Source organism: Argentina silus (genome assembly GCF_951799395.1).
Source record: "Argentina silus genome assembly, chromosome: 9".
NCBI classification, from domain to species: domain Eukaryota; kingdom Metazoa; phylum Chordata; class Actinopteri; order Argentiniformes; family Argentinidae; genus Argentina; species Argentina silus.
This window is the reverse complement of record NC_139663.1, coordinates 725,553-797,641: the sequence shown is the minus strand read 5'-3', so window position 1 is coordinate 797,641 and position 72,089 is coordinate 725,553.

The window sequence follows — 72,089 nt, the reverse complement described above, 5'->3', positions numbered from 1 at the left end:
GTCAAAAGAACTCCCTAACGCACACTTTTTCAAAGTAGGTGAATTCATCAGATCTGTTTGAAACATTGCATTTTATCCATGCACGACGACTACTTAGATACTCGCAGCACAGTTGCCTCATATAAATTGCCCATGAGCGCGGAGCTTGTCTTTGTCACTGTAGCAACTTTGCTCCATCAGCGGGAGAAGGCGGTTCGACGCCCCTGTAAGCACATGTTTCTCTAATTCCTTTGTTTCAGGCAAGCCACTGTGACGTCAGACGCCTTTACGCATACAGCTTTGCGATGCTTAGACAGTAATAACATAATTCATGTTTACATTTCTTTAATTTTCGACGCATTGTCGTTATTCGTGACGCATCAATGACCAATTGATTATATGGCAATGCAATGAAAAAAGCGTGTGGAAAACAGTGTTAATGACAGATTTGAGAAGCACATTTCTTCAATGTTGGCCGCATGGCATTCCTGTGCAGGTGACAATGGTAATTTTTCAAAACGACAAGGATATGTAAACACATGATTATTTGTTTGCTGTGCTCTATGGCCTCTGCTACAGACCTCATCGAAATCACACTTAGATATCTTAGGGTGTACATATCAAGTTTTCCCAAATGGTCTAGCGGATAGGCATCTACCTTGTAACGCAGGGCGGCCCGGGTTCGATTCCCGTCATGGCAAATGTTTTTTGTAGAAAAATAAAATGAGTCCCAACGTGTGCAACAGAACAGTTCGAAATCTCGTTACATTTGCATCGTCATGAACATGACTTATATCAGGCTAGCTCATTTTTTCTTTGTTCATTTTAAGTGTAGAAACAATATTTCGTTTGTGACCATTTTTTTCTGCCGTTTTGACAACAGGCTCATGACTAAAGAACACACGGCTGTCTGCTGATTGACGCTTGACTGTAGATTTTCGCTTTGTGTCAAAAGAACTTCCTAACGCACACTTTTTCAAAGTAGGTGAATTCATCAGATCTGTTTGAAACATTGCATTTTATCCATGCACGACGACTGCTTAGATACTCGCAGCACAGTTGCCCCATATACATTGCCCATGAGCGCGGAGCTTGTCTTTGTTACTGTAGCAACTTTGCTCCATCAGCGGGAGAAGGCGCTTCGACGCCCCTGTAAGCACATGTTTCTCTGATTCCTTTGTTTCAGGCAAGCCACTGTGACGTCAGACGCCTTTACGCATACAGCTTTGCGATGCTTAGACAGTAATAACATAATTCATGTTTACATTTCTTTAATTTTCGACGCATTGTCGTTATTCGTGACGCATCAATGACCAATTGATTATATGGCAATGCAATGAAAAAAGCGTGTGGAAAACAGTGTTAATGACAGATTTGAGAAGCACATTTCTTCAATGTTGGCCGCATGGCATTCCTGTGCAGGTGACAATGGTAATTTTTCAAAACGACAAGGATATTTAAACACATGATTATTTGTTTGCTGTGCTCTATGGCCTCTGCTACAGACCTCATCGAAATGACACTTAGATATCTTAGGGTGTACATATCAAGTTTTCCCAAATGGTCTAGCGGATAGGCATCTACCTTGTAACGCAGGGCGGCCCGGGTTCGATTCCCGTCATGGCAAATGTTTTTTGTAGAAAAATAAAATGAGTCCCAACGTGTGCAACAGAACAGTTCGAAATCTCGTTACATTTGCATCGTCATGAACATGACTTATATCAGGCTAGCTCATTTTTTCTTTGTTCATTTTAAGTGTAGAAACAATATTTCGTTTGTGACCATTTTTTTCTGCCGTTTTGACAACAGGCTCATGACTAAAGAACACACGGCTGTCTGCTGATTGACGCTTGACTGTAGATTTTCGCTTTGTGTCAAAAGAACTTCCTAACGCACACTTTTTCAAAGTAGGTGAATTCATCAGATCTGTTTGAAACATTGCATTTTATCCATGCACGACGACTACTTAGATACTCGCAGCACAGTTGCCTCATATAAATTGCCCATGAGCGCGGAGCTTGTCTTTGTCACTGTAGCAACTTTGCTCCATCAGCGGGAGAAGGCGGTTCGACGCCCCTGTAAGCACATGTTTCTCTAATTCCTTTGTTTCAGGCAAGCCACTGTGACGTCAGACGCCTTTACGCATACAGCTTTGCGATGCTTAGACAGTAATAACATAATTCATGTTTACATTTCTTTAATTTTCGACGCATTGTCGTTATTCGTGACGCATCAATGACCAATTGATTTTATGGCAATGCAATGAAAAAAGCGTGTGGAAAACAGTGTTAATGACAGATTTGAGAAGCACATTTCATCAATGTTGGCCGCATGGCATTCCTGTGCAGGTGACAATGGTAATTTTTCAAAACGACAAGGATATTTAAACACATGATTATTTGTTTGCTGTGCTCTATGGCCTCTGCTACAGACCTCATCGAAATGACACTTAGATATCTTAGGGTGTACATATCAAGTTTTCCCAAATGGTCTAGCGGATAGGCATCTACCTTGTAACGCAGGGCGGCCCGGGTTCGATTCCCGTCATGGCAAATGTTTTTTGTAGAAAAATAAAATGAGTCCCAACGTGTGCAACAGAACAGTTCGAAATCTCGTTACATTTGCATCGTCATGAACATGACTTATATCAGGCTAGCTCATTTTTTCTTTGTTCATTTTAAGTGTAGAAACAATATTTCGTTTGTGACCATTTTTTTCTGCCGTTTTGACAACAGGCTCATGACTAAAGAACACACGGCTGTCTGCTGATTGACGCTTGACTGTAGATTTTCGCTTTGTGTCAAAAGAACTTCCTAACGCACACTTTTTCAAAGTAGGTGAATTCATCAGATCTGTTTGAAACATTGCATTTTATCCATGCACGACGACTACTTAGATACTCGCAGCACAGTTGCCTCATATAAATTGCCCATGAGCGCGGAGCTTGTCTTTGTCACTGTAGCAACTTTGCTCCATCAGCGGGAGAAGGCGGTTCGACGCCCCTGTAAGCACATGTTTCTCTAATTCCTTTGTTTCAGGCAAGCCACTGTGACGTCAGACGCCTTTACGCATACAGCTTTGCGATGCTTAGACAGTAATAACATAATTCATGTTTACATTTCTTTAATTTTCGACGCATTGTCGTTATTCGTGACGCATCAATGACCAATTGATTTTATGGCAATGCAATGAAAAAAGCGTGTGGAAAACAGTGTTAATGACAGATTTGAGAAGCACATTTCATCAATGTTGGCCGCATGGCATTCCTGTGCAGGTGACAATGGTAATTTTTCAAAACGACAAGGATATTTAAACACATGATTATTTGTTTGCTGTGCTCTATGGCCTCTGCTACAGACCTCATCGAAATGACACTTAGATATCTTAGGGTGTACATATCAAGTTTTCCCAAATGGTCTAGCGGATAGGCATCTACCTTGTAACGCAGGGCGGCCCGGGTTCGATTCCCGTCATGGCAAATGTTTTTTGTAGAAAAATAAAATGAGTCCCAACGTGTGCAACAGAACAGTTCGAAATCTCGTTACATTTGCATCGTCATGAACATGACTTATATCAGGCTAGCTCATTTTTTCTTTGTTCATTTTAAGTGTAGAAACAATATTTCGTTTGTGACCATTTTTTTCTGCCGTTTTGACAACAGGCTCATGACTAAAGAACACACGGCTGTCTGCTGATTGACGCTTGACTGTAGATTTTCGCTTTGTGTCAAAAGAACTTCCTAACGCACACTTTTTCAAAGTAGGTGAATTCATCAGATCTGTTTGAAACATTGCATTTTATCCATGCACGACGACTGCTTAGATACTCGCAGCACAGTTGCCCCATATACATTGCCCATGAGCGCGGAGCTTGTCTTTGTTACTGTAGCAACTTTGCTCCATCAGCGGGAGAAGGCGCTTCGACGCCCCTGTAAGCACATGTTTCTCTGATTCCTTTGTTTCAGGCAAGCCACTGTGACGTCAGACGCCTTTACGCATACAGCTTTGCGATGCTTAGACAGTAATAACATAATTCATGTTTACATTTCTTTAATTTTCGACGCATTGTCGTTATTCGTGACGCATCAATGACCAATTGATTATATGGCAATGCAATGAAAAAAGCGTGTGGAAAACAGTGTTAATGACAGATTTGAGAAGCACATTTCTTCAATGTTGGCCGCATGGCATTCCTGTGCAGGTGACAATGGTAATTTTTCAAAACGACAAGGATATTTAAACACATGATTATTTGTTTGCTGTGCTCTATGGCCTCTGCTACAGACCTCATCGAAATGACACTTAGATATCTTAGGGTGTACATATCAAGTTTTCCCAAATGGTCTAGCGGATAGGCATCTACCTTGTAACGCAGGGCGGCCCGGGTTCGATTCCCGTCATGGCAAATGTTTTTTGTAGAAAAATAAAATGAGTCCCAACGTGTGCAACAGAACAGTTCGAAATCTCGTTACATTTGCATCGTCATGAACATGACTTATATCAGGCTAGCTCATTTTTTCTTTGTTCATTTTAAGTGTAGAAACAATATTTCGTTTGTGACCATTTTTTTCTGCCGTTTTGACAACAGGCTCATGACTAAAGAACACACGGCTGTCTGCTGATTGACGCTTGACTGTAGATTTTCGCTTTGTGTCAAAAGAACTTCCTAACGCACACTTTTTCAAAGTAGGTGAATTCATCAGATCTGTTTGAAACATTGCATTTTATCCATGCACGACGACTGCTTAGATACTCGCAGCACAGTTGCCCCATATACATTACCCATGAGCGCGGAGCTTGTCTTTGTCACTGTAGCAACTTTGCTCCATCAGCGGGAGAAGGCGCTTCGACGCCCCTGTAAGCACATGTTTCTCTGATTCCTTTGTTTCAGGCAAGCCACTGTGACGTCAGACGCCTTTACGCATACAGCTTTGCGATGCTTAGACAGTAATAACATAATTCATGTTTACATTTCTTTAATTTTCGACGCATTGTCGTTATTCGTGACGCATCAATGACCAATTGATTATATGGCAATGCAATGAAAAAAGCGTGTGGAAAACAGTGTTAATGACAGATTTGAGAAGCACATTTCTTCAATGTTGGCCGCATGGCATTCCTGTGCAGGTGACAATGGTAATTTTTCAAAACGACAAGGATATTTAAACACATGATTATTTGTTTGCTTTGCTCTATGGCGTCTGCTACAGACCTCATCGAAATGACACTTAGATATCTTAGGGTGTACATATCAAGTTTTCCCAAATGGTCTAGCGGATAGGCATCTACCTTGTAACGCAGGGCGGCCCGGGTTCGATTCCCGTCATGGCAAATGTTTTTTGTAGAAAAATAAAATGAGTCCCAACGTGTGCAACAGAACAGTTCGAAATCTCGTTACATTTGCATCGTCATGAACATGACTTACATCAGGCTAGCTCATTTTTTCTTTGTTCATTTTAAGTGTAGAAACAATATTTCGTTTGTGACCATTTTTTTCTGCCGTTTTGACAACAGGCTCATTACTAAAGAACACACGGCTGTCTGCTGATTGACGCTTGACTGTAGATTTTCGCTTTGTGTCAAAAGAACTTCCTAACGCACACTTTTTCAAAGTAGGTGAATTCATCAGATCTGTTTGAAACATTGCATTTTATCCATGCACGACGACTACTTAGATACTCGCAGCACAGTTGCCTCATATAAATTGCCTATGAGCGCGGAGCTTGTCTTTGTCACTGTAGCAACTTTGCTCCATCAGCGGGAGAAGGCGGTTCGACGCCCCTGTAAGCACATGTTTCTCTAATTCCTTTGTTTCAGGCAAGCCACTGTGACGTCAGACGCCTTTACGCATACAGCTTTGCGATGCTTAGACAGTAATAACATAATTCATGTTTACATTTCTTTAATTTTCGACGCATTGTCGTTATTCGTGACGCATCAATGACCAATTGATTTTATGGCAATGCAATGAAAAAAGCTTGTGGAAAACAGTGTTAATGACAGATTTGAGAAGCACATTTCATCAATGTTGGCCGCATGGCATTCCTGTGCAGGTGACAATGGTAATTTTTCAAAACGACAAGGATATTTAAACACATGATTATTTGTTTGCTGTGCTCTATGGCCTCTGCTACAGACCTCATCGAAATGACACTTAGATATCTTAGGGTGTACATATCAAGTTTTCCCAAATGGTCTAGCGGATAGGCATCTACCTTGTAACGCAGGGCGGCCTGGGTTCGATTCCCGTCATGGCAAATGTTTTTTGTAGAAAAATAAAATGAGTCCCAACGTGTGCAACAGAACAGTTCGAAATCTCGTTACATTTGCATCGTCATGAACATGACTTATATCAGGCTAGCTAATTTTTTCTTTGTTCATTTTAAGTGTAGAAACAATATTTCGTTTGTGACCATTTTTTTCTGCCGTTTTGACAACAGGCTCATGACTAAAGAACACACGGCTGTCTGCTGATTGACGCTTGACTGTAGATTTTCGCTTTGTGTCAAAAGAACTTCCTAACGCACACTTTTTCAAAGTAGGTGAATTCATCATATCTGTTTGAAACATTGCATTTTATCCATGCACGACGACTGCTTAGATACTCGCAGCACAGTTGCCCCATATACATTGCCCATGAGCGCGGAGCTTGTCTTTGTCACTGTAGCAACTTTGCTCCATCAGCGGGAGAAGGCGCTTCGACGCCCCTGTAAGCACATGTTTCTCTGATTCCTTTGTTTCAGGCAAGCCACTGTGACGTCAGACGCCTTTACGCATACAGCTTTGCGATGCTTAGACAGTAATAACATAATTCATGTTTACATTTCTTTAATTTTCGACGCATTGTCGTTATTTGTGACGCATCAATGACCAATTGATTATATGGCAATGCAATGAAAAAAGCGTGTGGAAAACAGTGTTAATGACAGATTTGAGAAGCACATTTCTTCAATGTTGGCCGCATGGCATTCCTGTGCAGGTGACAATGGTAATTTTTCAAAACGACAAGGATATTTAAACACATGATTATTTGTTTGCTGTGCTCTATGGCCTCTGCTACAGACCTCATCGAAATGACACTTAGATATCTTAGGGTGTACATATCAAGTCTTCCCAAATGGTCTAGCGGATAGGCATCTACCTTGTAACGCAGGGCGGCCCGGGTTCGATTCCCGTTATGGCAAATGTTTTTTGTCGAAAAATAAAATGAGTCCCAACGTGTGCAACAGAACAGTTCGAAATCTCGTTACATTTGCATCGTCATGAACATGACTTATATCAGGCTAGCTCATTTTTTCTTTGTTCATTTTAAGTGTAGAAACAATATTTCGTTTGTGAACATTTTTTTCTGCCGTTTTGACAACAGGCTCATGACTAAAGAACACACGGCTGTCTGCTGATTGACGCTTGACTGTAGATTTTCGCTTTGTGTCAAAAGAACTTCCTAACGCACACTTTTTCAAAGTAGGTGAATTCATCAGATCTGTTTGAAACATTGCATTTTATCCATGCACGACGACTGCTTAGATACTCGCAGCACAGTTGCCCCATATAAATTGCCCATGAGGGCGGAGCTTGTCTTTGTCACTGCAGCAACTTTGCTCCATCAGGGAGACAAGCCGGTTCGACGCCCCTGTAAGCACATGTTTCTCTAATTCCTTTGTTTCAGGCAAGCCACTGTGACGTCAGACGCCTTTGCGCATACAGCTTTGCGATGCTTAGACAGTAATAACATAATTCATGTTTACATTTCTTTAATTTCGACGCATTGTCGTTATTCGTGACGCATCAATGACCAATTGATTATATGGCAATGCAATGAAAAAAGCGTGTGGAAAACACTGTTAATGACAGATTTGAGAAGCACATTTCTTCAATGTTGGCCGCATGGCATTCCTGTGCAGGTGACAATGGTAATTTTTCAAAACGACAAGGATATTTAAACACATGATTATTTGTTTGCTGTGCTCTATGGCCTCTGCTACAGACCTCATCGAAATGACACTTAGATATCTTAGGGTGTACATATCAAGTCTTCCCAAATGGTCTAGCGGATAGGAATCTGCCTTGTCACGCAGGGCGGCCCGGGTTCGATTCCCGTCATGGCAAATGATTTTTGTAGAAAAATAAAATGAGTCCCAACGTGTGCAACAGAACAGTTCGAAATCTCGTTACATTTGCATCGTCATGAACATGACTTATATCAGGCTAGCTCATTTTTTCTTTGTTCATTTTAAGTGTAGAAACAATATTTCGTTTGTGACCATTTTTTTCTGCCGTTTTGACAACAGGCTCATGACTAAAGTACACACGGCTGTCTGCTGATTGACGCTTGACTGTAGATTTTCGCTTTGTGTCAAAAGGACTCCCTTAACGCACACTTTTTCAAAGTAGGTGAATTCATCAGATCTGTTTGAAACATTGCATTTTATCCATGCACGACGACTGCTTAGATACTCGCAGCACAGTTGCCCCATATAAATTGCCCATGAGCGCGGAGCTTGTCTTTGTCACTGTAGCAACTTTGCTCCATCAGGGAGACAAGCCGGTTCGACGCCCCTGTAAGCACATGTTTCTCTAATTCCTTTGTTTCAGGCAAGCCACTGTGACGTCAGACGCCTTTGCGCATACAGCTTTGCGATGCTTAGACAGTAATAACATAATTCATGTTTACATTTCTTTAATTTTCGACGCATTGTCGTTATTCGTGACGCATCAATGACCAATTGATTATATGGCAATGCAATGAAAAAAGCGTGTGGAAAACAGTGTTAATGACAGATTTGAGAAGCACATTTCTTCAATGTTGGCCGCATGGCATTCCTGTGCAGGTGACAATGGTAATTTTTCAAAACGACAAGGATATTTAAACACATGATTATTTGTTTGCTGTGCTCTATGGCCTCTGCTACAGACCTCATCGAAATGACACTTAGATATCTTAGGGTGTACATATCAAGTCTTCCCAAATGGTCTAGCGGATAGGAATCTGCCTTGTCACGCAGGGCGGCCCGGGTTCGATTCCCGTCATGGCAAATGATTTTTGTAGAAAAATAAAATGAGTCCCAACGTGTGCAACAGAACAGTTCGAAATCTCGTTACATTTGCATCGTCATGAACATGACTTATATCAGGCTAGCTCATTTTTTCTTTGTTCATTTTAAGTGTAGAAACAATATTTCGTTTGTGACCATTTTTTTCTGCCGTTTTGACAACAGGCTCATGACTAAAGAACACACGGCTGTCTGCTGATTGACGCTTGACTGTAGATTTTCGCTTTGTGTCAAAAGAACTCCCTAACGCACACTTTTTCAAAGTAGGTGAATTCATCAGATCTGTTTGAAACATTGCATTTTATCCATGCACGACGACTACTTAGATACTCGCAGCACAGTTGCCTCATATAAATTGCCCATGAGCGCGGAGCTTGTCTTTGTCACTGCAGCAACTTTGCTCCATCAGCGGGAGAAGGCGGTTCGACGCCCCTGTAAGCACATGTTTCTCTAATTCCTTTGTTTCAGGCAAGCCACTGTGACGTCAGACGCCTTTACGCATACAGCTTTGCGATGCTTAGACAGTAATAACATAATTCATGTTTACATTTCTTTAATTTTCGACGCATTGTCGTTATTCGTGACGCATCAATGACCAATTGATTATATGGCAATGCAATGAAAAAAGCGTGTGGAAAACAGTGTTAATGACAGATTTGAGAAGCACATTTCTTCAATGTTGGCCGCATGGCATTCCTGTGCAGGTGACAATGGTAATTTTTCAAAACGATAAGGATATTTAAACACATGATTATTTGTTTGCTGTGCTCTATGGCCTCTGCTACAGACCTCATCGAAATGACACTTAGATATCTTAGGGTGTACATATCAAGTCTTCCCAAATGGTCTAGCGGATAGGAATCTGCCTTGTCACGCAGGGCGGCCCGGGTTCGATTCCCGTCATGGCAAATGATTTTTGTAGAAAAATAAAATGAGTCCCAACGTGTGCAACAGAACAGTTCGAAATCTCGTTACATTTGCATCGTCATGAACATGACTTATATCAGGCTAGCTAATTTTTTCTTTGTTCATTTTAAGTGTAGAAACAATATTTCGTTTGTGAACATTTTTTTCTGCCGTTTTGACAACAGGCTCATTATTAAAGAACACACGGCTGTCTGCTGATTGACGCTTGACTGTAGATTTTCGCTTTGTGTCAAAAGAACTCCCTAACGCACACTTTTTCAAAGTAGGTGAATTCATCAGATCTGTTTGAAACATTGCATTTTATCCATGCACGACGACTACTGAGATACTCGCAGCACAGTTGCCCCATATACATTGCCCATGAGCGCGGAGCTTGTCTTTGTCACTGTAGCAACTTTGCTCCATCAGCGGGAGAAGGCGCTTCGACGCCCCTGTAAGCACATGTTTCTCTGATTCCTTTGTTTCAGGCAAGCCACTGTGACGTCAGACGCCTTTACGCATTCAGCTTTGCGATGCTTAGACAGGAATAACATAATTCATGTTTACATTTCTTTAATTTTCGACGCATTGTCGTTATTCGTGACGCATCAATGACCAATTGATTATATGGCAATGCAATGAAAAAAGCGTGTGGAAAACAGTGTTAATGACAGATTTGAGAAGCACATTTCTTCAATGTTGGCCGCATGGCATTCCTGTGCAGGTGACAATGGTAATTTTTCAAAACGACAAGGATATTTCAACACATGATTATTTGTTTGCTGTGCTCTATGGCCTCTGCTACAGACCTCATCGAAATGACACTTAGATATCTTAGGGTGTACATATCAAGTCTTCCCAAATGGTCTAGCGGATAGGAATCTGCCTTGTCACGCAGGGCGGCCCGGGTTCGATTCCCGTCATGGCAAATGATTTTTGTAGAAAAATAAAATGAGTCCCAACGTGTGCAACAGAACAGTTCGAAATCTCGTTACATTTGCATCGTCATGAACATGACTTATATCAGGCTAGCTAATTTTTTCTTTGTTCATTTTAAGTGTAGAAACAATATTTCGTTTGTGAACATTTTTTTCTGCCGTTTTGACAACAGGCTCATTATTAAAGAACACACGGCTGTCTGCTGATTGACGCTTGACTGTAGATTTTCGCTTTGTGTCAAAAGAACTCCCTAACGCACACTTTTTCAAAGTAGGTGAATTCATCAGATCTGTTTGAAACATTGCATTTTATCCATGCACGACGACTACTGAGATACTCGCAGCACAGTTGCCCCATATACATTGCCCATGAGCGCGGAGCTTGTCTTTGTCACTGTAGCAACTTTGCTCCATCAGCGGGAGAAGGCGCTTCGACGCCCCTGTAAGCACATGTTTCTCTGATTCCTTTGTTTCAGGCAAGCCACTGTGACGTCAGACGCCTTTACGCATTCAGCTTTGCGATGCTTAGACAGTAATAACATAATTCATGTTTACATTTCTTTAATTTTCGACGCATTGTCGTTATTCGTGACGCATCAATGACCAATTGATTATATGGCAATGCAATGAAAAAAGCGTGTGGAAAACAGTGTTAATGACAGATTTGAGAAGCACATTTCTTCAATGTTGGCCGCATGGCATTCCTGTGCAGGTGACAATGGTAATTTTTCAAAACGACAAGGATATTTCAACACATGATTATTTGTTTGCTGTGCTCTATGGCCTCTGCTACAGACCTCATCGAAATGACACTTAGATATCTTAGGGTGTACATATCAAGTTTTCCCAAATGGTCTAGCGGATAGGCATCTACCTTGTAACGCAGGGCGGCCCGGGTTCGATTCCCGTCATGGCAAATGTTTTTTGTAGAAAAATAAAATGAGTCCCAACGTGTGCAACAGAACAGTTCGAAATCTCGTTACATTTGCATCGTCATGAACATGACTTATATCAGGCTAGCTCATTTTTTCTTTGTTCATTTTAAGTGTAGAAACAATATTTCGTTTGTGACCATTTTTTTCTGCCGTTTTGACAACAGGCTCATGACTAAAGAAAACACGGCTGTCTGCTGATTGACGCTTGACTGTAGATTTTCGCTTTGTGTCAAAAGAACTTCCTAACGCACACTTTTTCAAAGTAGGTGAATTCATCAGATCTGTTTGAAACATTGCATTTTATCCATGCACGACGACTGCTTAGATACTCGCAGCACAGTTGCCCCATATAAATTGCCCATGAGCGCGGAGCTTGTCTTTGTCACTGTAGCAACTTTGCTCCATCAGCGGGAGAATGCGGTTCGACGCCCCTGTAAGCACATGTTTCTCTAATTCCTTTGTTTCAGGCAAGCCACTGTGACGTCAGACGCCTTTACGCATACAGCTTTGCGATGCTTAGACAGTAATAACATAATTCATGTTTACATTTCTTTAATTTTCGACGCATTGTCGTTATTCGTGACGCATCAATGACCAATTGATTATATGGCAATGCAATGAAAAAAGCGTGTGGAAAACAGTGTTAATGACAGATTTGAGAAGCACATTTCTTCAATGTTGGCCGCAGGGCATTCCTGTGCAGGTGACAATGGTAATTTTTCAAAACGACAAGGATATTTAAACACATGATTATTTGTTTGCTGTGCTCTATGGCCTCTGCTACAGACCTCATCGAAATGACACTTAGATATCTTAGGGTGTATATATCAAGTCTTCCCAAATGGTCTAGCGGATAGGAATCTGCCTTGTCACGCAGGGCGGCCCGGGTTCGATTCCCGTCATGGCAAAGGATTTTTGTAGAAAAATAAAATGAGTCCCAACGTGTGCAACAGAACAGTTCGATATCTCGTTACATTTGCATCGTCATGAACATGACTTATATCAGGCTAGCTAATTTTTTCTTTGTTCATTTTAAGTGTAGAAACAATATTTCGTTTGTGAACATTTTTTTCTGCCGTTTTGACAACAGGCTCATTACTAAAGAACACACGACTGTCTGCTGATTGACGCTTGACTGTAGATTTTCGCTTTGTGTCAAAAGAACTCCCTAACGCACACTTTTTCAAAGTAGGTGAATTCATCAGATCTGTTTGAAACATTGCATTTTATCCATGCACGACGACTACTTAGATACTCGCAGCACAGTTGCCTCATATAAATTGCCCATGAGCGCGGAGCTTGTCTTTGTCACTGTAGCAACTTTGCTCCATCAGCGGGAGAAGGCGGTTCGACGCCCCTGTAAGCACATGTTTCTCTAATTCCTTTGTTTCAGGCAAGCCACTGTGACGTCAGACGCCTTTACGCATACAGCTTTGCGATGCTTAGACAGTAATAACATAATTCATGTTTACATTTCTTTAATTTTCGACGCATTGTCGTTATTCGTGACGCATCAATGACCAATTGATTATATGGCAATGCAATGAAAAAAGCGTGTGGAAAACAGTGTTAATGACAGATTTGAGAAGCACATTTCTTCAATGTTGGCCGCAGGGCATTCCTGTGCAGGTGACAATGGTAATTTTTCAAAACGACAAGGATATTTAAACACATGATTATTTGTTTGCTGTGCTCTATGGCCTCTGCTACAGACCTCATCGAAATGACACTTAGATATCTTAGGGTGTACATATCAAGTCTTCCCAAATGGTCTAGCGGATAGGAATCTGCCTTGTCACGCAGGGCGGCCCGGGTTCGATTCCCGTCATGGCAAAGGATTTTTGTAGAAAAATAAAATGAGTCCCAACGTGTGCAACAGAACAGTTCGATATCTCGTTACATTTGCATCGTCATGAACATGACTTATATCAGGCTAGCTAATTTTTTCTTTATTCATTTTAAGTGTAGAAACAATATTTCGTTTGTGAACATTTTTTTCTGCCGTTTTGACAACAGGCTCATTACTAAAGAACACACGACTGTCTGCTGATTGACGCTTGACTGTAGATTTTCGCTTTGTGTCAAAAGAACTCCCTAACGCACACTTTTTCAAAGAAGGTGAATTCATCAGATCTGTTTGAAACATTGCATTTTATCCATGCACGACGACTGCTTAGATACTCGCAGCACAGATGCCCCATATAAATTGCCCATGAGCGCGGAGCTTGTCTTTGTCACTGTAGCAACTTTGCTCCATCAGCGGGAGAATGCGGTTCGACGCCCCTGTAAGCACATGTTTCTCTAATTCCTTTGTTTCAGGCAAGCCACTGTGACGTCAGACGCCTTTACGCATACAGCTTTGCGATGCTTAGACAGTAATAACATAATTCATGTTTACATTTCTTTAATTTTCGACGCATTGTCGTTATTCGTGACGCATCAATGACCAATTGATTATATGGCAATGCAATGAAAAAAGCGTGTGGAAAACAGTGTTAATGACAGATTTGAGAAGCACATTTCTTCAATGTTGGCCGCAGGGCATTCCTGTGCAGGTGACAATGGTAATTTTTCAAAACGACAAGGATATTTAAACACATGATTATTTGTTTGCTGTGCTCTATGGCCTCTGCTACAGACCTCATCGAAATGACACTTAGATATCTTAGGGTGTACATATCAAGTCTTCCCAAATGGTCTAGCGGATAGGAATCTGCCTTGTCACGCAGGGCGGCCCGGGTTCGATTCCCGGCATGGCAAAGGATTTTTGTAGAAAAATAAAATGAGTCCCAACGTGTGCAACAGAACAGTTCGATATCTCGTTACATTTGCATCGTCATGAACATGACTTATATCAGGCTAGCTAATTTTTTCTTTGTTCATTTTAAGTGTAGAAACAATATTTCGTTTGTGAACATTTTTTTCTGCCGTTTTGACAACAGGCTCATTACTAAAGAACACACGACTGTCTGCTGATTGACGCTTGACTGTAGATTTTCGCCCTGTGTCAAAAGAACTCCCTAACGCACACTTTTTCAAAGTAGGTGAATTCATCAGATCTGTTTGAAACATTGCATTTTATCCATGCACGACGACTACTTAGATACTCGCAGCACAGTTGCCTCATATAAATTGCCCATGAGCGCGGAGCTTGTCTTTGTCACTGTAGCAACTTTGCTCCATCAGCGGGAGAAGGCGGTTCGACGCCCCTGTAAGCACATGTTTCTCTAATTCCTTTGTTTCAGGCAAGCCACTGTGACGTCAGACGCCTTTACGCATACAGCTTTGCGATGCTTAGACAGTAATAACATAATTCATGTTTACATTTCTTTAATTTTCGACGCATTGTCGTTATTCGTGACGCATCAATGACCAATTGATTATATGGCAATGCAATGAAAAAAGCGTGTGGAAAACAGTGTTAATGACAGATTTGAGAAGCACATTTCTTCAATGTTGGCCGCAGGGCATTCCTGTGCAGGTGACAATGGTAATTTTTCAAAACGACAAGGATATTTAAACACATGATTATTTGTTTGCTGTGCTCTATGGCCTCTGCTACAGACCTCATCGAAATGACACTTAGATATCTTAGGGTGTACATATCAAGTCTTCCCAAATGGTCTAGCGGATAGGAATCTGCCTTGTCACGCAGGGCGGCCCGGGTTCGATTCCCGTCATGGCAAAGGATTTTTGTAGAAAAATAAAATGAGTCCCAACGTGTGCAACAGAACAGTTCGATATCTCGTTACATTTGCATCGTCATGAACATGACTTATATCAGGCTAGCTAATTTTTTCTTTATTCATTTTAAGTGTAGAAACAATATTTCGTTTGTGAACATTTTTTTCTGCCGTTTTGACAACAGGCTCATTACTAAAGAACACACGACTGTCTGCTGATTGACGCTTGACTGTAGATTTTCGCTTTGTGTCAAAAGAACTCCCTAACGCACACTTTTTCAAAGTAGGTGAATTCATCAGATCTGTTTGAAACATTGCATTTTATCCATGCACGACGACTACTTAGATACTCGCAGCACAGTTGCCTCATATAAATTGCCCATGAGCGCGGAGCTTGTCTTTGTCACTGTAGCAACTTTGCTCCATCAGCGGGAGAAGGCGGTTCGACGCCCCTGTAAGCACATGTTTCTCTAATTCCTTTGTTTCAGGCAAGCCACTGTGACGTCAGACGCCTTTACGCATACAGCTTTGCGATGCTTAGACAGTAATAACATAATTCATGTTTACATTTCTTTAATTTTCGACGCATTGTCGTTATTCGTGACGCATCAATGACCAATTGATTATATGGCAATGCAATGAAAAAAGCGTGTGGAAAACAGTGTTAATGACAGATTTGAGAAGCACATTTCTTCAATGTTGGCCGCAGGGCATTCCTGTGCAGGTGACAATGGTAATTTTTCAAAACGACAAGGATATTTAAACACATGATTATTTGTTTGCTGTGCTCTATGGCCTCTGCTACAGACCTCATCGAAATGACACTTAGATATCTTAGGGTGTACATATCAAGTCTTCCCAAATGGTCTAGCGGATAGGAATCTGCCTTGTCACGCAGGGCGGCCCGGGTTCGATTCCCGTCATGGCAAAGGATTTTTGTAGAAAAATAAAATGAGTCCCAACGTGTGCAACAGAACTGTTCGATTTCTAGTTACATTTGCATCGTCATGAACATGACTTATATCAGGCTAGCTAATTTTTTCTTTGTTCATTTTAAGTGTAGAAACAATATTTCGTTTGTGAACATTTTTTTCTGCCGTTTTGACAACAGGCTCATTACTAAAGAACACACGACTGTCTGCTGATTGACGCTTGACTGTAGATTTTCGCTTTGTGTCAAAAGAACTCCCTAACGCACACTTTTTCAAAGTAGGTGAATTCATCAGATCTGTTTGAAACATTGCATTTTATCCATGCACGACGACTACTTAGATACTCGCAGCACAGTTGCCTCATATAAATTGCCCATGAGCGCGGAGCTTGTCTTTGTCACTGTAGCAACTTTGCTCCATCAGCGGGAGAAGGCGCTTCGACGCCCCTGTAAGCACATGTTTCTCTAATTCCTTTGTTTCAGGCAAGCCACTGTGACGTCAGACGCCTTTACGCATACAGCTTTGCGATGCTTAGACAGTAATAACATAATTAATGTTTACATTTCTTTAATTTTCGACGCATTGTCGTTATTCGTGACGCATCAATGACCAATTGATTATATGGCAATGCAATGAAAAAAGCGTGTGGAAAACAGTGTTAATGACAGATTTGAGAAGCACATTTCTTCAATGTTGGCCCCATGGCATTCCTGTGCAGGTGACAATGGTAATTTTTCAAAACGACAAGGATATTTAAACACATGATTATTTGTTTGCTGTGCTCTATGGCCTCTGCTACAGACCTGATCGAAATGACACTTAGATATCTTAGGGTGTACATATCTAGTTTTCCCAAATGGTCTAGCGGATAGGCATCTACCTTGTAACGCAGGGCGGCCCGGGTTCGATTCCCGTCATGGCAAATGTTTTTTGTAGAAAAATAAAATGAGTCCCAACGTGTGCAACAGAACAGTTCGAAATCTCGTTACATTTGCATCGTCATGAACATGACTTATATCAGGCTAGCTCATTTTTTCTTTGTTCATTTTAAGTGTAGAAACAATATTTCGTTTGTGACCATTTTTTTCTGCCGTTTTGACAACAGGCTCATGACTAAAGAAAACACGGCTGTCTGCTGATTGACGCTTGACTGTAGATTTTCGCTTTGTGTCAAAAGAACTTCCTAACGCACACTTTTTCAAAGTAGGTGAATTCATCAGATCTGTTTGAAACATTGCATTTTATCCATGCACGACGACTGCTTAGATACTCGCAGCACAGTTGCCCCATATAAATTGCCCATGAGCGCGGAGCTTGTCTTTGTCACTGTAGCAACTTTGCTCCATCAGCGGGAGAATGCGGTTCGACGCCCCTGTAAGCACATGTTTCTCTAATTCCTTTGTTTCAGGCAAGCCACTGTGACGTCAGACGCCTTTACGCATACAGCTTTGCGATGCTTAGACAGTAATAACATAATTCATGTTTACATTTCTTTAATTTTCGACGCATTGTCGTTATTCGTGACGCATCAATGACCAATTGATTATATGGCAATGCAATGAAAAAAGCGTGTGGAAAACAGTGTTAATGACAGATTTGAGAAGCACATTTCTTCAATGTTGGCCGCATGGCATTCCTGTGCAGGTGACAATGGTAATTTTTCAAAACGACAAGGATATTTAAACACATGATTATTTGTTTGCTGTGCTCTATGGCCTCTGCTACAGACCTCATCGAAATGACACTTAGATATCTTAGGGTGTACATATCAAGTCTTCCCAAATGGTCTAGCGGATAGGAATCTGCCTTGTCACGCAGGGCGGCCCGGGTTCGATTCCCGTCATGGCAAAGGATTTTTGTAGAAAAATAAAATGAGTCCCAACGTGTGCAACAGAACAGTTCGAAATCTCGTTACATTTGCATCGTCATGAACATGACTTATATCAGGCTAGCTAATTTTTTCTTTGTTCATTTTAAGTGTAGAAACAATATTTCGTTTGTGAACATTTTTTTCTGCCGTTTTGACAACAGGCTCATTACTAAAGAACACACGACTGTCTGCTGATTGACGCTTGACTGTAGATTTTCGCTTTGTGTCAAAAGAACTCCCTAACGCACACTTTTTCAAAGTAGGTGAATTCATCAGATCTGTTTGAAACATTGCATTTTATCCATGCACGACGACTACTTAGATACTCGCAGCACAGTTGCCTCATATAAATTGCCCATGAGCGCGGAGCTTGTCTTTGTCACTGTAGCAACTTTGCTCCATCAGCGGGAGAAGGCGGTTCGACGCCCCTGTAAGCACATGTTTCTCTAATTCCTTTGTTTCAGGCAAGCCACTGTGACGTCAGACGCCTTTACGCATACAGCTTTGCGATGCTTAGACAGTAATAACATAATTCATGTTTACATTTCTTTAATTTTCGACGCATTGTCGTTATTCGTGACGCATCAATGACCAATTGATTATATGGCAATGCAATGAAAAAAGCGTGTGGAAAACAGTGTTAATGACAGATTTGAGAAGCACATTTCTTCAATGTTGGCCGCAGGGCATTCCTGTGCAGGTGACAATGGTAATTTTTCAAAACGACAAGGATATTTAAACACATGATTATTTGTTTGCTGTGCTCTATGGCCTCTGCTACAGACCTCATCGAAATGACACTTAGATATCTTAGGGTGTACATATCAAGTCTTCCCAAATGGTCTAGCGGATAGGAATCTGCCTTGTCACGCAGGGCGGCCCGGGTTCGATTCCCGTCATGGCAAAGGATTTTTGTAGAAAAATAAAATGAGTCCCAACGTGTGCAACAGAACTGTTCGATATCTCGTTACATTTGCATCGTCATGAACATGACTTATATCAGGCTAGCTAATTTTTTCTTTGTTCATTTTAAGTGTAGAAACAATATTTCGTTTGTGAACATTTTTTTCTGCCGTTTTGACAACAGGCTCATTACTAAAGAACACACGACTGTCTGCTGATTGACGCTTGACTGTAGATTTTCGCTTTGTGTCAAAAGAACTCCCTAACGCACACTTTTTCAAAGTAGGTGAATTCATCAGATCTGTTTGAAACATTGCATTTTATCCATGCACGACGACTACTTAGATACTCGCAGCACAGTTGCCTCATATAAATTGCCCATGAGCGCGGAGCTTGTCTTTGTCACTGTAGCAACTTTGCTCCATCAGCGGGAGAAGGCGGTTCGACGCCCCTGTAAGCACATGTTTCTCTAATTCCTTTGTTTCAGGCAAGCCACTGTGACGTCAGACGCCTTTACGCATACAGCTTTGCGATGCTTAGACAGTAATAACATAATTAATGTTTACATTTCTTTAATTTTCGACGCATTGTCGTTATTCGTGACGCATCAATGACCAATTGATTATATGGCAATGCAATGAAAAAAGCGTGTGGAAAACAGTGTTAATGACAGATTTGAGAAGCACATTTCTTCAATGTTGGCCCCATGGCATTCCTGTGCAGGTGACAATGGTAATTTTTCAAAACGACAAGGATATTTAAACACATGATTATTTGTTTGCTGTGCTCTATGGCCTCTGCTACAGACCTCATCGAAATGACACTTAGATATCTTAGGGTGTACATATCAAGTCTTCCCAAATGGTCTAGCGGATAGGCATCTACCTTGTAACGCAGGGCGGCCCGGGTTCGATTCCCGTCATGGCAAATGTTTTTTGTAGAAAAATAAAATGAGTCCCAACGTGTGCAACAGAACAGTTCGAAATCTCGTTACATTTGCATCGTCATGAACATGACTTATATCAGGCTAGCTAATTTTTTCTTTGTTCATTTTAAGTGTAGAAACAATATTTCGTTTGTGAACATTTTCTTCTGCCGTTTTGACAACAGGCTCATTACTAAAGAACACACGGCTGTCTGCTGATTGACGCTTGACTGTAGATTTTCGCTTTGTGTCAAAAGAACTCCCTAACGCACACTTTTTCAAAGTAGGTGAATTCATCAGATCTGTTTGAAACATTGCATTTTATCCATGCACGACGACTACTTAGATACTCGCAGCACAGTTGCCTCATATAAATTGCCCATGAGCGCGGAGCTTGTCTTTGTCACTGTAGCAACTTTGCTCCATCAGCTGGAGAAGGCGCTTCGACGCCCCTGTAAATACATGTTTCTCGAATTCCTTTGTTTCAGGCAAGCCACTGTGACGTCAGACGCCTTTACGCATACAGCTTTGCGATGCTTAGACAGTAATAACATAATTCATGTTTACATTTCTTTAATTTTCGACGCATTGTCGTTATTCGTGACGCATCAATGACCAATTGATTATATGGCAATGCAATGAAAAAAGCGTGTGGAAAACAGTGTTAATGACAGATTTGAGAAGCACATTTCTTCAATGTTGGCCCCATGGCATTCCTGTGCAGGTGACAATGGTAATTTTTCAAAACGACAAGGATATTTAAACACATGATTATTTGTTTGCTGTGCTCTATGGCCTCTGCTACAGACCTCATCGAAATGACACTTAGATATCTTAGGGTGTACATATCAAGTTTTCCCAAATGGTCTAGCGGATAGGCATCTACCTTGTAACGCAGGGCGGCCCGGGTTCGATTCCCGTCATGGCAGATGTTTTTTGTAGAAAAATAAAATGAGTCCCAACGTGTGCAACAGAACAGTTCGAAATCTCGTTACATTTGCATCGTCATGAACATGACTTATATCAGGCTAGCTAATTTTTTCTTTGTTCATTTTAAGTGTAGAAACAATATTTCGTTTGTGACCATTTTTTTCTGCCGTTTTGACAACAGGCTCATGACTAAAGAACACACGGCTGTCTGCTGATTGACGCTTGACTGTAGATTTTCGCTTTGTGTCAAAAGAACTTCCTAACGCACACTTTTTCAAAGTAGGTGAATTCATCAGATCTGTTTGAAACATTGCATTTTATCCATGCACGACGACTGCTTAGGTACTCGCAGCACAGTTGCCCCATATAAATTGCCCATGAGCGCGGAGCTTGTCTTTGTCACTGTAGCAACTTTGCTCCATCAGCGGGAGAAGGCGGTTCGACGCCCCTGTAAGCACATGTTTCTCTAATTCCTTTGTTTCAGGCAAGCCACTGTGACGTCAGACGCCTTTACGCATACAGCTTTGCGATGCTTAGACAGTAATAACATAATTCATGTTTACATTTCTTTAATTTTCGACGCATTGTCGTTATTCGTGACGCATCAATGACCAATTGATTATATGGCAATGCAATGAAAAAAGCGTGTGGAAAACAGTGTTAATGACAGATTTGAGAAGCACATTTCTTCAATGTTGGCCCCATGGCATTCCTGTGCAGGTGACAATGGTAATTTTTCAAAACGACAAGGATATTTAAACACATGATTATTTGTTTGCTGTGCTCTATGGCCTCTGCTACAGACCTCATCGAAATGACACTTAGATATCTTAGGGTGTACATATCAAGTTTTCCCAAATGGTCTAGCGGATAGGCATCTACCTTGTAACGCAGGGCGGCCCGGGTTCGATTCCCGTCATGGCAGATGTTTTTTGTAGAAAAATAAAATGAGTCCCAACGTGTGCAACAGAACAGTTCGAAATCTCGTTACATTTGCATCGTCATGAACATGACTTATATCAGGCTAGCTAATTTTTTCTTTGTTCATTTTAAGTGTAGAAACAATATTTCGTTTGTGACCATTTTTTTCTGCCGTTTTGACAACAGGCTCATGACTAAAGAACACACGGCTGTCTGCTGATTGACGCTTGACTGTAGATTTTCGCTTTGTGTCAAAAGAACTTCCTAACGCACACTTTTTCAAAGTAGGTGAATTCATCAGATCTGTTTGAAACATTGCATTTTATCCATGCACGACGACTGCTTAGGTACTCGCAGCACAGTTGCCCCATATAAATTGCCCATGAGCGCGGAGCTTGTCTTTGTCACTGTAGCAACTTTGCTCCATCAGCGGGAGAAGGCGGTTCGACGCCCCTGTAAGCACATGTTTCTCTAATTCCTTTGTTTCAGGCAAGCCACTGTGACGTCAGACGCCTTTACGCATACAGCTTTGCGATGCTTAGACAGTAATAACATAATTCATGTTTACATTTCTTTAATTTTCGACGCATTGTCGTTATTCGTGACGCATCAATGACCAATTGATTATATGGCAATGCAATGAAAAAAGTGTGTGGAAAACAGTGTTAATGACAGATTTGAGAAGCACATTTCTTCAATGTTGGCTGCAGGGCATTCCTGTGCAGGTGACAATGGTAATTTTTCAAAACGACAAGGATATTTAAACACATGATTATTTGTTTGCTGTGCTCTATGGCCTCTGCTACAGACCTCATCGAAATGACACTTAGATATCTTAGGGTGTACATATCAAGTCTTCCCAAATGGTCTAGCGGATAGGAATCTGCCTTGTCACGCAGGGCGGCCCGGGTTCGATTCCCGTCATGGCAAAGGATTTTTGTAGAAAAATAAAATGAGTCCCAACGTGTGCAACAGAACAGTTCGAAATCTCGTTACATTTGCATCGTCATGAACATGACTTATATCAGGCTAGCTAATTTTTTCTTTGTTCATTTTAAGTGTAGAAACAATATTTCGTTTGTGAACATTTTTTTCTGCCGTTTTGACAACAGGCTCATTACTAAAGAACACACGACTGTCTGCTGATTGACGCTTGACTGTAGATTTTCGCTTTGTGTCAAAAGAACTCCCTAACGCACACTTTTTCAAAGTAGGTGAATTCATCAGATCTGTTTGAAACATTGCATTTTATCCATGCACGACGACTACTTAGATACTCGCAGCACAGTTGCCTCATATAAATTGCCCATGAGCGCGGAGCTTGTCTTTGTCACTGTAGCAACTTTGCTCCATCAGCGGGAGAATGCGGTTCGACGCCCCTGTAAGCACATGTTTCTCTAATTCCTTTGTTTCAGGCAAGCCACTGTGACGTCAGACGCCTTTACGCATACAGCTTTGCGATGCTTAGACAGTAATAACATAATTCATGTTTACATTTCTTTAATTTTCGACGCATTGTCGTTATTCGTGACGCATCAATGACCAATTGATTATATGGCAATGCAGTGAAAAAAGCGTGTGGAAAACAGTGTTAATGACAGATTTGAGAAGCACATTTCTTCAATGTTGGCCGCATGGCATTCCTGTGCAGGTGACAATGGTAATTTTTCAAAACGACAAGGATATTTAAACACATGATTATTTGTTTGCTGTGCTCTATGGCCTCTGCTACAGACCTCATCGAAATGACACTTAGATATCTTAGGGTGTACATATCAAGTCTTCCCAAATGGTCTAGCGGATAGGCATCTACCTTGTAACGCAGGGTGGCCCGGGTTCGATTCCCGTCATGGCAAATGTTTTTTGTAGAAAAATAAAATGAGTCCCAACGTGTGCAACAGAACAGTTCGAAATCTCGTTACATTTGCATCGTCATGAACATGACTTATATCAGGCTAGCTAATTTTTTCTTTGTTCATTTTAAGTGTAGAAACAATATTTCGTTTGTGAACATTTTCTTCTGCCGTTTTGACAACAGGCTCATTACTAAAGAACACACGGCTGTCTGCTGATTGACGCTTGACTGTAGATTTTCGCTTTGTGTCAAAAGAACTCCCTAACGCACACTTTTTCAAAGTAGGTGAATTCATCAGATCTGTTTGAAACATTGCATTTTATCCATGCACGACGACTACTTAGATACTCGCAGCACAGTTGCCTCATATAAATTGCCCATGAGCGCGGAGCTTGTCTTTGTCACTGTAGCAACTTTGCTCCATCAGCTGGAGAAGGCGCTTCGACGCCCCTGTAAGCACATGTTTCTCGAATTCCTTTGTTTCAGGCAAGCCACTGTGACGTCAGACGCCTTTACGCATACAGCTTTGCGATGCTTAGACAGTAATAACATAATTCATGTTTACATTTCTTTAATTTTCGACGCATTGTCGTTATTCGTGACGCATCAATGACCAATTGATTATATGGCAATGCAATGAAAAAAGCGTGTGGAAAACAGTGTTAATGACAGATTTGAGAAGCACATTTCTTCAATGTTGGCCCCATGGCATTCCTGTGCAGGTGACAATGGTAATTTTTCAAAACGACAAGGATATTTAAACACATGATTATTTGTTTGCTGTGCTCTATGGCCTCTGCTACAGACCTCATCGAAATGACACTTAGATATCTTAGGGTGTACATATCAAGTCTTCCCAAATGGTCTAGCGGATAGGAATCTGCCTTGTCACGCAGGGCGGCCCGGGTTCGATTCCCGTCATGGCAAAGGATTTTTGTAGAAAAATAAAATGAGTCCCAACGTGTGCAACAGAACAGTTCGAAATCTCGTTACATTTGCATCGTCATGAACATGACTTATATCAGGCTAGCTAATTTTTTCTTTGTTCATTTTAAGTGTGGAAACAATATTTCGTTTGTGAACATTTTTTTCTGCCGTTTTGACAACAGGCTCATTACTAAAGAACACACGACTGTCTGCTGATTGACGCTTGACTGTAGATTTTCGCTTTGTGTCAAAAGAACTCCCTAACGCACACTTTTTCAAAGTAGGTGAATTCATCAGATCTGTTTGAAACATTGCATTTTATCCATGCACGACGACTACTTAGATACTCGCAGCACAGTTGCCTCATATAAATTGCCCATGAGCGCGGAGCTTGTCTTCGTCACTGTAGCAACTTTGCTCCATCAGCGGGAGAAGGCGGTTCGACGCCCCTGTAAGCACATGTTTCTCTAATTCCTTTGTTTCAGGCAAGCCACTGTGACGTCAGACGCCTTTACGCATACAGCTTTGCGATGCTTAGACAGTAATAACATAATTCATGTTTACATTTCTTTAATTTTCGACGCATTGTCGTTATTCGTGACGCATCAATGACCAATTGATTATATGGCAATGCAATGAAAAAAGCGTGTGGAAAACAGTGTTAATGACAGATTTGAGAAGCACATTTCTTCAATGTTGGCCGCATGGCATTCCTGTGCAGGTGACAATGGTAATTTTTCAAAACGACAAGGATATTTCAACACATGATTATTTGTTTGCTGTGCTCTATGGCCTCTGCTACAGACCTCATCGAAATGACACTTAGATATCTTAGGGTGTACCTATCAAGTCTTCCCAAATGGTCTAGCGGATAGGCATCTACCTTGTAATGCAGGGCGGCCCGGGTTCGATTCCCGTCATGGCAAATGTTTTTTGTAGAAAAATAAAATGAGTCCCAACGTGTGCAACAGAACAGTTCGAAATCTCGTTACATTTGCATCGTCATGAACATCACTTATATCAGGCTAGCTCATTTTTTCTTTGTTCATTTTAAGTGTAGAAACAATATTTCGTTTGTGACCATTTTTTTCTGCCGTTTTGACAACAGGCTCATGACTAAAGAACACACGGCTGTCTGCTGATTGAAGCTTGACTGTAGATTTTCGCTTTGTGTCAAAAGAACTCACTAACGCACACTTTTTCAAAATAGGTGAATTCATCAGATCTGTTTGAAACATTGCATTTTATCCATGCACGACGACTACTTAGATACTCGCAGCACAGTTGCCTCATATAAATTGCCCATGAGCGCGGAGCTTGTCTTTGTCACTGTAGCAACTTTGCTCCATCAGCGGGAGAAGGCGGTTCGACGCCCCTGTAAGCACATGTTTCTCTAATTCCTTTGTTTCAGGCAAGCCACTGTGACGTCAGACGCCTTTACGCATACAGCTTTGCGATGCTTAGACAGTAATAACATAATTCATGTTTACATTTCTTTAATTTCGACGCATTGTCGTTATTCGTGACGCATCAATGACCAATTGATTATATGGCAATGCAATGAAAAAAGCGTGTGGAAAACAGTGTTAATGACAGATTTGAGAAGCACATTTCTTCAATGTTGGCCGCATGGCATTCCTGTGCAGGTGACAATGGTAATTTTTCAAAACGACAAGGATATTTAAACACATGATTATTTGTTTGCTGTGCTCTATGGCCTCTGCTACAGACCTCATCGAAATGACACTTAGATATCTTAGGGTGTACATATCAAGTCTTCCCAAATGGTCTAGCGGATAGGAATCTGCCTTGTCACGCAAGGCGGCCCGGGTTCGATTCCCGTCATGGCAAATGATTTTTGTAGAAAAATAAAATGAGTCCCAACTTGTGCAACAGAACAGTTCGAAATCTCGTTACATTTGCATCGTCATGAACATGACTTATATCAGGCTAGCTCATTTTTTCTTTGTTCATTTTAAGTGTAGAAACAATATTTTGTTTGTGAACATTTTTTTCTGCCCTTTTTGACAACAGGCTCATGACTAAAGAACACACGGCTGTCTGCTGATTGACGCTTGACTGTAGATTTTCGCTTTGTGTCAAAAGAACTTCCTAACGCACACTTTTTCAAAGTAGGTGAATTCATCAGATCTGTTTGAAACATTGCATTTTATCCATGCACGACGACTGCTTAGATACTCGCAGCACAGTTGCCCCATATAATTTGCCCATGAGCGCGGAGCTTGTCTTTGTCACTGTAGCAACTTTGCTCCATCAGCGGGAGAAGGCGGTTCGACGCCCCTGTAAGCACATGTTTCTCTAATTCCTTTGTTTCAGGCAAGCCACTGTGACGTCAGACGCCTTTACGCATACAGCTTTGCGATGCTTAGACAGTAATAACATAATTCATGTTTACATTTCTTTAATTTTCGACGCATTGTCGTTATTCGTGACGCATCAATGACCAATTGATTATATGGCAATGCAATGAAAAAAGTGTGTGGAAAACAGTGTTAATGACAGATTTGAGAAGCACATTTCTTCAATGTTGGCTGCAGGGCATTCCTGTGCAGGTGACAATGGTAATTTTTCAAAACGACAAGGATATTTAAACACATGATTATTTGTTTGCTGTGCTCTATGGCCTCTGCTACAGACCTCATCGAAATGACACTTAGATATCTTAGGGTGTACATATCAAGTCTTCCCAAATGGTCTAGCGGATAGGAATCTGCCTTGTCACGCAGGGCGGCCCGGGTTCGATTCCCGTCATGGCAAAGGATTTTTGTAGAAAAATAAAATGAGTCCCAACGTGTGCAACAGAACAGTTCGAAATCTCGTTACATTTGCATCGTCATGAACATGACTTATATCAGGCTAGCTAATTTTTTCTTTGTTCATTTTAAGTGTAGAAACAATATTTCGTTTGTGAACATTTTTTTCTGCCGTTTTGACAACAGGCTCATTACTAAAGAACACACGACTGTCTGCTGATTGACGCTTGACTGTAGATTTTCGCTTTGTGTCAAAAGAACTCCCTAACGCACACTTTTTCAAAGTAGGTGAATTCATCAGATCTGTTTGAAACATTGCATTTTATCCATGCACGACGACTACTTAGATACTCGCAGCACAGTTGCCTCATATAAATTGCCCATGAGCGCGGAGCTTGTCTTTGTCACTGTAGCAACTTTGCTCCATCAGCGGGAGAAGGCGGTTCGACGCCCCTGTAAGCACATGTTTCTCTAATTCCTTTGTTTCAGGCAAGCCACTGTGACGTCAGACGCCTTTACGCATACAGCTTTGCGATGCTTAGACAGTAATAACATAATTCATGTTTACATTTCTTTAATTTTCGACGCATTGTCGTTATTCGTGACGCATCAATGACCAATTGATTATATGGCAATGCAATGAAAAAAGCGTGTGGAAAACAGTGTTAATGACAGATTTGAGAAGCACATTTCTTCAATGTTGGCCGCATGGCATTCCTGTGCAGGTGTCAATGGTAATTTTTCAAAACGACAAGGATATTTAAACACATGATTATTTGTTTGCTGTGCTCTATGGCCTCTGCTACAGACCTCATCGAAATGACACTTAGATATCTTAGGGTGTACATATCAAGTCTTCCCAAATGGTCTATCGGATAGGAATCTGCCTTGTAACGCAGGGCGGCCGGGGTTCGATTCCCGTCATGGCAAAGGATTTTTGTAGAAAAATAAAATGAGTCCCAACGTGTGCAACAGAACAGTTCGAAATCTCGTTACATTTGCATCGTCATGAACATGACTTATATCAGGCTAGCTCATTTTTTCTTTGTTCATTTTAAGTGTAGAAACAATATTTCGTTTGTGACCATTTTTTTCTGCCGTTTTGACAACAGGCTCATGACTAAAGAACACACGGCTGTCTGCTGATTGACGCTTGACTGTAGATTTTCGCTTTGTGTCAAAAGAACTTCCTAACGCACACTTTTTCAAAGTAGGTGAATTCATCAGATCTGTTTGAAACATTGCATTTTATCCATGCACGACGACTGCTTAGATACTCGCAGCACAGTTGCCCCATATACATTGCCCATGAGCGCGGAGCTTGTCTTTGTCACTGTAGCAACTTTGCTCCATCAGCGGGAGAAGGCGCTTCGACGCCCCTGTAAGCACATGTTTCTCTGATTCCTTTGTTTCAGGCAAGCCACTGTGACGTCAGACGCCTTTACGCATACAGCTTTGCGATGCTTAGACAGTAATAACATAATTCATGTTTACATTTCTTTAATTTTCGACGCATTGTCGTTATTCGTGACGCATCAATGACCAATTGATTATATGGCAATGCAATGAAAAAAGCGTGTGGAAAACAGTGTTAATGACAGATTTGAGAAGCACATTTCTTCAATGTTGGCCGCATGGCATTCCTGTGCAGGTGACAATGGTAATTTTTCAAAACGACAAGGATATTTAAACACATGATTATTTGTTTGCTGTGCTCTATGGCCTCTGCTACAGACCTCATCGAAATGACACTTAGATATCTTAGGGTGTACATATCAAGTCTTCCCAAATGGTCTAGCGGATAGGCATCTACCTTGTAACGCAGGGCGGCCCGGGTTCGATTCCCGTCATGGCAAATGATTTTTGTAGAAAAATAAAATGAGTCCCAACGTGTGCAACAGAACAGTTCGAAATCTCGTTACATTTGCATCGTCATGAACATGACTTATATCAGGATAGCTCATTTTTTCTTTGTTCATTTTAAGTGTAGAAACAATATTTTGTTTGTGAACATTTTTTTCTGCCCTTTTTGACAACAGGCTCATGACTAAAGAACACACGGCTGTCTGCTGATTGACGCTTGACTGTAGATTTTCGCTTTGTGTCAAAAGAACTTCCTAACGCACACTTTTTCAAAGTAGGTGAATTCATCAGATCTGTTTGAAACATTGCATTTTATCCATGCACGACGACTGCTTAGATACTCGCAGCACAGTTGCCCCATATAATTTGCCCATGAGCGCGGAGCTTGTCTTTGTCACTGTAGCAACTTTGCTCCATCAGCGGGAGAAGGCGGTTCGACGCCCCTGTAAGCACATGTTTCTCTAATTCCTTTGTTTCAGGCAAGCCACTGTGACGTCAGACGCCTTTACGCATACAGCTTTGCGATGCTTAGACAGTAATAACATAATTCATGTTTACATTTCTTTAATTTTCGACGCATTGTCGTTATTCGTGACGCATCAATGACCAATTGATTATATGGCAATGCAATGAAAAAAGCGTGTGGAAAACAGTGTTAATGACAGATTTGAGAAGCACATTTCTTCAATGTTGGCCGCATGGCATTCCTGTGCAGGTGACAATGGTAATTTTTCAAAACGACAAGGATATTTAAACACATGATTATTTGTTTGCTGTGCTCTATGGCCTCTGCTACAGACCTCATCGAAATGACACTTAGATATCTTAGGGTGTACATATCAAATTTTCCCAAATGGTCTAGCGGATAGGCATCTACCTTGTAACGCAGGGCGGCCCGGGTTCGATTCCCGTCATGGCAAATTTTTTTGTAGAAAAATAAAATGAGTCCCAACGTGTGCAACAGAACAGTTCGAAATCTCGTTACATTTGCATCGTCATGAACATGACTTATATCAGGCTAGCTCATTTTTTCTTTGTTCATTTTAAGTGTAGAAACAATATTTCGTTTGTGACCATTTTTTTCTGCCGTTTTGACAACAGGCTCATGACTAAAGAACACACGGCTGTCTGCTGATTGACGCTTGACTGTAGATTTTCGCTTTGTGTCAAAAGAACTTCCTAACGCACACTTTTTCAAAGTAGGTGAATTCATCAGATCTGTTTGAAACATTGCATTTTATCCATGCACGACGACTACTTAGATACTCGCAGCACAGTTGCCTCATATAAATTGCCCATGAGCGCGGAGCTTGTCTTTGTCACTGTAGCAACTTTGCTCCATCAGCGGGAGAAGGCGGTTCGACGCCCCTGTAAGCACATGTTTCTCTAATTCCTTTGTTTCAGGCAAGCCACTGTGACGTCAGACGCCTTTACGCATACAGCTTTGCGATGCTTAGACAGTAATAACATAATTCATGTTTACATTTCTTTAATTTTCGACGCATTGTCGTTATTCGTGACGCATCAATGACCAATTGATTATATGGCAATGCAATGAAAAAAGCGTGTGGAAAACAGTGTTAATGACAGATTTGAGAAGCACATTTCTTCAATGTTGGCCGCATGGCATTCCTGTGCAGGTGACAATGGTAATTTTTCAAAACGACAAGGATATTTAAACACATGATTATTTGTTTGCTGTGCTCTATGGCCTCTGCTACAGACCTCATCGAAATGACACTTAGATATCTTAGGGTGTACATATCAAGTCTTCCCAAATGGTCTAGCGGATAGGAATCTGCCTTGTCACGCAGGGCGGCCCGGGTTCGATTCCCGTCATGGCAAATGATTTTTGTAGAAAAATAAAATGAGTCCCAACGTGTGCAACAGAACAGTTCGAAATCTCGTTACATTTGCATCGTCATGAACATGACTTATATCAGGCTAGCTCATTTTTTCTTTGTTCATTTTAAGTGTAGAAACAATATTTTGTTTGTGAACATTTTTTTCTGCCCTTTTTGACAACAGGCTCATGACTAAAGAACACACGGCTGTCTGCTGATTGACGCTTGACTGTAGATTTTCGCTTTGTGTCAAAAGAACTTCCTAACGCACACTTTTTCAAAGTAGGTGAATTCATCAGATCTGTTTGAAACATTGCATTTTATCCATGCACGACGACTGCTTAGATACTCGCAGCACAGTTGCCCCATATAATTTGCCCATGAGCGCGGAGCTTGTCTTTGTCACTGTAGCAACTTTGCTCCATCAGCGGGAGAAGGCGGTTCGACGCCCCTGTAAGCACATGTTTCTCTAATTCCTTTGTTTCAGGCAAGCCACTGTGACGTCAGACGCCTTTACGCATACAGCTTTGCGATGCTTAGACAGTAATAACATAATTCATGTTTACATTTCTTTAATTTTCGACGCATTGTCGTTATTCGTGACGCATCAATGACCAATTGATTATATGGCAATGCAATGAAAAAAGCGTGTGGAAAACAGTGTTAATGACAGATTTGAGAAGCACATTTCTTCAATGTTGGCCGCATGGCATTCCTGTGCAGGTGACAATGGTAATTTTTCAAAACGACAAGGATATTTAAACACATGATTATTTGTTTGCTGTGCTCTATGGCCTCTGCTACAGACCTCATCGAAATGACACTTAGATATCTTAGGGTGTACATATCAAGTTTTCCCAAATGGTCTAGCGGATAGGCATCTACCTTGTAACGCAGGGCGGCCCGGGTTCGATTCCCGTCATGGCAAATTTTTTTGTAGAAAAATAAAATGAGTCCCAACGTGTGCAACAGAACAGTTCGAAATCTCGTTACATTTGCATCGTCATGAACATGACTTATATCAGGCTAGCTCATTTTTTCTTTGTTCATTTTAAGTGTAGAAACAATATTTCGTTTGTGACCATTTTTTTCTGCCGTTTTGACAACAGGCTCATGACTAAAGAACACACGGCTGTCTGCTGATTGACGCTTGACTGTAGATTTTCGCTTTGTGTCAAAAGAACTTCCTAACGCACACTTTTTCAAAGTAGGTGAATTCATCAGATCTGTTTGAAACATTGCATTTTATCCATGCACGACGACTGCTTAGATACTCGCAGCACAGTTGCCCCATATACATTGCCCATGAGCGCGGAGCTTGTCTTTGTCACTGTAGCAACTTTGCTCCATCAGCGGGAGAAGGCGCTTCGACGCCCCTGTAAGCACATGTTTCTCTGATTCCTTTGTTTCAGGCAAGCCACTGTGACGTCAGCCGCCTTTACGCATACAGCTTTGCGATGCTTAGACAGTAATAACATAATTCATGTTTACATTTCTTTAATTTTCGACGCATTGTCGTTATTCGTGACGCATCAATGACCAATTGATTATATGGCAATGCAATGAAAAAAGCGTGTGGAAAACAGTGTTAATGACAGATTTGAGAAGCACATTTCTTCAATGTTGGCCGCATGGCATTCCTGTGCAGGTGACAATGGTAATTTTTCAAAACGACAAGGATATTTAAACACATGATTATTTGTTTGCTGTGCTCTATGGCCTCTGCTACAGACCTCATCGAAATGACACTTAGATATCTTAGGGTGTACATATCAAGTTTTCCCAAATGGTCTAGCGGATAGGCATCTACCTTGTAACGCAGGGCGGCCCGGGTTCGATTCCCGTCATGGCAAATTTTTTTGTAGAAAAATAAAATGAGTCCCAACGTGTGCAACAGAACAGTTCGAAATCTCGTTACATTTGCATCGTCATGAACATGACTTATATCAGGCTAGCTCATTTTTTCTTTGTTCATTTTAAGTGTAGAAACAATATTTCGTTTGTGACCATTTTTTTCTGCCGTTTTGACAACAGGCTCATGACTAAAGAACACACGGCTGTCTGCTGATTGACGCTTGACTGTAGATTTTCGCTTTGTGTCAAAAGAACTTCCTAACGCACACTTTTTCAAAGTAGGTGAATTCATCAGATCTGTTTGAAACATTGCATTTTATCCATGCACGACGACTGCTTAGATACTCGCAGCACAGTTGCCCCATATACATTGCCCATGAGCGCGGAGCTTGTCTTTGTCACTGTAGCAACTTTGCTCCATCAGCGGGAGAAGGCGCTTCGACGCCCCTGTAAGCACATGTTTCTCTGATTCCTTTGTTTCAGGCAAGCCACTGTGACGTCAGCCGCCTTTACGCATACAGCTTTGCGATGCTTAGACAGTAATAACATAATTCATGTTTACATTTCTTTAATTTTCGACGCATTGTCGTTATTCGTGACGCATCAATGACCAATTGATTATATGGTAATGCAATGAAAAAAGCGTGTGGAAAACAGTGTTAATGACAGATTTGAGAAGCACATTTCTTCAATGTTGGCCGCATGGCATTCCTGTGCAGGTGACAATGGTAATTTTTCAAAACGACAAGGATATTTAAACACATGATTATTTGTTTGCTGTGCTCTATGGCCTCTGCTACAGACCTCATCGAAATGACACTTAGATATCTTAGGGTGTACATATCAAGTCTTCCCAAATGGTCTAGCGGATAGGCATCTACCTTGTAACGCAGGGCGGCCCGGGTTCGATTCCCGTCATGGCAAATGTTTTTTGTAGAAAAATAAAATGAGTCCCAACGTGTGCAACAGAACAGTTCGAAATCTCGTTACATTTGCATCGTCATGAACATGACTTATATCAGGATAGCTCATTTTTTCTTTGTTCATTTTAAGTGTAGAAACAATATTTTGTTTGTGAACATTTTTTTCTGCCCTTTTTGACAACAGGCTCATGACTAAAGAACACACGGCTGTCTGCTGATTGACGCTTGACTGTAGATTTTCGCTTTGTGTCAAAAGAACTTCCTAACGCACACTTTTTCAAAGTAGGTGAATTCATCAGATCTGTTTGAAACATTGCATTTTATCCATGCACGACGACTGCTTAGATACTCGCAGCACAGTTGCCCCATATACATTGCCCATGAGCGCGGAGCTTGTCTTTGTCACTGTAGCAACTTTGCTCCATCAGCGGGAGAAGGCGCTTCGACGCCCCTGTAAGCACATGTTTCTCTGATTCCTTTGTTTCAGGCAAGCCACTGTGACGTCAGACGCCTTTACGCATACAGCTTTGCGATGCTTAGACAGTAATAACATAATTCATGTTTACATTTCTTTAATTTTCGACGCATTGTCGTTATTCGTGACGCATCAATGACCAATTGATTATATGGCAATGCAATGAAAAAAGCGTGTGGAAAACAGTGTTAATGACAGATTTGAGAAGCACATTTCTTCAATGTTGGCCGCATGGCATTCCTGTGCAGGTGACAATGGTAATTTTTCAAAACGACAAGGATATTTAAACACATGATTATTTGTTTGCTGTGCTCTATGGCCTCTGCTACAGACCTCATCGAAATGACACTTAGATATCTTAGGGTGTACATATCAAGTCTTCCCAAATGGTCTAGCGGATAGGCATCTACCTTGTAACGCAGGGCGGCCCGGGTTCGATTCCCGTCATGGCAAATGTTTTTTGTAGAAAAATAAAATGAGTCCCAACGTGTGCAACAGAACAGTTCGAAATCTCGTTACATTTGCATCGTCATGAACATGACTTATATCAGGATAGCTCATTTTTTCTTTGTTCATTTTAAGTGTAGAAACAATATTTTGTTTGTGAACATTTTTTTCTGCCCTTTTTGACAACAGGCTCATGACTAAAGAACACACGGCTGTCTGCTGATTGACGCTTGACTGTAGATTTTCGCTTTGTGTCAAAAGAACTTCCTAACGCACACTTTTTCAAAGTAGGTGAATTCATCAGATCTGTTTGAAACATTGCATTTTATCCATGCACGACGACTGCTTAGATACTCGCAGCACAGTTGCCCCATATAATTTGCCCATGAGCGCGGAGCTTGTCTTTGTCACTGTAGCAACTTTGCTCCATCAGCGGGAGAAGGCGGTTCGACGCCCCTGTAAGCACATGTTTCTCTAATTCCTTTGTTTCAGGCAAGCCACTGTGACGTCAGACGCCTTTACGCATACAGCTTTGCGATGCTTAGACAGTAATAACATAATTCATGTTTACATTTCTTTAATTTTCGACGCATTGTCGTTATTCGTGACGCATCAATGACCAATTGATTATATGGCAATGCAATGAAAAAAGCGTGTGGAAAACAGTGTTAATGACAGATTTGAGAAGCACATTTCTTCAATGTTGGCCGCATGGCATTCCTGTGCAGGTGACAATGGTAATTTTTCAAAACGACAAGGATATTTAAACACATGATTATTTGTTTGCTGTGCTCTATGGCCTCTGCTACAGACCTCATCGAAATGACACTTAGATATCTTAGGGTGTACATATCAAATTTTCCCAAATGGTCTAGCGGATAGGCATCTACCTTGTAACGCAGGGCCGCCCGGGTTCGATTCCCGTCATGGCAAATTTTTTTGTAGAAAAATAAAATGAGTCCCAACGTCTGCAACAGAACAGTTCGAAATCTCGTTACATTTGCATCGTCATGAACATGACTTATATCAGGCTAGCTCATTTTTTCTTTGTTCATTTTAAGTGTAGAAACAATATTTCGTTTGTGACCATTTTTTTCTGCCGTTTTGACAACAGGCTCATGACTAAAGAACACACGGCTGTCTGCTGATTGACGCTTGACTGTAGATTTTCGCTTTGTGTCAAAAGAACTTCCTAACGCACACTTTTTCAAAGTAGGTGAATTCATCAGATCTGTTTGAAACATTGCATTTTATCCATGCACGACGACTGCTTAGATACTTGCAGCACAGTTGCCCCATATACATTGCCCATGAGCGCGGAGCTTGTCTTTGTCACTGTAGCAACTTTGCTCCATCAGCGGGAGAAGGCGCTTCGACGCCCCTGTAAGCACATGTTTCTCTGATTCCTTTGTTTCAGGCAAGCCACTGTGACGTCAGACGCCTTTACGCATACAGCTTTGCGATGCTTAGACAGTAATAACATAATTCATGTTTACATTTCTTTAATTTTCGACGCATTGTCGTTATTTGTGACGCATCAATGACCAATTGATTATATGGCAATGCAATGAAAAAAGCGTGTGGAAAACAGTGTTAATGACAGATTTGAGAAGCACATTTCTTCAATGTTGGCCGCATGGCATTCCTGTGTAGGTGACAATGGTAATTTTTCAAAACGACAAGGATATTTAAACACATGATTATTTGTTTGCTGTGCTCTATGGCCTCTGCTACAGACCTCATCGAAATGACACTTAGATATCTTAGGGTGTACATATCAAGTCTTCCCAAATGGTCTAGCGGATAGGCATCTACCTTGTAATGCAGGGCGGCCCGGGTTCGATTCCCGTCATGGCAAATGTTTTTTGTAGAAAAATAAAATGAGTCCCAACGTGTGCAACAGAACAGTTCGAAATCTCGTTACATTTGCATCGTTATGAACATGACTTATATCAGGCTAGCTCATTTTTTCTTTGTTCATTTTAAGTGTAGAAACAATATTTCGTTTGTGAACATTTTTTTCTGCCGTTTTGACAACAGGCTCATGACTAAAGAACACACGGCTGTCTGCTGATTGACGCTTGACTGTAGATTTTCGCTTTGTGTCAAAAGAACTTCCTAACGCACACTTTTTCAAAGTAGGTGAATTCATCAGATCTGTTTGAAACATTGCATTTTATCCATGCACGACGACTGCTTAGATACTCGCAGCACAGTTGCCCCATATAAATTGCCCATGAGCGCGGAGCTTGTCTTTGTCACTGTAGCAACTTTGCTCCATCAGCGGGAGAAGGCGGTTCGACGGCCCTGTAAGCACATGTTTCTCTAATTCCTTTGTTTCAGGCAAGCCACTGTGACGTCAGACGCCTTTACGCATACAGCTTTGCGATGCTTAGACAGTAATAACATAATTCATGTTTACATTTCTTTAATTTTCGACGCATTGTCGTTATTCGTGACGCATCAATGACCAATTGATTATATGGCAATGCAATGAAAAAAGCGTGTGGAAAACAGTGTTAATGACAGATTTGAGAAGCACATTTCTTCAATGTTGGCCGCATGGCATTCCTGTGCAGGTGACAATGGTAATTTTTCAAAACGACAAGGATATTTAAACACATGATTATTTGTTTGCTTTGCTCTATGGCCTCTGCTACAGACCTCATCGAAATGACACTTAGATATCTTAGGGTGTACATATCAAGTCTTCCCAAATGGTCTAGCGGATAGGAATCTGCCTTGTCACGCAGGGCGGCCCGGGTTCGATTCCCGTAATGGCAAATGATTTTTGTAGAAAAATAAAATGAGTCCCAACGTTTGCAACAGAACAGTTCGAAATCTCGTTACATTTGCATCGTCATGAACATGACTTATATCAGGCTAGCTCATTTTTTCTTTGTTCATTTTAAGTGTAGAAACAATATTTCGTTTGTGACCATTTTTTTCTGCCGTTTTGACAACAGGCTCATGACTAAAGAACACACGGCTGTCTGCTGATTGACGCTTGACTGTAGATTTTCGCTTTGTGTCAAAAGAACTTCCTAACGCACACTTTTTCAAAGTAGGTGAATTCATCAGATCTGTTTGAAACATTGCATTTTATCCATGCACGACGACTGCTTAGATACTCGCAGCACAGTTGCCCCATATACATTGCCCATGAGCGCGGAGCTTGTCTTTGTCACTGTAGCAACTTTGCTCCATCAGCGGGAGAAGGCGCTTCGACGCCCCTGTAAGCACATGTTTCTCTGATTCCTTTGTTTCAGGCAAGCCACTGTGACGTCAGACGCCTTTACGCATACAGCTTTGCGATGCTTAGACAGTAATAACATAATTCATGTTTACATTTCTTTAATTTTCGACGCATTGTCGTTATTCGTGACGCATCAATGACCAATTGATTATATGGCAATGCAATGAAAAAAGCGTGTGGAAAACAGTGTTAATGACAGATTTGAGAAGCACATTTCTTCAATGTTGGCCGCATGGCATTCCTGTGCAGGTGACAATGGTAATTTTTCAAAACGACAAGGATATTTAAACACATGATTATTTGTTTGCTGTGCTCTATGGCCTCTGCTACAGACCTCATCGAAATGACACTTAGATATCTTAGGGTGTACATATCAAGTCTTCCCAAATGGTCTAGCGGATAGGCATCTACCTTGTAACGCAGGGCGGCCCGGGTTCGATTCCCGTCATGGCAAAGGTTTTTGTAGAAAAATAAAATGAGTCCCAACGTGTGCAACAGAACAGTTCGAAATCTCGTTACATTTGCATCGTCATGAACATGACTTATATCAGGCTAGCTCATTTTTTCTTTGTTCATTTTAAGTGTAGAAACAATATTTCGTTTGTGACCATTTTTTTCTGCCGTTTTGACAACAGGCTCATGACTAAAGAACACACGGCTGTCTGCTGATTGACGCTTGACTGTAGATTTTCGCTTTGTGTCAAAAGAACTTCCTAACGCACACTTTTTCAAAGTAGGTGAATTCATCAGATCTGTTTGAAACATTGCATTTTATCCATGCACGACGACTGCTTAGATACTCGCAGCACAGTTGCCCCATATACATTGCCCATGAGCGCGGAGCTTGTCTTTGTCACTGTAGCAACTTTGCTCCATCAGCGGGAGAAGGCGCTTCGACGCCCCTGTAAGCACATGTTTCTCTGATTCCTTTGTTTCAGGCAAGCCACTGTGACGTCAGACGCCTTTACGCATACAGCTTTGCGATGCTTAGACAGTAATAACATAATTCATGTTTACATTTCTTTAATTTTCGACGCATTGTCGTTATTCGTGACGCATCAATGACCAATTGATTATATGGCAATGCAATGAAAAAAGCGTGTGGAAAACAGTGTTAATGACAGATTTGAGAAGCACATTTCTTCAATGTTGGCCGCATGGCATTCCTGTGCAGGTGACAATGGTAATTTTTCAAAACGACAAGGATATTTAAACACATGATTATTTGTTTGCTGTGCTCTATGGCCTCTGCTACAGACCTCATCGAAATGACACTTAGATATCTTAGGGTGTACATATCAAGTCTTCCCAAATGGTCTAGCGGATAGGCATCTACCTTGTAACGCAGGGCGGCCCGGGTTCGATTCCCGTCATGGCAAAGGTTTTTGTAGAAAAATAAAATGAGTCCCAACGTGTGCAACAGAACAGTTCGAAATCTCGTTACATTTGCATCGTCATGAACATGACTTATATCAGGCTAGCTCATTTTTTCTTTGTTCATTTTAAGTGTAGAAACAATATTTTGTTTGTGAACATTTTTTTCTGCCCTTTTTGACAACAGGCTCATGACTAAAGAACACACGGCTGTCTGCTGATTGACGCTTGACTGTAGATTTTCGCTTTGTGTCAAAAGAACTTCCTAACGCACACTTTTTCAAAGTAGGTGAATTCATCAGATCTGTTTGAAACATTGCATTTTATCCATGCACGACGACTGCTTAGATACTCGCAGCACAGTTGCCCCATATAATTTGCCCATGAGCGCGGAGCTTGTCTTTGTCACTGTAGCAACTTTGCTCCATCAGCGGGAGAAGGCGGTTCGACGCCCCTGTAAGCACATGTTTCTCTAATTCCTTTGTTTCAGGCAAGCCACTGTGACGTCAGACGCCTTTACGCATACAGCTTTGCGATGCTTAGACAGTAATAACATAATTCATGTTTACATTTCTTTAATTTTCGACGCATTGTCGTTATTCGTGACGCATCAATGACCAATTGATTATATGGCAATGCAATGAAAAAAGCGTGTGGAAAACAGTGTTAATGACAGATTTGAGAAGCACATTTCTTCAATGTTGGCCGCATGGCATTCCTGTGCAGGTGACAATGGTAATTTTTCAAAACGACAAGGATATTTAAACACATGATTATTTGTTTGCTGTGCTCTATGGCCTCTGCTACAGACCTCATCGAAATGACACTTAGATATCTTACGGTGTACATATCAAATTTTCCCAAATGGTCTAGCGGATAGGCATCTACCTTGTAACGCAGGGCGGCCCGGGTTCGATTCCCGTCATGGCAAATTTTTTTGTAGAAAAATAAAATGAGTCCCAACGTGTGCAACAGAACAGTTCGAAATCTCGTTACATTTGCATCGTCATGAACATGACTTATATCAGGCTAGCTCATTTTTTCTTTGTTCATTTTAAGTGTAGAAACAATATTTCGTTTGTGACCATTTTTTTCTGCCGTTTTGACAACAGGCTCATGACTAAAGAACACACGGCTGTCTGCTGATTGACGCTTGACTGTAGATTTTCGCTTTGTGTCAAAAGAACTTCCTAACGCACACTTTTTCAAAGTAGGTGAATTCATCAGATCTGTTTGAAACATTGCATTTTATCCATGCACGACGACTGCTTAGATACTTGCAGCACAGTTGCCCCATATACATTGCCCATGAGCGCGGAGCTTGTCTTTGTCACTGTAGCAACTTTGCTCCATCAGCGGGAGAAGGCGGTTCGACGCCCCTGTAAGCACATGTTTCTCTGATTCCTTTGTTTCAGGCAAGCCACTGTGACGTCAGACGCCTTTACGCATACAGCTTTGCGATGCTTAGACAGTAATAACATAATTCATGTTTACATTTCTTTAATTTTCGACGCATTGTCGTTATTTGTGACGCATCAATGACCAATTGATTATATGGCAATGCAATGAAAAAAGCGTGTGGAAAACAGTGTTAATGACAGATTTGAGAAGCACATTTCTTCAATGTTGGCCGCAGGGCATTCCTGTGCAGGTGACAATGGTAATTTTTCAAAACGACAAGGATATTTAAACACATGATTATTTGTTTGCTGTGCTCTATGGCCTCTGCTACAGACCTCATCGAAATGACACTTAGATATCTTAGGGTGTACATATCAAATTTTCCCAAATGGTCTAGCGGATAGGCATCTACCTTGTAACGCAGGGCGGCCCGGGTTCGATTCCCGTCATGGCAAATTTTTTTGTAGAAAAATAAAATGAGTCCCAACGTGTGCAACAGAACAGTTCGAAATCTCGTTACATTTGCATCGTCATGAACATGACTTATATCAGGCTAGCTCATTTTTTCTTTGTTCATTTTAAGTGTAGAAACAATATTTCGTTTGTGACCATTTTTTTCTGCCGTTTTGACAACAGGCTCATGACTAAAGAACACACGGCTGTCTGCTGATTGACGCTTGACTGTAGATTTTCGCTTTGTGTCAAAAGAACTTCCTAACGCACACTTTTTCAAAGTAGGTGAATTCATCAGATCTGTTTGAAACATTGCATTTTATCCATGCACGACGACTGCTTAGATACTTGCAGCACAGTTGCCCCATATACATTGCCCATGAGCGCGGAGCTTGTCTTTGTCACTGTAGCAACTTTGCTCCATCAGCGGGAGAAGGCGGTTCGACGCCCCTGTAAGCACATGTTTCTCTGATTCCTTTGTTTCAGGCAAGCCACTGTGACGTCAGACGCCTTTACGCATACAGCTTTGCGATGCTTAGACAGTAATAACATAATTCATGTTTACATTTCTTTAATTTTCGACGCATTGTCGTTATTTGTGACGCATCAATGACCAATTGATTATATGGCAATGCAATGAAAAAAGCGTGTGGAAAACAGTGTTAATGACAGATTTGAGAAGCACATTTCTTCAATGTTGGCCGCATGGCATTCCTGTGCAGGTGACAATGGTAATTTTTCAAAACGACAAGGATATTTAAACACATGATTATTTGTTTGCTGTGCTCTATGGCCTCTGCTACAGACCTCATCGAAATGACACTTAGATATCTTAGGGTGTACATATCAAGTCTTCCCAAATGGTCTAGCGGATAGGCATCTACCTTGTAATGCAGGGCGGCCCGGGTTCGATTCCCGTCATGGCAAATGTTTTTTGTAGAAAAATAAAATGAGTCCCAACGTGTGCAACAGAACAGTTCGAAATCTCGTTACATTTGCATCGTCATGAACATGACTTATATCAGGCTAGCTCATTTTTTCTTTGTTCATTTTAAGTGTAGAAACAATATTTCGTTTGTGAACATTTTTTTCTGCCGTTTTGACAACAGGCTCATGACTAAAGAACACACGGCTGTCTGCTGATTGACGCTTGACTGTAGATTTTCGCTTTGTGTCAAAAGAAGTCCCTAACGCACACTTTTTCAAAGTAGGTGAATTCATCAGATCTGTTTGAAACATTGCATTTTATCCATGCACGACGACTACTTAGATACTCGCAGCACAGTTGCCTCATATAAATTGCCCATGAGCGCGGAGCTTGTCTTTGTCACTGTAGCAACTTTGCTCCATCAGCGGGAGAAGGCGCTTCGACGCCCCTGTAAGCACATGTTTCTCTGATTCCTTTGTTTCAGGCAAGCCACTGTGACGTCAGACGCCTTTACGCATACAGCTTTGCGATGCTTAGACAGTAATAACATAATTCATGTTTACATTTCTTTAATTTTCGACGCATTGTCGTTATTCGTGACGCATCAATGACCAATTGATTATATGGCAATGCAATGAAAAAAGCGTGTGGAAAACAGTGTTAATGACAGATTTGAGAAGCACATTTCTTCAATGTTGGCCGCATGGCATTCCTGTGCAGGTGACAATGGTAATTTTTCAAAACGACAAGGATATTTAAACACATGATTATTTGTTTGCTGTGCTCTATGGCCTCTGCTACAGACCTCATCGAAATGACACTTAGATATCTTAGGGTGTACATATCAAGTCTTCCCAAATGGTCTAGCGGATAGGCATCTACCTTGTAACGCAGGGCGGCCCGGGTTCGATTCCCGTCATGGCAAATGTTTTTTGTAGAAAAATAAAATTAGTCCCAACGTGTGCAACAGAACAGTTCGAAATCTCGTTACATTTGCATCGTCATGAACATGACTTATATCAGGCTAGCTCATTTTTTCTTTGTTCATTTTAAGTGTAGAAACAATATTTCGTTTGTGAACATTTTTTTCTGCCGTTTTGACAACAGACTCATGACTAAAGAACACACGGCTGTCTGCTGATTGACGCTTGACTGTAGATTTTCGCTTTGTGTCAAAAGAACTTCCTAACGCACACTTTTTCAAAGTAGGTGAATTCATCAGATCTGTTTGAAACATTGCATTTTATCCATGCACGACGACTGCTTAGATACTCGCAGCACAGTTGCCACATATAAATTGCCCATGAGCACGGAGCTTGTCTTTGTCACTGTAGCAACTTTGCTCCATCAGCGGGAGAAGGCGGTTCGACGCCCCTGTAAGCACATGTTTCTCTAATTCCTTTGTTTCAGGCAAGCCACTGTGACGTCAGACGCCTTTACGCATACAGCTTTGCGATGCTTAGACAGTAATAACATAATTCATGTTTACATTTCTTTAATTTTCGACGCATTGTCGTTATTCGTGACGCATCAATGACCAATTGATTATATGGCAATGCAATGAAAAAAGCGTGTGGAAAACAGTGTTAATGACAGATTTGAGAAGCACATTTCTTCAATGTTGGCCGCATGGCATTCCTGTGCAGGTGACAATGGTAATTTTTCAAAACGACAAGGATATTTCAACATATGATTATTTGTTTGCTGTGCTCTATGGCCTCTGCTACAGACCTCATCGAAATGACACTTAGATATCTTAGGGTGTACATATCAAGTTTTCCCAAATGGTCTAGCGGATAGGCATCTACCTTGTAACGCAGGGCGGCCCGGGTTCGGTTCCCGTCATGGCAAATGTTTTTTGTAGAAAAATAAAATGAGTCCCAACGTGTGCAACAGAACAGTTCGAAATCTCGTTACATTTGCATCGTCATGAACATGACTTATATCAGGCTAGCTCATTTTTTCTTTGTTCATTTTAAGTGTAGAAACAATATTTCGTTTGTGAACATTTTTTTCTGCCGTTTTGACAACAGGCTCATGACTAAAGAACACACGGCTGTCTGCTGATTGACGCTTGACTGTAGATTTTCGCTTTGTGTCAAAAGAACTTCCTAACGCACACTTTTTCAAAATAGGTGAATTCATCAGATCTGTTTGAAACATTGCATTTTATCCATGCACGATGACTGCTTAGATACTCGCAGCACAGTTGCCCCATATAAATTGCCCATGAGCGCGGAGCTTGTCTTTGTCACTGTAGCAACTTTGCTCCATCAGCGGGAGAAGGTGGTTCGACGCCCCTGTAAGCACATGTTTCTCAAATTCCTTTGTTTCAGGCAAGCCACTGTGACGTCAGACGCCTTTACGCATACAGCTTTGCGATGCTTAGACAGTAATAACATAATTCATGTTTACATTTCTTTAATTTTCGACGCATTGTCGTTATTCGTGACGCATCAATGACCAATTGATTATATGGCAATGCAATGAAAAAAGCGTGTGGAAAACAGTGTTAATGACAGATTTGAGAAGCACATTTCTTCAATGTTGGCCGCATGGCATTCCTGTGCAGGTGACAATGGTAATTTTTCAAAACGACAAGGATATTTAAACACATGATTATTTGTTTGCTGTGCTCTATGGCCTCTGCTACAGACCTCATCGAAATGACACTTAGATATCTTAGGGTGTACATAACAAGTCTTCCCAAATGGTCTAGCGGATAGGAATCTGCCTTGTCACGCAGGGCGGCCACGGTTCGATTCCCGTCATGGCAAATGATTTTTGTAGAAAAATAAAATGAGTCCCAACGTGTGCAACAGAACAGTTCGAAATCTCGTTACATTTGCATCGTCATGAACATGACTTATATCAGGCTAGCTAATTTTTTCTTTGTTCATTTTAAGTGTAGAAACAATATTTCGTTTGTGAACATTTTTTTCTGCCGTTTTGACAACAGGCTCATGACTAAAGAACACACGGCTGTCTGCTGATTGACGCTTGACTGTAGATTTTCGCTTTGTGTCAAAAGAAGTCCATAACGCACACTTTTTCAAAGTAGGTGAATTCATCAGATCTGTTTGAAACATTGCATTTTATCCATGCACGACGACTACTTAGATACTCGCAGCACAGTTGCCTCATATAAATTGCCCATGAGCGCGGAGCTTGTCTTTGTCACTGTAGCAACTTTGCTCCATCAGCGGGAGAAGGCGGTTCGACGCCCCTGTAAGCACATGTTTCTCTAATTCCTTTGTTTCAGGCAAGCCAGTGTGACGTCAGACGCCTTTACGCATACAGCTTTGCGATGCTTAGACAGTAATAACATAATTCATGTTTACATTTCTTTAATTTTCGACGCATTGTCGTTATTCGTGACGCATCAATGACCAATTGATTATATGGCAATGCAATGAAAAAAGCGTGTGGAAAACAGTGTTAATGACAGATTTGAGAAGCACATTTCTTCAATGTTGGCCGCATGGCATTCCTGTGCAGGTGACAATGGTAATTTTTCAAAACGACAAGGATATTTAAACACATGATTATTTGTTTGCTGTGCTCTATGGCCTCTGCTACAGACCTCATCGAAATGACACTTAGATATCTTAGGGTGTACATATCAAGTCTTCCCAAATGGTCTAGCGGATAGGCATCTACCTTGTAACGCAGGGCGGCCCGGGTTCGATTCCCGTCATGGCAAATGTTTTTTGTAGAAAAATAAAATGAGTCCCAACGTGTGCAACAGAACAGTTCGAAATCTCGTTACATTTGCATCGTCATGAACATGACTTATATCAGGCTAGCTCATTTTTTCTTTGTTCATTTTAAGTGTAGAAACAATATTTTGTTTGTGAACATTTTTTTCTGCCCTTTTTGACAACAGGCTCATGACTAAAGAACACACGGCTGTCTGCTGATTGACGCTTGACTGTAGATTTTCGCTTTGTGTCAAAAGAACTTCCTAACGCACACTTTTTCAAAGTAGGTGAATTCATCAGATCTGTTTGAAACATTGCATTTTATCCATGCACGACGACTGCTTAGATACTCGCAGCACAGTTGCCCCATATAATTTGCCCATGAGCGCGGAGCTTGTCTTTGTCACTGTAGCAACTTTGCTCCATCAGCGGGAGAAGGCGGTTCGACGCCCCTGTAAGCACATGTTTCTATAATTCCTTTGTTTCAGGCAAGCCACTGTGACGTCAGACGCCTTTACGCATACAGCTTTGCGATGCTTAGACAGTAATAACATAATTCATGTTTACATTTCTTTAATTTTCGACGCATTGTCGTTATTCGTGACGCATCAATGACCAATTGATTATATGGCAATGCAATGAAAAAAGCGTGTGGAAAACAGTGTTAATGACAGATTTGAGAAGCACATTTCTTCAATGTTGGCCGCATGGCATTCCTGTGCAGGTGACAATGGTAATTTTTCAAAACGACAAGGATATTTAAACACATGATTATTTGTTTGCTGTGCTCTATGGCCTCTGCTACAGACCTCATCGAAATGACACTTAGATATCTTAGGGTGTACATATCAAGTTTTCCCAAATGGTCTAGCGGATAGGCATCTACCTTGTAACGCAGGGCGGCCCGGGTTCGTTTCCCGTCATGGTAAATTTTTTTGTAGAAAAATAAAATGAGTCCCAACGTGTGCAACAGAACAGTTCGAAATCTCGTTACATTTGCATCGTCATGAACATGACTTATATCAGGCTAGCTCATTTTTTCTTTGTTCATTTTAAGTGTAGAAACAATATTTCGTTTGTGACCATTTTTTTCTGCCGTTTTGACAACAGGCTCATGACTAAAGAACACACGGCTGTCTGCTGATTGACGCTTGACTGTAGATTTTCGCTTTGTGTCAAAAGAACTTCCTAACGCACACTTTTTCAAAGTAGGTGAATTCATCAGATCTGTTTGAAACATTGCATTTTATCCATGCACGACGACTGCTTAGATACTCGCAGCACAGTTGCCCCATATACATTGCCCATGAGCGCGGAGCTTGTCTTTGTCACTGTAGCAACTTTGCTCCATCAGCGGGAGAAGGCGCTTCGACGCCCCTGTAAGCACATGTTTCTCTGATTCCATTGTTTCAGGCAAGCCACTGTGACGTCAGACGCCTTTACGCATACAGCTTTGCGATGCTTAGACAGTAATAACATAATTCATGTTTACATTTCTTTAATTTTCGACGCATTGTCGTTATTTGTGACGCATCAATGACCAATTGATTATATGGCAATGCAATGAAAAAAGCGTGTGGAAAACAGTGTTAATGACAGATTTGAGAAGCACATTTCTTCAATGTTGGCCGCATGGCATTCCTGTGCAGGTGACAATGGTAATTTTTCAAAACGACAAGGATATTTAAACACATGATTATTTGTTTGCTGTGCTCTATGGCCTCTGCTACAGACCTCATCGAAATGACACTTAGATATCTTAGGGTGTACATATCAAGTCTTCCCAAATGGTCTAGCGGATAGGCATCTACCTTGTAACGCAGGGCGGCCCGGGTTCGATTCCCGTCATGGCAAATGTTTTTTGTAGAAAAATAAAATGAGTCCCAACGTGTGCAACAGAACAGTTCGAAATCTCGTTACATTTGCATCGTCATGAACATGACTTATATCAGGCTAGCTCATTTTTTCTTTGTTCATTTTAAGTGTAGAAACAATATTTCGTTTGTGAAAAAAAATTTCTGCCGTTTTGACAACAGGCTCATGACTAAAGAACACACGGCTGTCTGCTGATTGACGCTTGACTGTAGATTTTCGCTTTGTGTCAAAAGAACTTCCTAACGCACACTTTTTCAAAGTAGGTGAATTCATCAGATCTGTTTGAAACATTGCATTTTATCCATGCACGACGACTGCTTAGATACTTGCAGCACAGTTGCCCCATATAAATTGCCCATGAGCGCGGAGCTTGTCTTTGTCACTGTAGCAACTTTGCTCCATCAGCGGGAGAAGGCGGTTCGACGCCCCTGTAAGCACATGTTTCTCTAATTCCTTTGTTTCAGGCAAGCCACTGTGACGTCAGACGCCTTTACGCATACAGCTTTGCGATGCTTAGACAGTAATAACATAATTCATGTTTACATTTCTTTAATTTTCGACGCATTGTCGTTATTCGTGACGCATCAATGACCAATTGATTTTTTGGCAATGCAATGAAAAAAGCGTGTGGAAAACAGTGTTAATGACAGATTTGAGAAGCACATTTCTTCAATGTTGGCCGCATGGCATTCCTGTGCAGGTGACAATGGTAATTTTTCAAAACGACAAGGATATTTAAACACATGATTATTTGTTTGCTGTGCTCTATGGCCTCTGCTACAGACCTCATCGAAATGACACTTAGATATCTTAGGGTGTACATATCAAGTCTTCCCAAATGGTCTAGCGGATAGGAATCTGCCTTGTCACGCAGGGCGGCCCGGGTTCGATTCCCGTCATGGCAAATGATTTTTGTAGAAAAATAAAATGAGTCCCAACGTGTGCAACAGAACAGTTCGAAATCTCGTTACATTTGCATCGTCATGAACATGACTTATATCAGGCTAGCTCATTTTTTCTTTGTTCATTTTAAGTGTAGAAACAATATTTCGTTTGTGACCATTTTTTTCTGCCGTTTTGACAACAGGCTCATGACTAAAGAACACACGGCTGTCTGCTGATTGACGCTTGACTGTAGATTTTCGCTTTGTGTCAAAAGAACTTCCTAACGCACACTTTTTCAAAGTAGGTGAATTCATCAGATCTGTTTGAAACATTGCATTTTATCCATGCACGACGACTGCTTAGATACTCGCAGCACAGTTGCCCCATATAAATTGCCCATGAGCGCGGAGCTTGTCTTTGTCACTGTAGCAACTTTGCTCCATCAGCGGGAGAATGCGGTTCGACGCCCCTGTAAGCACATGTTTCTCTAATTCCTTTGTTTCAGGCAAGCCACTGTGACGTCAGACGCCTTTACGCATACAGCTTTGCGATGCTTAGACAGTAATAACATAATTCATGTTTACATTTCTTTAATTTTCGACGCATTGTCGTTATTCGTGACGCATCAATGACCAATTGATTATATGGCAATGCAATTAAAAAAGCGTGTGGAAAACAGTGTTAATGACAGATTTGAGAAGCACATTTCTTCAATGTTGGCCGCAGGGCATTCCTGTGCAGGTGACAATGGTAATTTTTCAAAATGACAAGGATATTTAAACACATGATTATTTGTTTGCTGTGCTCTATGGCCTCTGCTACAGACCTCATCGAAATGACACTTAGATATCTTAGGGTGTACATATCAAGTCTTCCCAAATGGTCTAGCGGATAGGAATCTGCCTTGTCACGCAGGGCGGCCCGGGTTCGATTCCCGTCATGGCAAAGGATTTTTGTAGAAAAATAAAATGAGTCCCAACGTGTGCAACAGAACAGTTCGAAATCTCGTTACATTTGCATCGTCATGAACATGACTTATATCAGGCTAGCTAATTTTTTCTTTGTTCATTTTAAGTGTAGAAACAATATTTCGTTTGTGAACATTTTTTTCTGCCGTTTTGACAACAGGCTCATTACTAAAGAACACAAGGCTGTCTGCTGATTGACGCGTGACTGTAGATTTTCGCTTTGTGTCAAAAGAACTCCCTAACGCACACTTTTTCAAAGTAGGTGAATTCATCAGATCTGTTTGAAACATTGCATTTTATCCATGCACGACGACTACTTAGATACTTGCAGCACAGTTGCCCATTATAAATTGCCCATGAGCGCGGAGCTTGTCTTTGTCACTGTAGCAACTTTGCTCCATCAGCGGGAGAAGGCGGTTCGACGCCCCTGTAAGCACATGTTTCTCTAATTCCTTTGTTTCAGGCAAGCCACTGTGACGTCAGACGCCTTTACGCATACAGCTTTGCGATGCTTAGACAGTAATAACATAATTCATGTTTACATTTCTTTAATTTTCGACGCATTGTCGTTATTCGTGACGCATCAATGACCAATTGATTATATGGCAATGCAATGAAAAAAGCGTGTGGAAAACAGTGTTAATGACAGATTTGAGAAGCACATTTCTTCAATGTTGGCCGCAGGGCATTCCTGTGCAGGTGACAATGGTAATTTTTCAAAACGACAAGGATATTTAAACACATGATTATTTGTTTGCTGTGCTCTATGGCCTCTGCTACAGACCTCATCTAAATGACACTTAGATATCTTAGGGTGTACATATCAAGTCTTCCCAAATGGTCTAGCGGATAGGAATCTGCCTTGTCACGCAGGGCGGCCCGGGTTCGATTCCCGTCATGGCAAAGGATTTTTGTAGAAAAATAAAATGAGTCCCAACGTGTGCAACAGAACAGTTCGAAATCTCGTTACATTTGCATCGTCATGAACATGACTTATATCAGGCTAGCTAATTTTTTCTTTGTTCATTTTAAGTGTAGAAACAATATTTCGTTTGTGAACATTTTTTTCTGCCGTTTTGACAACAGGCTCATTACTAAAGAACACAAGGCTGTCTGCTGATTGACGCGTGACTGTAGATTTTCGCTTTGTGTCAAAAGAACTCCCTAACGCACACTTTTTCAAAGTAGGTGAATTCATCAGATCTGTTTGAAACATTGCATTTTATCCATGCACGACGACTACTTAGATACTCGCAGCACAGTTGCCCCATATAAATTGCCCATGAGCGCGGAGCTTGTCTTTGTCACTGTAGCAACTTTGCTCCATCAGCGGGAGAAGGCGGTTCGACGCCCCTGTAAGCACATGTTTCTCTAATTCCTTTGTTTCAGGCAAGCCACTGTGACGTCAGACGCTTTTACGCATACAGCTTTGCGATGCTTAGACAGTAATAACATAATTCATGTTTACATTTCTTTAATTTTCGACGCATTGTCGTTATTCGTGACGCATCAATGACCAATTGATTATATGGCAATGCAATGAAAAAAGCGTGTGGAAAACAGTGTTAATGACAGATTTGAGAAGCACATTTCTTCAATGTTGGCCGCAGGGCATTCCTGTGCAGGTGACAATGGTAATTTTTCAAAACGACAAGGATATTTAAACACATGATTATTTGTTTGCTGTGCTCTATGGCCTCTGCTACAGACCTCATCGAAATGACACTTAGATATCTTAGGGTGTACATATCAAGTTTTCCCAAATGGTCTAGCGGATAGGCATCTACCTTGTAACGCAGGGCGGCCCGGGTTCGACTCCCGTCATGGCAAATGTTTTTTGTAGAAAAATAAAATGAGTCCCAACGTGTGCAACAGAACAGTTCGAAATCTCGTTACATTTGCATCGTCATGAACATGACTTATATCAGGCTAGCTCATTTTTTCTTTGTTCATTTTAAGTGTAGAAACAATATTTCGTTTGTGAACATTTTTTTCTGCCGTTTTGACAACAGGCTCATGACTAAAGTACACACGGCTGTCTGCTGATTGACGCTTGACTGTAGATTTTCGCTTTGTGTCAAAAGAACTCCCTAACGCACACTTTTTCAAAGTAGGTGAATTCATCAGATCTGTTTGAAACATTGCATTTTATCCATGCACGACGACTACTTAGATACTCGCAGCACAGTTGCCTCATATAAATTGCCCATGAGCGCGGAGCTTGTCTTTGTCACTGTAGCAACTTTGCTCCATCAGCGGGAGAAGGCGGTTCGACGCCCCTGTAAGCACATGTTTCTCTAATTCCTTTGTTTCAGGCAAGCCACTGTGACGTCAGACGCCTTTACGCATACAGCTTTGCGATGCTTAGACAGTAATAACATAATTCATGTTTACATTTCTTTAATTTTCGACGCATTGTCGTTATTCGTGACGCATCAATGACCAATTGATTATATGGCAATGCAATGAAAAAAGCGTGTGGAAAACAGTGTTAATGACAGATTTGAGAAGCACATTTCTTCAATGTTGGCCGCAGGGCATTCCTGTGCAGGTGACAATGGTAATTTTTCAAAACGACAAGGATATTTAAACACATGATTATTTGTTTGCTGTGCTCTATGGCCTCTGCTACAGACCTCATCGAAATGACACTTAGATATCTTAGGGTGTACATATCAAGTTTTCCCAAATGGTCTAGCGGATAGGCATCTACCTTGTAACGCAGGGCGGCCCGGGTTCGATTCCCGTCATGGCAAATGTTTTTTGTAGAAAAATAAAATGAGTCCCAACGTGTGCAACAGAACAGTTCGAAATCTCGTTACATTTGCATCGTCATGAACATGACTTATATCAGGCTAGCTCATTTTTTCTTTGTTCATTTTAAGTGTAGAAACAATATTTCGTTTGTGAACATTTTTTTCTGCCGTTTTGACAACAGGCTCATGACTAAAGTACACACGGCTGTCTGCTGATTGACGCTTGACTGTAGATTTTCGCTTTGTGTCAAAAGAACTCCCTAACGCACACTTTTTCAAAGTAGGTGAATTCATCAGATCTGTTTGAAACATTGCATTTTATCCATGCACGACGACTACTTAGATACTCGCAGCACAGTTGCCTCATATAAATTGCCCATGAGCGCGGAGCTTGTCTTTGTCACTGTAGCAACTTTGCTCCATCAGCGGGAGAAGGCGGTTCGACGCCCCTGTAAGCACATGTTTCTCTAATTCCTTTGTTTCAGGCAAGCCACTGTGACGTCAGACGCCTTTACGCATACAGCTTTGCGATGCTTAGACAGTAATAACATAATTCATGTTTACATTTCTTTAATTTTCGACGCATTGTCGTTATTCGTGTCGCATCAATGACCAATTGATTATATGGCAATGCAATGAAAAAAGCGTGTGGAAAACAGTGTTAATGACAGATTTGAGAAGCACATTTCTTCAATGTTGGCCGCAGGGCATTCCTGTGCAGGTGACAATGGTAATTTTTCAAAATGACAAGGATATTTAAACACATGATTATTTGTTTGCTGTGCTCTATGGCCTCTGCTACAGACCTCATCGAAATGACACTTAGATATCTTAGGGTGTACATATCAAGTCTTCCCAAATGGTCTAGCGGATAGGAATCTGCCTTGTCACGCAGGGCGGCCCGGGTTCGATTCCCGTCATGGCAAAGGATTTTTGTAGAAAAATAAAATGAGTCCCAACGTGTGCAACAGAACAGTTCGAAATCTCGTTACATTTGCATCGTCATGAACATGACTTATATCAGGCTAGCTAATTTTTTCTTTGTTCATTTTAAGTGTAGAAACAATATTTCGTTTGTGAACATTTTTTTCTGCCGTTTTGACAACAGGCTCATTACTAAAGAACACACGGCTGTCTGCTGATTGACGCGTGACTGTAGATTTTCGCTTTGTGTCAAAAGAACTCCCTAACGCACACTTTTTCAAAGTAGGTGAATTCATCAGATCTGTTTGAAACATTGCATTTTATCCATGCACGACGACTACTTAGATACTCGCAGCACAGTTGCCCCATATAAATTGCCCATGAGCGCGGAGCTTGTCTTTGTCACTGTAGCAACTTTGCTCCATCAGCGGGAGAAGGCGGTTCGACGCCCCTGTAAGCACATGTTTCTCTAATTCCTTTGTTTCAGGCAAGCCACTGTGACGTCAGACGCCTTTACGCATACAGCTTTGCGATGCTTAGACAGTAATAACATAATTCATGTTTACATTTCTTTAATTTTCGACGCATTGTCGTTATTCGTGACGCATCAATGACCAATTGATTATATGGCAATGCAATGAAAAAAGCGTGTGGAAAACAGTGTTAATGACAGATTTGAGAAGCACATTTCTTCAATGTTGGCCGCAGGGCATTCCTGTGCAGGTGACAATGGTAATTTTTCAAAACGACAAGGATATTTAAACACATGATTATTTGTTTGCTGTGCTCTATGGCCTCTGCTACAGACCTCATCGAAATGACACTTAGATATCTTAGGGTGTACATATCAAGTTTTCCCAAATGGTCTAGCGGATAGGCATCTACCTTGTAACGCAGGGCGGCCCGGGTTCGACTCCCGTCATGGCAAATGTTTTTTGTAGAAAAATAAAATGAGTCCCAACGTGTGCAACAGAACAGTTCGAAATCTCGTTACATTTGCATCGTCATGAACATGACTTATATCAGGCTAGCTCATTTTTTCTTTGTTCATTTTAAGTGTAGAAACAATATTTCGTTTGTGAACATTTTTTTCTGCCGTTTTGACAACAGGCTCATGACTAAAGTACACACGGCTGTCTGCTGATTGACGCTTGACTGTAGATTTTCGCTTTGTGTCAAAAGAACTCCCTAACGCACACTTTTTCAAAGTAGGTGAATTCATCAGATCTGTTTGAAACATTGCATTTTATCCATGCACGACGACTACTTAGATACTCGCAGCACAGTTGCCTCATATAAATTGCCCATGAGCGCGGAGCTTGTCTTTGTCACTGTAGCAACTTTGCTCCATCAGCGGGAGAAGGCGGTTCGACGCCCCTGTAAGCACATGTTTCTCTAATTCCTTTGTTTCAGGCAAGCCACTGTGACGTCAGACGCCTTTACGCATACAGCTTTGCGATGCTTAGACAGTAATAACATAATTCATGTTTACATTTCTTTAATTTCGACGCATTGTCGTTATTCGTGACGCATCAATGACCAATTGATTATATGGCAATGCAATGAAAAAAGCGTGTGGAAAACAGTGTTAATGACAGATTTGAGAAGCACATTTCTTCAATGTTGGCCGCATGGCATTCCTGTGCAGGTGACAATGGTAATTTTTCAAAACGACAAGGATATTTCAACACATGATTATTTGTTTGCTGTGCTCTATGGCCTCTGCTACAGACCTCATCGAAATGACACTTAGATATCTTAGGGTGTACATATCAAGTCTTCCCAAATGGTCTAGCGGATAGGCATCTACCTTGTAATATAGGGCGGCCCGGGTTCGATTCCCGTCATGGCAAATGTTTTTTGTAGAAAAATAAAATGAGTCCCAACGTGTGCAACAGAACAGTTCGAAATCTCGTTACATTTGCATCGTCATGAACATGACTTATATCAGGCTAGCTCATTTTTTCTTTGTTCATTTTAAGTGTAGAAACAATATTTCGTTTGTGACCATTTTTTTCTGCCGTTTTGACAACAGGCTCATGACTAAAGAACACACGGCTGTCTGCTGATTGACGCTTGACTGTAGATTTTCGCTTTGTGTCAAAAGAACTCCCTAACGCACACTTTTTCAAAGTAGGTGAATTCATCAGATCTGTTTGAAACATTGCATTTTATCCATGCACGACGACTACTTAGATACTCGCAGCACAGTTGCCTCATATAAATTGCCCATGAGCGCGGAGCTTGTCTTTGTCACTGTAGCAACTTTGCTCCATCAGCGGGAGAAGGCGGTTCGACGCCCCTGTAAGCACATGTTTCTCTAATTCCTTTGTTTCAGGCAAGCCACTGTGACGTCAGACGCCTTTACGCATACAGCTTTGCGATGCTTAGACAGTAATAACATAATTCATGTTTACATTTCTTTAATTTTCGACGCATTGTCGTTATTCGTGACGCATCAATGACCAATTGATTATATGGCAATGCAATGAAAAAAGCGTGTGGAAAACAGTGTTAATGACAGATTTGAGAAGCACATTTCTTCAATGTTGGCCGCAGGGCATTCTTGTGCAGGTGACAATGGTAATTTTTCAAAACGACAAGGATATTTAAACACATGATTATTTGTTTGCTGTGCTCTATGGCCTCTGCTACAGACCTCATCGAAATGACACTTAGATATCTTAGGGTGTACATATCAAGTTTTCCCAAATGGTCTAGCGGATAGGCATCTACCTTGTAACGCAGGGCGGCCCGGGTTCGATTCCCGTCATGGCAAATGTTTTTTGTAGAAAAATAAAATGAGTCCCAACGTGTGCAACAGAACAGTTCGAAATCTCGTTACATTTGCATCGTCATGAACATGACTTATATCAGGCTAGCTCATTTTTTCTTTGTTCATTTTAAGTGTAGAAACAATATTTCGTTTGTGAACATTTTTTTCTGCCGTTTTGACAACAGGCTCATGACTAAAGTACACACGGCTGTCTGCTGATTGACGCTTGACTGTAGATTTTCGCTTTGTGTCAAAAGAACTCCCTAACGCACACTTTTTCAAAGTAGGTGAATTCATCAGATCTGTTTGAAACATTGCATTTTATCCATGCACGACGACTGCTTAGATACTCGCAGCACAGTTGCCCCATATAAATTGCCCATGAGCGCGGAGCTTGTCTTTGTCACTGTAGCAACTTTGCTCCATCAGCGGGAGAATGCGGTTCGACGCCCCTGTAAGCACATGTTTCTCTAATTCCTTTGTTTCAGGCAAGCCACTGTGACGTCAGACGCCTTTACGCATACAGCTTTGCGATGCTTAGACAGTAATAACATAATTCATGTTTACATTTCTTTAATTTTCGACGCATTGTCGTTATTCGTGACGCATCAATGACCAATTGATTATATGGCAATGCAATGAAAAAAGCGTGTGGAAAACAGTGTTAATGACAGATTTGAGAAGCACATTTCTTCAATGTTGGCCGCATGGCATTCCTGTGCAGGTGACAATGGTAATTTTTCAAAACGACAAGGATATTTAAACACATGATTATTTGTTTGCTGTGCTCTATGGCCTCTGCTACAGACCTCATCGAAATGACACTTAGATATCTTAGGGTGTACATATCAAGTCTTCCCAAATGGTCTAGCGGATAGGAATCTGCCTTGTAACGCAGGGCGGCCCGGGTTCGATTCCCGTCTTGGCAAAGGATTTTTGTAGAAAAATAAAATGAGTCCCAACGTGTGCAACAGAACAGTTCGAAATCTCGTTACATTTGCATCGTCATGAACATGACTTATATCAGGCTAGCTAATTTTTTCTTTGTTCATTTTAAGTGTAGAAACAATATTTCGTTTGTGAACATTTTTTTCTGCCGTTTTGACAACAGGCTCATGACTAAAGAACACACGGCTGTCTGCTGATTGACGCTTGACTGTAGATTTTCGCTTTGTGTCAAAAGAACTCCCTAACGCACACTTTTTCAAAGTAGGTGAATTCATCAGATCTGTTTGAAACATTGCATTTTATCCATGCACGACGACTACTTAGATACTCGCAGCACAGTTGCCTCATATAAATTGCCCATGAGCGCGGAGCTTGTCTTTGTCACTGTAGCAACTTTGCTCCATCAGCGGGAGAAGGCGGTTCGACGCCCCTGTAAGCACATGTTTCTCTAATTCCTTTGTTTCAGGCAAGCCACTGTGACGTCAGACGCCTTTACGCATACAGCTTTGCGATGCTTAGACAGTAATAACATAATTCATGTTTACATTTCTTTAATTTTCGACGCATTGTCGTTATTCGTGACGCATCAATGACCAATTGATTATATGGCAATGCAATGAAAAAAGCGTGTGGAAAACAGTGTTAATGACAGATTTGAGAAGCACATTTCTTCAATGTTGGCCGCAGGGCATTCCTGTGCAGGTGACAATGGTAATTTTTCAAAATGACAAGGATATTTAAACACATGATTATTTGTTTGCTGTGCTCTATGGCCTCTGCTACAGACCTCATCGAAATGACACTTAGATATCTTAGGGTGTACATATCAAGTCTTCCCAAATGGTCTAGCGGATAGGAATCTGCCTTGTCACGCAGGGCGGCCCGGGTTCGATTCCCGTCATGGCAAAGGATTTTTGTAGAAAAATAAAATGAGTCCCAACGTGTGCAACAGAACAGTTCGAAATCTCGTTACATTTGCATCGTCATGAACATGACTTATATCAGGCTAGCTAATTTTTTCTTTGTTCATTTTAAGTGTAGAAACAATATTTCGTTTGTGAACATTTTTTTCTGCCGTTTTGACAACAGGCTCATTACTAAAGAACACACGGCTGTCTGCTGATTGACGCGTGACTGTAGATTTTCGCTTTGTGTCAAAAGAACTCCCTAACGCACACTTTTTCAAAGTAGGTGAATTCATCAGATCTGTTTGAAACATTGCATTTTATCCATGCACGACGACTACTTAGATACTCGCAGCACAGTTGCCCCATATAAATTGCCCATGAGCGCGGAGCTTGTCTTTGTCACTGTAGCAACTTTGCTCCATCAGCGGGAGAAGGCGGTTCGACGCCCCTGTAAGCACATGTTTCTCTAATTCCTTTGTTTCAGGCAAGCCACTGTGACGTCAGACGCCTTTACGCATACAGCTTTGCGATGCTTAGACAGTAATAACATAATTCATGTTTAAATTTCTTTAATTTTCGACGCATTGTCGTTATTCGTGACGCATCAATGACCAATTGATTATATGGCAATGCAATGAAAAAAGCGTGTGGAAAACAGTGTTAATGACAGATTTGAGAAGCACATTTCTTCAATGTTGGCCGCAGGGCATTCCTGTGCAGGTGACAATGGTAATTTTTCAAAACGACAAGGATATTTAAACACATGATTATTTGTTTGCTGTGCTCTATGGCCTCTGCTACAGACCTCATCGAAATGACACTTAGATATCTTAGGGTGTACATATCAAGTTTTCCCAAATGGTCTAGCGGATAGGCATCTACCTTGTAACGCAGGGCGGCCCGGGTTCGACTCCCGTCGTGGCAAATGTTTTTTGTAGAAAAATAAAATGAGTCCCAACGTGTGCAACAGAACAGTTCGAAATCTCGTTACATTTGCATCGTCATGAACATGACTTATATCAGGCTAGCTCATTTTTTCTTTGTTCATTTTAAGTGTAGAAACAATATTTCGTTTGTGAACATTTTTTTCTGCCGTTTTGACAACAGGCTCATGACTAAAGTACACACGGCTGTCTGCTGATTGACGCTTGACTGTAGATTTTCGCTTTGTGTCAAAAGAACTCCCTAACGCACACTTTTTCAAAGTAGGTGAATTCATCAGATCTGTTTGAAACATTGCATTTTATCCATGCACGACGACTACTTAGATACTCGCAGCACAGTTGCCTCATATAAATTGCCCATGAGCGCGGAGCTTGTCTTTGTCACTGTAGCAACTTTGCTCCATCAGCGGGAGAAGGCGGTTCGACGCCCCTGTAAGCACATGTTTCTCTAATTCCTTTGTTTCAGGCAAGCCACTGTGACGTCAGACGCCTTTACACATACAGCTTTGCGATGCTTAGACAGTAATAACATAATTCATGTTTACATTTCTTTAATTTTCGACGCATTGTCGTTATTCGTGACGCATCAATGACCAATTGATTATATGGCAATGCAATGAAAAAAGCGTGTGGAAAACAGTGTTAATGACAGATTTGAGAAGCACATTTCTTCAATGTTGGCCGCATGGCATTCCTGTGCAGGTGACAATGGTAATTTTTCAAAACGACAAGGATATTTCAACACATGATTATTTGTTTGCTGTGCTCTATGGCCTCTGCTACAGACCTCATCGAAATGACACTTAGATATCTTAGGGTGTACCTATCAAGTCTTCCCAAATGGTCTAGCGGATAGGCATCTACCTTGTAATGCAGGGCGGCCCGGGTTCGATTCCCGTCATGGCAAATGTTTTTTGTAGAAAAATAAAATGAGTCCCAACGTGTGCAACAGAACAGTTCGAAATCTCGTTACATTTGCATCGTCATGAACATGACTTATATCAGGCTAGCTCATTTTTTCTTTGTTCATTTTAAGTGTAGAAACAATATTTCGTTTGTGACCATTTTTTTCTGCCGTTTTGACAACAGGCTCATGACTAAAGAACACACGGCTGTCTGCTGATTGACGCTTGACTGTAGATTTTCGCTTTGTGTCAAAAGAACTCCCTAACGCACACTTTTTCAAAGTAGGTGAATTCATCAGATCTGTTTGAAACATTGCATTTTATCCATGCACGACGACTACTTAGATACTCGCAGCACAGTTGCCTCATATAAATTGCCCATGAGCGCGGAGCTTGTCTTTGTCACTGTAGCAACTTTGCTCCATCAGCGGGAGAAGGCGGTTCGACGCCCCTGTAAGCACATGTTTCTCTAATTCCTTTGTTTCAGGCAAGCCACTGTGACGTCAGACGCCTTTACGCATACAGCTTTGCGATGCTTAGACAGTAATAACATAATTCATGTTTACATTTCTTTAATTTCGACGCATTGTCGTTATTCGTGACGCATCAATGACCAATTGATTATATGGCAATGCAATGAAAAAAGCGTGTGGAAAACAGTGTTAATGACAGATTTGAGAAGCACATTTCTTCAATGTTGGCCGCAGGGCATTCCTGTGCAGGTGACAATGGTAATTTTTCAAAACGACAAGGATATTTAAACACATGATTATTTGTTTGCTGTGCTCTATGGCCTCTGCTACAGACCTCATCGAAATGACACTTAGATATCTTAGGGTGTACATATCAAGTTTTCCCAAATGGTCTAGCGGATAGGCATCTACCTTGTAACGCAGGGCGGCCCGGGTTCGATTCCCGTCATGGCAAATGTTTTTTGTAGAAAAATAAAATGAGTCCCAACGTGTGCAACAGAACAGTTCGAAATCTCGTTACATTTGCATCGTCATGAACATGACTTATATCAGGCTAGCTCATTTTTTCTTTGTTCATTTTAAGTGTAGAAACAATATTTCGTTTGTGAACATTTTTTTCTGCCGTTTTGACAACAGGCTCATGACTAAAGTACACACGGCTGTCTGCTGATTGACGCTTGACTGTAGATTTTCGCTTTGTGTCAAAAGAACTCCCTAACGCACACTTTTTCAAAGTAGGTGAATTCATCAGATCTGTTTGAAACATTGCATTTTATCCATGCACGACGACTACTTAGATACTCGCAGCACAGTTGCCTCATAAAAATTGCCCATGAGCGCGGAGCTTGTCTTTGTCACTGTAGCAACTTTGCTCCATCAGCGGGAGAAGGCGGTTCGACGCCCCTGTAAGCACATGTTTCTCTAATTCCTTTGTTTCAGGCAAGCCACTGTGACGTCAGACGCCTTTACGCATACAGCTTTGCGATGCTTAGACAGTAATAACATAATTCATGTTTACATTTCTTTAATTTTCGACGCATTGTCGTTATTCGTGACGCATCAATGACCAATTGATTATATGGCAATGCAATGAAAAAAGCGTGTGGAAAACAGTGTTAATGACAGATTTGAGAAGCACATTTCTTCAATGTTGGCCGCATGGCATTCCTGTGCAGGTGACAATGGTAATTTTTCAAAACGACAAGGATATTTCAACACATGATTATTTGTTTGCTGTGCTCTATGGCCTCTGCTACAGACCTCATCGAAATGACACTTAGATATCTCAGGGTGTACCTATCAAGTCTTCCCAAATGGTCTAGCGGATAGGCATCTACCTTGTAATGCAGGTCGGCCCGGGTTCGATTCCCGTCATGGCAAATGTTTTTTGTAGAAAAATAAAATGAGTCCCAACGTGTGCAACAGAACAGTTCGAAATCTCGTTACATTTGCATCGTCATGAACATGACTTATATCAGGCTAGCTCATTTTTTCTTTGTTCATTTTAAGTGTAGAAACAATATTTCGTTTGTGACCATTTTTTTCTGCCGTTTTGACAACAGGCTCATGACTAAAGAACACACGGCTGTCTGCTGATGGACGCTTGACTGTAGATTTTCGCTTTGTGTCAAAAGAACTCCCTAACGCACACTTTTTCAAAGTAGGTGAATTCATCAGATCTGTTTGAAACATTGCATTTTATCCATGCACGACGACTACTTAGATACTCGCAGCACAGTTGCCTCATATAAATTGCCCATGAGCGCGGAGCTTGTCTTTGTCACTGTAGCAACTTTGCTCCATCAGCGGGAGAAGGCGGTTCGACGCCCCTGTAAGCACATGTTTCTCTAATTCCTTTGTTTCAGGCAAGCCACTGTGACGTCAGACGCCTTTACGCATACAGCTTTGCGATGCTTAGACAGTAATAACATAATTCATGTTTACATTTCTTTAATTTTCGACGCATTGTCGTTATTCGTGACGCATCAATGACCAATTGATTATATGGCAATGCAATGAAAAAAGCGTGTGGAAAACAGTGTTAATGACAGATTTGAGAAGCACATTTCTTCAATGTTGGCCGCAGGGCATTCCTGTGCAGGTGACAATGGTAATTTTTCAAAACGACAAGGATATTTAAACACATGATTATTTGTTTGCTGTGCTCTATGGCCTCTGCTACAGACCTCATCGAAATGACACTTAGATATCTTAGGGTGTACATATCAAGTTTTCCCAAATGGTCTAGCGGATAGGCATCTACCTTGTAACGCAGGGCGGCCCGGGTTCGATTCCCGTCATGGCAAATGTTTTTTGTAGAAAAATAAAATGAGTCCCAACGTGTGCAACAGAACAGTTCGAAATCTCGTTACATTTGCATCGTCATGAACATGACTTATATCAGGCTAGCTCATTTTTTCTTTGTTCATTTTAAGTGTAGAAACAATATTTCGTTTGTGAACATTTTTTTCTGCCGTTTTGACAACAGGCTCATGACTAAAGTACACACGGCTGTCTGCTGATTGACGCTTGACTGTAGATTTTCGCTTTGTGTCAAAAGAACTCCCTAACGCACACTTTTTCAAAGTAGGTGAATTCATCAGATCTGTTTGAAACATTGCATTTTATCCATGCACGACGACTACTTAGATACTCGCAGCACAGTTGCCTCATAAAAATTGCCCATGAGCGCGGAGCTTGTCTTTGTCACTGTAGCAACTTTGCTCCATCAGCGGGAGAAGGCGGTTCGACGCCCCTGTAAGCACATGTTTCTCTAATTCCTTTGTTTCAGGCAAGCCACTGTGACGTCAGACGCCTTTACGCATACAGCTTTGCGATGCTTAGACAGTAATAACATAATTCATGTTTACATTTCTTTAATTTTCGACGCATTGTCGTTATTCGTGACGCATCAATGACCAATTGATTATATGGCAATGCAATGAAAAAAGCGTGTGGAAAACAGTGTTAATGACAGATTTGAGAAGCACATTTCTTCAATGTTGGCCGCATGGCATTCCTGTGCAGGTGACAATGGTAATTTTTCAAAACGACAAGGATATTTCAACACATGATTATTTGTTTGCTGTGCTCTATGGCCTCTGCTACAGACCTCATCGAAATGACACTTAGATATCTCAGGGTGTACCTATCAAGTCTTCCCAAATGGTCTAGCGGATAGGCATCTACCTTGTAATGCAGGTCGGCCCGGGTTCGATTCCCGTCATGGCAAATGTTTTTTGTAGAAAAATAAAATGAGTCCCAACGTGTGCAACAGAACAGTTCGAAATCTCGTTACATTTGCATCGTCATGAACATGACTTATATCAGGCTAGCTCATTTTTTCTTTGTTCATTTTAAGTGTAGAAACAATATTTCGTTTGTGACCATTTTTTTCTGCCGTTTTGACAACAGGCTCATGACTAAAGAACACACGGCTGTCTGCTGATGGACGCTTGACTGTAGATTTTCGCTTTGTGTCAAAAGAACTCCCTAACGCACACTTTTTCAAAGTAGGTGAATTCATCAGATCTGTTTGAAACATTGCATTTTATCCATGCACGACGACTACTTAGATACTCGCAGCACAGTTGCCTCATATAAATTGCCCATGAGCGCGGAGCTTGTCTTTGTCACTGTAGCAACTTTGCTCCATCAGCGGGAGAAGGCGGTTCGACGCCCCTGTAAGCACATGTTTCTCTAATTCCTTTGTTTCAGGCAAGCCACTGTGACGTCAGACGCCTTTACGCATACAGCTTTGCGATGCTTAGACAGTAATAACATAATTCATGTTTACATTTCTTTAATTTTCGACGCATTGTCGTTATTCGTGACGCATCAATGACCAATTGATTATATGGCAATGCAATGAAAAAAGCGTGTGGAAAACAGTGTTAATGACAGATTTGAGAAGCACATTTCTTCAATGTTGGCCGCATGGCATTCCTGTGCAGGTGACAATGGTAATTTTTCAAAACGACAAGGATATTTCAACACATGATTATTTGTTTGCTGTGCTCTATGGCCTCTGCTACAGACCTCATCGAAATGACACTTAGATATCTTAGGGTGTACATATCAAGTTTTCCCAAATGGTCTAGCGGATTGGCATCTACCTTGTAACGCAGGGTGGCCCGGGTTCGATTCCCGTCATGGCAAATGTTTTTTGTAGAAAAATAAAATGAGTCCCAACGTGTGCAACAGAACAGTTCGAAATCTCGTTACATTTGCATCGTCATGAACATGACTTATATCAGGCTAGCTCATTTTTTCTTTGTTCATTTTAAGTGTAGAAACAATATTTCGTTTGTGACCATTTTTTTCTGCCGTTTTGACAACAGGCTCATGACTAAAGAACACACGGCTGTCTGCTGATTGACGCTTGACTGTAGATTTTCGCTTTGTGTCAAAAGAACTCCCTAACGCACACTTTTTCAAAGTAGGTGAATTCATCAGATCTGTTTGAAACATTGCATTTTATCCATGCACGACGACTACTTAGATACTCGCAGCACAGTTGCCTCATATAAATTGCCCATGAGCGCGGAGCTTGTCTTTGTCACTGTAGCAACTTTGCTCCATCAGCGGGAGAAGGCGGTTCGACGCCCCTGTAAGCACATGTTTCTCTAATTCCTTTGTTTCAGGCAAGCCACTGTGACGTCAGACGCCTTTACGCATACAGCTTTGCGATGCTTAGACAGTAATAACATAATTCATGTTTACATTTCTTTAATTTCGACGCATTGTCATCATTCGTGACGCATCAATGACCAATTGATTATATGGCAATGCAATGAAAAAAGCGTGTGGAAAACAGTGTTAATGACAGATTTGAGAAGCACATTTCTTCAATGTTGGCCGCATGGCATTCCTGTGCAGGTGACAATGGTAATTTTTCAAAACGACAAGGATATTTAAACACATGATTATTTGTTTGCTGTGCTCTATGGCCTCTGCTACAGACCTCATCGAAATGACACTTAGATATCTTAGGGTGTACATATCAAGTTTTCCCAAATGGTCTAGCGGATTGGCATCTACCTTGTAACGCAGGGTGGCCCGGGTTCGATTCCCGTCATGGCAAATGTTTTTTGTAGAAAAATAAAATGAGTCCCAACGTGTGCAACAGAACAGTTCGAAATCTCGTTACATTTGCATCGTCATGAACATGACTTATATCAGGCTAGCTCATTTTTTCTTTGTTCATTTTAAGTGTAGAAACAATATTTCGTTTGTGACCATTTTTTTCTGCCGTTTTGACAACAGGCTCATGACTAAAGAACACACGGCTGTCTGCTGATTGACGCTTGACTGTAGATTTTCGCTTTGTGTCAAAAGAACTCCCTAACGCACACTTTTTCAAAGTAGGTGAATTCATCAGATCTGTTTGAAACATTGCATTTTATCCATGCACGACGACTACTTAGATACTCGCAGCACAGTTGCCTCATATAAATTGCCCATGAGCGCGGAGCTTGTCTTTGTCACTGTAGCAACTTTGCTCCATCAGCGGGAGAAGGCGGTTCGACGCCCCTGTAAGCACATGTTTCTCTAATTCCTTTGTTTCAGGCAAGCCACTGTGACGTCAGACGCCTTTACGCATACAGCTTTGCGATGCTTAGACAGTAATAACATAATTCATGTTTACATTTCTTTAATTTCGACGCATTGTCATTATTCGTGACGCATCAATGACCAATTGATTATATGGCAATGCAATGAAAAAAGCGTGTGGAAAACAGTGTTAATGACAGATTTGAGAAGCACATTTCTTCAATGTTGGCCGCATGGCATTCCTGTGCAGGTGACAATGGTAATTTTTCAAAACGACAAGGATATTTAAACACATGATTATTTGTTTGCTGTGCTCTATGGCCTCTGCTACAGACCTCATCGAAATGACACTTAGATATCTTAGGGTGTACATATCAAGTCTTCCCAAATGGTCTAGCGGATAGGCATCTACCTTGTAACGCAGGGCGGCCCGGGTTCGATTCCCGTCATGGCAAATGTTTTTTGTAGAAAAATAAAATGAGTCCCAACGTGTGCAACAGAACAGTTCGAAATCTCGTTACATTTGCATCGTCATGAACATGACTTATATCAGGCTAGCTCATTTTTTCTTTGTTCATTTTAAGTGTAGAAACAATATTTCGTTTGTGAACATTTTTTTCTGCCGTTTTGACAACAGGCTCATGACTAAAGAACACACGGCTGTCTGCTGATTGACGCTTGACTGTAGATTTTCGCTTTGTGTCAAAAGAACTTCCTAACGCACACTTTTTCAAAGTAGGTGAATTCATCAGATCTGTTTGAAACATTGCATTTTATCCATGCACGACGACTGCTTAGATACTCGCAGCACAGTTGCCCCATATAAATTGCCCATGAGCGCGGAGCTTGTCTTTGTCACTGTAGCAACTTTGCTCCATCAGCGGGAGAAGGCGGTTCGACGCCCCTGTAAGCACATGTTTCTCTAATTCCTTTGTTTCAGGCAAGCCACTGTGACGTCAGACGCCTTTACGCATACAGCTTTGCGATGCTTAGACAGTAATAACATAATTCATGTTTACATTTCTTTAATTTTCGACGCATTGTCGTTATTCGTGACGCATCAATGACCAATTGATTATATGGCAATGGAATGAAAAAAGCGTGTGGAAAACAGTGTTAATGACAGATTTGAGAAACACATTTCTTCAATGTTGGCCGCATGGCATTCCTGTGCAGGTGACAATGGTAATTTTTCAAAACGACAAGGATATTTAAACACATGATTATTTGTTTGCTGTGCTCTATGGCCTCTGCTACAGACCTCATCGAAATGACACTTAGATATCTTAGGGTGTACATATCAAGTCTTCCCAAATGGTCTAGCGGATAGGAATCTGCCTTGTCACGCAGGGCGGCCCGGGTTCGATTCCCGTCATGGCAAATGATTTTTGTAGAAAAATAAAATGAGTCCCAACGTGTGCAACAGAACAGTTCGAAATCTCGTTACATTTGCATCGTCATGAACATGACTTATATCAGGCTAGCTCATTTTTTCTTTGTTCATTTTAAGTGTAGAAACAATATTTCGTTTGTGACCATTTTTTTCTGCCGTTTTGACAACAGGCTCATGACTAAAGAACACACGGCTGTCTGCTGATTGACGCTTGACTGTAGATTTTCGCTTTGTGTCAAAAGAACTCCCTAACGCACACTTTTTCAAAGTAGGTGAATTCATCAGATCTGTTTGAAACATTGCATTTTATCCATGCACGACGACTACTTAGATACTCGCAGCACAGTTGCCTCATATAAATTGCCCATGAGCGCGGAGCTTGTCTTTGTCACTGTAGCAACTTTGCTCCATCAGCGGGAGAAGGCGGTTCGACGCCCCTGTAAGCACATGTTTCTCTAATTCCTTTGTTTCAGGCAAGCCACTGTGACGTCAGACGCCTTTACGCATACAGCTTTGCGATGCTTAGACAGTAATAACATAATTCATGTTTACATTTCTTTAATTTCGACGCATTGTCATTATTCGTGACGCATCAATGACCAATTGATTATATGGCAATGCAATGAAAAAAGCGTGTGGAAAACAGTGTTAATGACAGATTTGAGAAGCACATTTCTTCAATGTTGGCCGCATGGCATTCCTGTGCAGGTGACAATGGTAATTTTTCAAAACGACAAGGATATTTAAACACATGATTATTTGTTTGCTGTGCTCTATGGCCTCTGCTACAGACCTCATCGAAATGACACTTAGATATCTTAGGGTGTACATATCAAGTTTTCCCAAATGGTCTAGCGGATAGGCATCTACCTTGTAACGCAGGGTGGCCCGGGTTCGATTCCCGTCATGGCAAATGTTTTTTGTAGAAAAATAAAATGAGTCCCAACGTGTGCAACAGAACAGTTCGAAATCTCGTTACATTTGCATCGTCATGAACATGACTTATATCAGGCTAGCTCATTTTTTCTTTGTTCATTTTAAGTGTAGAAACAATATTTAGTTTGTGACCATTTTTTTCTGCCGTTTTGACAACAGGCTCATGACTAAAGAACACACGGCTGTCTGCTGATTGACGCTTGACTGTAGATTTTCGCTTTGTGTCAAAAGAACTTCCTAACGCACACTTTTTCAAAGTAGGTGAATTCATCAGATCTGTTTGAAACATTGCATTTTATCCATGCACGACGACTGCTTAGATACTCGCAGCATAGTTGCCCCATATACATTGCCCATGAGCGCGGAGCTTGTCTTTGTCACTGTAGCAACTTTGCTCCATCAGCGGGAGAAGGCGGTTCGACGCCCCTGTAAGCACATGTTTCTCTGATTCCTTTGTTTCAGGCAAGCCACTGTGACGTCAGACGCCTTTACGCATACAGCTTTGCGATGCTTAGACAGTAATAACATAATTCATGTTTACATTTCTTTAATTTTCGACGCATTGTCGTTATTTGTGACGCATCAATGACCAATTGATTATATGGCAATGCAATGAAAAAAGCGTGTGGAAAACAGTGTTAATGACAGATTTGAGAAGCACATTTCTTCAATGTTGGCCGCATGGCATTCCTGTGCAGGTGACAATGGTAATTTTTCAAAACGACAAGGATATTTAAACACATGATTATTTGTTTGCTGTGCTCTATGGCCTCTGCTACAGACCTCATCGAAATGACACTTAGATATCTTAGGGTGTACATATCAAGTCTTCCCAAATGGTCTAGCGGATAGGCATCTACCTTGTAACGCAGGGCGGCCCGGGTTCGATTCCCGTCATGGCAAATGTTTTTTGTAGAAAAATAAAATGAGTCCCAACGTGTGCAACAGAACAGTTCGAAATCTCGTTACATTTGCATCGTCATGAACATGACTTATATCAGGCTAGCTCATTTTTTCTTTGTTCATTTTAAGTGTAGAAACAATATTTCGTTTGTGAACATTTTTTTCTGCCGTTTTGACAACAGGCTCATGACTAAAGAACACACGGCTGTCTGCTGATTGACGCTTGACTGTAGATTTTCGCTTTGTGTCAAAAGAACTTCCTAACGCACACTTTTTCAAAGTAGGTGAATTCATCAGATCTGTTTGAAACATTGCATTTTATCCATGCACGACGACTGCTTAGATACTCGCAGCACAGTTGCCCCATATAAATTGCCCATGAGCGCGGAGCTTGTCTTTGTCACTGTAGCAACTTTGCTCCATCAGCGGGAGAAGGCGGTTCGACGCCCCTGTAAGCACATGTTTCTCTAATTCCTTTGTTTCAGGCAAGCCACTGTGACGTCAGACGCCTTTACGCATACAGCTTTGCGATGCTTAGACAGTAATAACATAATTCATGTTTACATTTCTTTAATTTTCGACGCATTGTCGTTATTCGTGACGCATCAATGACCAATTGATTATATGGCAATGGAATGAAAAAAGCGTGTGGAAAACAGTGTTAATGACAGATTTGAGAAACACATTTCTTCAATGTTGGCCGCATGGCATTCCTGTGCAGGTGACAATGGTAATTTTTCAAAACGACAAGGATATTTAAACACATGATTATTTGTTTGCTGTGCTCTATGGCCTCTGCTACAGACCTCATCGAAATGACACTTAGATATCTTAGGGTGTACATATCAAGTCTTCCCAAATGGTCTAGCGGATAGGAATCTGCCTTGTCACGCAGGGCGGCCCGGGTTCGATTCCCGTCATGGCAAATGATTTTTGTAGAAAAATAAAATGAGTCCCAACGTGTGCAACAGAACAGTTCGAAATCTCGTTACATTTGCATCGTCATGAACATGACTTATATCAGGCTAGCTCATTTTTTCTTTGTTCATTTTAAGTGTAGAAACAATATTTCGTTTGTGACCATTTTTTTCTGCCGTTTTGACAACAGGCTCATGACTAAAGAACACACGGCTGTCTGCTGATTGACGCTTGACTGTAGATTTTCGCTTTGTGTCAAAAGAACTTCCTAACGCACACTTTTTCAAAGTAGGTGAATTCATCAGATCTGTTTGAAACATTGCATTTTATCCATGCACGACGACTGCTTAGATACTCGCAGCATAGTTGCCCCATATACATTGCCCATGAGCGCGGAGCTTGTCTTTGTCACTGTAGCAACTTTGCTCCATCAGCGGGAGAAGGCGGTTCGACGCCCCTGTAAGCACATGTTTCTCTGATTCCTTTGTTTCAGGCAAGCCACTGTGACGTCAGACGCCTTTACGCATACAGCTTTGCGATGCTTAGACAGTAATAACATAATTCATGTTTACATTTCTTTAATTTTCGACGCATTGTCGTTATTCGTGACGCATCAATGACCAATTGATTATATGGCAATGCAATGAAAAAAGCGTGTGGAAAACAGTGTTAATGACAGATTTGAGAAGCACATTTCTTCAATGTTGGCCGCATGGCATTCCTGTGCAGGTGACAATGGTAATTTTTCAAAACGACAAGGATATTTAAACACATGATTATTTGTTTGCTGTGCTCTATGGCCTCTGCTACAGACCTCATCGAAATGACACTTAGATATCTTAGGGTGTACATATCAAGTTTTCCCAAATGGTCTAGCGGATTGGCATCTACCTTGTAACGCAGGGTGGCCCGGGTTCGATTCCCGTCATGGCAAATGTTTTTTGTAGAAAAATAAAATGAGTCCCAACGTGTGCAACAGAACAGTTCGAAATCTCGTTACATTTGCATCGTCATGAACATGACTTATATCAGGCTAGCTCATTTTTTCTTTGTTCATTTTAAGTGTAGAAACAATATTTCGTTTGTGACCATTTTTTTCTGCCGTTTTGACAACAGGCTCATGACTAAAGAACACACGGCTGTCTGCTGATTGACGCTTGACTGTAGATTTTCGCTTTGTGTCAAAAGAACTTCCTAACGCACACTTTTTCAAAGTAGGTGAATTCATCAGATCTGTTTGAAACATTGCATTTTATCCATGCACGACGACTGCTTAGATACTCGCAGCATAGTTGCCCCATATACATTGCCCATGAGCGCGGAGCTTGTCTTTGTCACTGTAGCAACTTTGCTCCATCAGCGGGAGAAGGCGGTTCGACGCCCCTGTAAGCACATGTTTCTCTGATTCCTTTGTTTCAGGCAAGCCACTGTGACGTCAGACGCCTTTACGCATACAGCTTTGCGATGCTTAGACAGTAATAACATAATTCATGTTTACATTTCTTTAATTTTCGACGCATTGTCGTTATTCGTGACGCATCAATGACCAATTGATTATATGGCAATGCAATGAAAAAAGCGTGTGGAAAACAGTGTTAATGACAGATTTGAGAAGCACATTTCTTCAATGTTGGCCGCATGGCATTCCTGTGCAGGTGACAATGGTAATTTTTCAAAACGACAAGGATATTTAAACACATGATTATTTGTTTGCTGTGCTCTATGGCCTCTGCTACAGACCTCATCGAAATGACACTTAGATATCTTAGGGTGTACATATCAAGTTTTCCCAAATGGTCTAGCGGATTGGCATCTACCTTGTAACGCAGGGTGGCCCGGGTTCGATTCCCGTCATGGCAAATGTTTTTTGTAGAAAAATAAAATGAGTCCCAACGTGTGCAACAGAACAGTTCGAAATCTCGTTACATTTGCATCGTCATGAACATGACTTATATCAGGCTAGCTCATTTTTTCT